General features: G+C 44.8%; 1 protein-coding gene across 2 annotated transcripts; it reads left to right on the plus strand.

The window, feature by feature from the left end:
* Positions 1-36,512: 36,512 nt before the first annotated feature.
* ETS2 (ETS proto-oncogene 2, transcription factor) lies at positions 36,513-54,561 on the plus strand. 2 transcript variants are annotated; one of them, XM_069202572.1, is made up of 10 exons: positions 36,513-36,748; positions 41,374-41,439; positions 47,142-47,253; positions 48,346-48,465; positions 48,880-49,080; positions 49,948-50,025; positions 50,887-51,108; positions 51,204-51,467; positions 51,945-52,063; positions 53,185-54,561. In XM_069202572.1, exons 2-10 carry the CDS (start codon positions 41,386-41,388, stop codon positions 53,398-53,400), a joined length of 1,386 nt encoding a protein of 461 aa, XP_069058673.1. In that variant the 5' UTR covers positions 36,513-36,748; positions 41,374-41,385; the 3' UTR covers positions 53,401-54,561. The 2 variants fall into 2 exon arrangements, with proteins under 2 accessions (XP_069058673.1, XP_069058672.1); XM_069202571.1 differs by lacking the exon at positions 36,513-36,748 and adding an exon at positions 37,780-38,006.
* Positions 54,562-72,089: the final 17,528 nt, after the last annotated feature.

Below are 72,089 nucleotides of genomic sequence, written 5' to 3' on the forward strand. Positions count from 1 at the left end.
CAGCTCATTTATTGACTCTGGGTACCTAGGGTTCTTGATGAACCTACAAGCCCTATATATCCCTGCAACCAGAAGAGCCCAGCAGATGTAACAGTATATTGCTTTAAAAAATATGACATTGCAGAAAAAAAGTTACAGAGTAAAACATTGAGAAAAATGGCTGTTTGTGTACCCCAATTTCAATATTTTTTTTATTTCAGCTGTTATTTTCTGTAGGAAAACCTTGTAGGATCTACACAAATTGCCCCTTGCTGAATTTAGAATTTTGTCTACTTTTCAGAAATGTTTAGCTTTCTAGGATCCAGCAATGGTTTCACACCCATTTCTGTCACTAACTGGAAGGAGGCTGAAAGCACAAAAAAATAGTAAAAATGTGGTATGTCCCAGTAAAATGCCAAAATTGTGTTGAAACATTGGGTTTTCTGATTCAAGTCAGCCTGTTCCTGAAAGCTGAGAAGCTGGTGATTTTAGCGCTGCAAACCCTTTGTTGATGCAATTTTCAGGGAAAAAAGAACACAAGCTTTTTTCTTTTTTTTTAAACGAAATTTCTGCTGTATTTGCCTAATTTTTCGGTCTCCTTCAGGGGAACCCACAAAGTCTGGGTACCTCTAGAATCCCTAGGATGTTGGAAAAAAATGGATGCAAATTTGACGTGGGCACCTTATGTGGACAAAAAGTTATGAGGGCCTAACCGCAAACTGCCCCAAATAGCCAAAGAAAGGCCTGGCACCTGAGGGGAAAAGGCCTGGCTGAGAAGAGGTTAAGGATTTTGAGAGCCCTTGTCCAAACCCATTTTGGGGCCCCAGTTGGGAACAATTTTGAGTTTATTTACCAATTTCAGCTCTTTAATGCCCTCTTTGGTCAGGTCACTAAAAGTACACACCTTTACTCATCTAAATTCTAAATGTGTCTATGTATAATATTCAGGGATAGCGATGTGTGTTTTCGATATTGTAACAGAGCAGCAGCTCACAATATTACTGCAAATAAACTCTGTGACACCTCATTTCTCAAATGTGAGGTCCTGTTTGATCTAAAAGAAACCTTTTGTATTAATGTTGCATAAAACATAAACACATTTCCATGGACGTCAAATCACCCAAATGCCAGGGGTAATGGAAGTGACATCAAACCCCACTTTCACTCATGCACATACTGACACATACACACAAATTCACACTTAGATACACTCTGAAATAAACACACTCTTACCCGCAGCACGCACACAACGTACATTTAAAAGCACTTTTACTTACCCCAGCTGCCATGGACGGGCATATTCTAGCTAACTGTACTTCATTTTTATTACACTTGTAGTGAATAATATTTTATTATTCACTATTAGCGTAATAAAAAGTGACACAAAACAAAGTGAGTACAGCCCCAACCAACGTCCATAAGGTGCCCCTGTTTTCCAGGCACTGAATTTTGCCACTTCCGAGGCAGTGCCAGGGGTCGCAAAGGTCAAGGCAGGATTCGCAGCTGCGACCTCTAAATGACGTACATGCAGATTTCTCTGCAGTACTCTCACACACCCACGTTAAAAATAAATTGAAGGAAATCTGTATCGAAAACAATCCATTTGAGAAACGTTCAAGGTCATCAGGGCAGTAGTTCCTGAAAAACAGAACTAGCTCTATCAGTGCCCCCCCTTGAGAGGATGGAGCCTGGGGCCAGAGCCCACTTTGCTCACGCCTTAAAAAAACGTCTCTGTGTGGCGCTGCTCTATGTTTTCCTCCTGCACAACACAGCTTAGCATGTTTGGATACTGTGCTGCCTTGCATGTAAACTTAGTAAATCTGAGCCTATAAGCATGTACACGTCACCACAGCAGAAGGGTATGAACATCAATGGCTAAAACTGAAAAGAAAGAGCGACATCAAAATTACCAATAATAATTACGGTAGGAGAAATGTATCTTAGTGGAAAACATATTTCCATGAACTTTGCCACAGCGTTATCACCCCGTATGCTAATGAAATTGTGCGTATCTCTTAAAGATTACGTGACAGTAGCTTCATTGAGCCTTACTAAACAAACGTGAAGCAGTGGTAGGGCTACAGACGTCATAGATTTCCATGCGGAGGGTATGTAGGGTGAAAGGCATGAGGTAAGGGTGAGACCGCGCTGCCCTGTGCCCTTCACACCTTGACAGACAAGTGCTTTATTTGAGCCGGTGGTTTCCGGTGCGGGACACCGGCACTTATTTTTTAGGCCGGCACTTATTTTCCTGCCTCAAGCATTTCCTACGAGCAAACGTCACACACGAGAAAGATGGCAAAAGTTAAAAAACGAGAAAGCGCCACTAAGGAAGAAAGCTGCAAGCGTGAGCTGAAGGGGCAGTGAGTGGCTGTGAATTGATTAAGGAGGCCAAAAATGGAGCTGCCTCAGTATCGTGTGCTCGCACATTTAATTGCAGCAGCCGCGCGTTTCAGAAGAGAGCTCTGGGCACTGGCACGTTTGAATTTACAAATTAAGCACCGTGTCAGGCACACGTTTTCAAAATCGGTGATAAGATCTTGAACAGCAAATCAAACGCTGTGCACCTTAGAGTTGTTTTTAAACTGCCCCACCGGCTCTCACCGATGAGTGAGCTCCGAAACCAGCTGAGAAATATGCCTGAAGTGAGTGCGAAGTGTTTCGAGGGGCAATCACGTCGAACAAAAGCCCCCTCGTCATGCGCTGATTGGTGTTTTACAACTTGAGCGAAGGTTCACCATCTGTACTTCGTCTGAATAGCAGAGGCTGTTTGCAACTCACTAATATTTTGCATACGATTCGGATGTTTGTGTGAGAGGCGGCAAATCTCCACATTCAGTTCCCTTTAGCCAATGGGCAGGTGTGGAAGGGCACCTCTAACCGTGGCGGGGTTTCCAGCTGCAGTATAGGGTTTTTTGGATGTTAACTATAAATGTGAAAAGGAAAAGAAATACAGGATGAAATTGCACTCGAAAATAAAAGCATCAGCTGAAACTAGACGTGCTGCGCAATTATCTAAAGAGCCTCCCTACTTGAAATGCTGCTTTCACTCGGGTGACCTCCCACCCATCTGTATTTTTAGGTTACTGGGTGCGTGAGACGCCCTTCTCAGCCCCGCCCACAATCAGCATTGCACGTGAGGGCGCCGAAGGCTGCACGCGTGTCACTGATCCTACTGGGAAGGGCAGGTTTAATGGCAAACTCCCTCTACAGCTTCCAGGTGTCCCTCTGCCAGGTAGGCCATCTTTAAATAGCCCTGGCTTTTTAGCCAATATCACTTCCCTCACTGGGACTTGTAGGCACAAACACCTAATAGACAAAGAAGGCCTATGAGTTCCAGACCATCAAGTAAGGGGATGTAAAGCGAAGAACGGCTAATGATGTCACGCACGACGTCCACTTAGTATTCAAGCAGCGCATGCCACCACCCCCTGAAATTTCTCGAAATTTTGAAAGTCACCTTTAAAGGCCCTGAATAAAATACGAACTAATGCGCAGCATAAATTGTCTTTAAAATCGTACACCATAATATCCCTCCGCCTTGCCTCATCATTTAATCAACCTGCCACATCATTGGTCTTACATTCAAACCAGATTTATTAAGATTTTACGTCGGGGTCGAGACACTTATTTAGCAAAATCTATTTTGGGATTCACATAGCTATACAAATCTCAATTTCCGTGGCTTTTGTTTTCTTTGCGCTGCCTTGCGTTACCTTGCTTTAGGTAGGCGTTCCATGAGTGGTGCATGGGAGTTCCCATGCATCCACCCATGGATTTTAACACAAACCCATGTTTACAAAACCTTCTAAACACGGGTTTGTGCCAAAAAGGTGTGGCTACCCGACCTTGGCACAAGGAGAAATCTCTTTATTTTTTCTTGTTATTTTCTTTTTGCTTCTGTGCTGCATTCTGCAACACGCATACAAAGTGGAAATATCCTCTAAGGCTAGTTTTTGTGCAGGAAGGTAGCCTTTCTTACCCCAAAACTACCCAGGCTACAATGCAGGCACCCTTGTGCCATGACACGAGGGTGCTGTGTTGGAGGAGGCAGCCACAAATGCACCAGGGCTAGGAGCGAGCTTTGAAAATATGGTGCTATTCTGCTCTATCTCTCTTTCAGGCCGCACAGCACAACTTCAGTTGCTGCGTTACATGCACTGCTAGGAAACAATTTTTTCTTTAAGCACTCCATGAAGAGGGCATGTGTTTTCTTGCTCACTTCCTTGAGTGCTGCTTCTATTTTCAAATCAATCCACCTTGTGTGCTTTGTGTTCCTCCTCCTCTCCTCAACTCGTCTAATGCTTTCCTCCCCCACCCACCTTTTTTAACATTGTTTTCTCCCTCCCCTCCGTGCCTCTAACATATGTTGCTCCCTACCCACTCCAATTGCTTCTCCTGTCAGATGTTCACTTCTTCCCCAAGTGATTCTCCGTAGTTGTCCTGCCCTTCCTGACCTGTCATCCCGTCATATTATTTAAAAAAAAATGTCTATTTTTATATTTTTGGCAGATGCATTTTGCTGCCAGCCCACTTTTGTTTTCCACGTCACAACACCAAGACTGACATCCAACAATCAAAAAATCCAAAAATAAAATACTGTTAGAACATGTGTGCATGCAAGGTATTGTGTCCCGCATGTGCACACGTCATCACGTTGTGCTGCTGTAGCATCATGACACATACGTGAGCATGCGTGTTGACACATAGGCGTGTACTCGTTATTACCTATGACTCTTTTCCTTTCTTTTCTTTGCTGATGCTAGTCAGCAGCAGCTAAAACGAAGCATTGGGACAAAACATTGAAAAAGCAAATAGGTGGAGAAGAAAGACCTATTCGCTTTGCCATTACTTGTTGCCTTTAAAACGTGGGCTTAAAATCCCAGCAAGCAAACAGCTGTTGGATAGGAAGGAATGGTTTAGAGTATTAGCAAGGACACGAGAGCAATTGAAAGAGGTGTTCTTCTTAAATCACATACTCTTACCCGTTCTCCTTTTTTAGGGGCTAGCCTGCAAGTGCATGCGAGACTCTGTTGTGTACAGTAAAGGGCTCGGAGCCCACCTGTCGCTCACCAATTGTTGGTTTGCGTGGCACTCTTCTTTACAGCCTTGTAATTCATCAAGGTACACCTGGCACTATTTCCGTTTCTCTGTGTGGAGCAGGGATTAAGCACTAATTAATGCAACTTAATTAGTGCCCGTCCGCTGCTCCCGACATGATTGAGGTAATATTTGTTCTTTTTAAACTCTAGTGCCCCAAAACAGAAGACTTGTGACTGGTAGAAACATGCCCAGATGGCACAAACTTGCAAAGTTTTCTTTTTTAAAGCTAACTTTCTATTATTTCGCCAAGTCGTCTTTACTCAGTTTCTTCTCATGTTTTCTTTATATTTTTGCTCGTAGGCACTGTTGTCAAAAGATGACCATTAACTTGTTCAAAATATGTGGGGCCAGTTGCATTGCAAATGGTTATTGTATTCTGTTCCTTAGGTAAAACCAACTACAGAAGCGCAACATAAGTTCAATTATGGATAGTTCAGATTTTTTTTTATTTTTGTGTAGTACTCCGTGCTTTAAGTGTGATGAAAAAGATGAAGGGGTTTCTTAAAGAGGCTGGTCAATGGCACATAATTGGTAATCTTCCACAGGAGGCACAGTTGATTGTATGATTAAGCAGGAGTGGCTTCCGGTACTTTTCGCGGGGAGGGGCAGGAGGAAAATTATTAAAAAAAAAAAAAAAAATTACCTGGATTGTCACCGCTGCCGCTACCACCGCACTGCTCCTCTACTGCAGGCACAGGTTCCCAGCCTGCACTGCCGCCAATCCTGACGCTGCTTAGAGCCGCGTTAGGATTGTCTGGGAGCACCCAGCCAGGGTGCTCCCAGGCAGACAGGAAGCCTGTGCCTGCTCTGGTGCCGGGCTGGAGAGAGGCCTGTGCGCATGTGTGTTTGACGGGCCCAAGAGGGCCGGCCAAGCATAAATGCGTATTGAGGGGAGTGCACAGTGCCTCCCCTCAGTGCTTATCACAGCCTGTGGCCCTGCCCCTTTTAATACAAACAATAATAAACACAGTTTATGTACAAAGATAATAAACACAGTTTATTATCGTTTTATAGTAAAAGGTTTGCTGCTGCTGGCAGTGGGGGGGGGGGGGGGGGCACACTCCTCTGCCCTAGAGGAGGAGCCGTGCCTTTGATTAAGGGTATTGCCTAAAACCTGTGAATTAGAATAATGTGGTTGACACAGTGAGTCTGTCACCTGACTAGTATTTGGGTACCCTTGTGTCTTCTCTGAGTGCATACAAAGTTATCACACAACAATAAACAAATACACCTTAATCTAGCCAGACCTATTGGTTTTGTAAATTCTTGTAAGTACTGATTTTATTCAGTAGCAGATAAACAAGTAAAAGTACTGATAATGTGAATGATTAGGGTGGTCTGAAACTTTTCTTAACATTGACAGCATTGTGAAAAACTTGATCTGCTTTCACCCTCAACCCTGTGTTGCCAGGCTGGAAAGAGCCTGCACAGGCTCCCAGCCTGCCTGGGGGTGCTCCCAGTCAATCCTGACGCTGCCATAAGCAGCATTAGGATTGGCCGCAGGTCAGGTTGGGAGCCTGTGCATGCAGCAGAGGAATCAGAAGAGCGGCACGGTGGCGGCAGCAGCGGCGACTATCCAGGTAAGTGTTTTTTTAAAACAAATCAATACCCCCTCTGTGCGCACCGCTCCACCCCTAGAAAGCACCTTGAGCGGCTCCTTGACAGAGCCAATAGCTCTCATAGGGGAGAGTTGTTGGTTTTTCCAATCCTTGTTTCAAGTAGCTACTTCTGACAACAGCAGATGTTAATGGATTAGATAGGGATATAGATGCATGCCATTGAACAGGATCTGCACAATTAGTGACGCCCCCTGCATTTTGTAGCTGATAAATTCCACATCATTTGTAGGAGAGGACGCTAGCCAGGTCTGCTGATATCTGCAATAGATTTTGCAGCCAGATGCTGGATTGTCACCTGGATTTCTCTTTTCACAATTTTACTCTTTTGCTACGGCGTTAGGGACCAATCGGCTACTCTGTGCTGGAGGAATTGGAAGCTGGCACAGAGATTGGGAATGTGGCATGCGATCTGGGCGTGGATGTGAGGAATTACTACGGATAGTAATTCTGCCTAATTTATAAAATCAAGATCCAATATTTCACTGTAATTATGTTGACTGGGGCTTCACTAACTCAAGAAATACTGGACAGGGAAGCCCTTGTAGTAGCATTACTGCCTGGGTGCTAGGGTTGGAGGTTATAGTGGGCATTTCATTGGAATTCCACTGCCAGGAGGTAGTATTTGTAACCATTAATGACAATACATCAACTGACCCGGCATGTGAAAGCCGGTTTACAAGTACTGAGTCTACATTTATTGGCACTCATTTTCCAATAAGTGAAGCCTTCGATCGAGATATCAGTACTAACACACTTTGCACTTATGTCGCAACAATGAATTGCTCATTCTGTTAAGTGATTGAAAGAGTAAGGCCCTAATTATGAACACGGCGGTCGAAACCGCCGTGTTCATGCTGGCGGTCATACTACTGACAGCCAGCGCCCCCGGATCCCCGCTGGCCGTATAAAGAACATCCCTGTGGGCCGGCGGGCGGAAATATTGTTTCCACCCGCCGGCCCACAGGAATGCCTGGCCGGGACATTGACGGCGGCTCCACATAGATCTGCCGCCAATGCCTCTGTGCCAAATCCAAATCCTGGGACTTTAAACATTTTAGACCAAAAATTGGCCTTAGAACCAAGAGGAGACCAGTACCAATCTGCTTGTCGATTTGCCCAAGGTGTATCGCCGGTTGGCCTGAATTTGCAGCAGATTCTGCTATTTTCTTCTCTGCAGCAAATCCTGTTCAGCGGCCCTTTGCAGAATGGGTGTCCGGCCTTGTGGAGCCTATGTCACCTACATCCTGCAACTTCATGCTGCTGGCGGGCTTTGACTTCCAAAAAAGAGACTACGTAAAAATGAGGGATTCTTCCCAGCAACTTCGGCCAGCCTCCTCCCCAAACACTGCCAGCAGCCAGGTCTCACTGAACTCTACATTCTCAGACATTTTTCTTCCAAATTTCTTCTAAGTATGAAGGTAAGCGGAGACCGGACCCAATTCACATCCTGAATGCAACCTTCGTTCTATTGCAGATGGCCATAACTTTGCCCCGGTCTCGCATGACTAGGTGTACGCATTTAAAGCATCAATGTATTAGGTGCTAGATTTAAATTTAAACATCAAAAAAATTCATAACTCCAGTTCTACTTAATGGACTTTTGCAGTTTTGATGTCAAATCATTTATTAACCTATGTACTCTATTTTTCTAAATTGTTGTGGGAATTTCCTTGTGTTGTGTTTTCACTTTGTAACTGTTTGTGTGCTGCATAAATACTTTACACATTGCCTCTAGGTTAAGCCTGACTGCTTTTGTGTCAACCTATCAGAAGGTTAGCACAGGTTAATTTAGAGACTTTTTGTGTTTCACCCTGTCAGGGACTCTGGCTGTTGCTTGAGCAGGGTTTCACCCCACTCAACCAATAAACCAGTCACACAGTTACCTGGCTTGCAGCAAATGACTGAGATGGAAAAGCGAGGCGAGCCTCTGAGGCAGGCTTAATTGGGTAGGAGCTTTGGTTAACAGTGAATGAGTGCAAGGGAAGTTCATGGTTGGCCTGACCTTCCACCAACCGACCAGGCACCTACGATCAGCTTCACTCCACTGATCTGTCGAGACAACAGCAGAGGGTGCTTCTTCTAGCATTTGGCAGCCAAGGCCTGGAACAACCTCCCCCTGCACCTCAGGATTCCACCATCACTCCAGCGATTCAGAAGAGAACTAAAGACCTGGATGTTTGAATTATCATTCCTCCACACAGCAGCATACAGCTCCATTGCCTTGAGACCATCATTGGTGATTTGCCGGACTTTATAAATGTTTGATTGATTGATTGATGGCTAATCTTGCTGGTGGTAGTAATTTATATTTGTAGGTTGTGAAGAAAAGCAAAAATGTCCTGCAATATGTGCCATGTTTAAATTACCCGAATGATGCTGCTGATATTCTCACAAAGCATGAATTGCTTGTGTATGTTTCATTGAAGAAGCTAACTGGCTGATAACCCTTGCATCAATAAATTTATGTGGGGTACTATTAAGAATTTATGAACAATTAAGTACATTTTGAAAAATATTCTGAAGCATTGGTCCTGAAGGTTACCCTTAGTTTGGGCGTCCGGGAACATCAACTTTACACGCTTTTAGGAGAAGTGGTGCATATCTTTAATAATAATAAATAATTTGGGTTCTACAAGAAATGTGCATATCAAAGAATAATCAGTTGTCTGGCTGGTGACGCCTCCCTCCCCTGTGTAGTTTCATAAAATGAGATTATCACTACTTTTCATGTGCTTTTAGAACGTACTACTGCATATTTAAATCACTAGTGAGGTTGCTAAATATTTAAGTGCTGCTATAATCACTTGTTATGAGTGTTTTCGTAATATGTTGGTATTATATGCAAACAAGTTTCGCAACTCTTTTGTAGTGCTTTATGAAGCAATGCACACTGATAATGATTTATATAGAAGTTAACCAGTAATTGGTAGAGGAGAGGATTTATTTCAGTCTACTGCCACCTTTGAGAGCTGAACAATGGGAACAATATTACAGCGACTACTTCAAACTCCTCCTTTCGATGTTTTCTTGAATTTTTGTTACTCTGATATTTGAAGTATTTGGAGGGCACCACAAACTATGCAAAGTATAGCAAGTTTGAGTTTTTTGGGGAAAATATGAGAAAGTGCTCTAGATACGTGTCTGCTGGATCCTAAAATGGCATCAACAAAAGGCTTGCTGTGCTACAGTCGTCTTCCCAGCGTTCATGAACATGCAGAGCTGAATAACATAAACCTAGCTTTTTTTCACCAAAGTTTTGGCATTTTTTAATGAGGTAGCCTATTATAGCTATTTTTCTGCTCTCAACCTACTTTCAGTTGTTTGCGGTGGAAACCAGTGTGAAACCCATGGGTAATCCAGGAAAGCTATAGATTTCTGAAAAGTGGGCAAAATTAAAGTTCAGCAGGGGGTCATATGTGTAGATTCCTCAAGGTTTTCCCAAATAAATTAATTGTCAAAATAAAGAAATACTGACAATAAGTAGAAAAAAAACGGCCAGTTGTTACATTTTCATCAGTAACATTTTGTCACAATGCAGCATTGTACAATGGTTTTTCATTGTGTACCGTGTATAGACCAGTTTACACTGTGAAATGTGTACAGTGAAAAATGTGTATCAAGGAAACCCATGTATCCCTGAAATGGGCACAAAATATGGAGTTTGGGAGCGGTGGTCATTTGAACAACTCTGCATTTGCAAGTAGCCTTACTAGCATATGATTTAAAGGGTATTTTTCAAAATGTCTTCTTTCATGCACACTGGATTACATTTGGAAGGCATAAATACAGTGAAATTTAATTGGCAAAGATTTTACTATTCTATGCTCCCACATGTCTGCCGATAAAACTGGTACCTTGTATGGATAGGCCTCTTGCCCAAGAGAGGAAACGGGCCAAAACACAACATGGACATATCACATTTTTCCAGTGAAAACTGACTATTTTTTCCAATGTAAGTAGCTGTGAAAATTGGACCATAGCTCAGTAGGTACCTAGGGAAACCTAGCAAACGTATACATTTGTAAAAACGAGACACCTAACGGAATCCAGGGTGGGGTGACTTGTGTGGCTTTCACCAGGTTTTTATACTCAAAATCACTTGCAAACTTCAAACTTTGAATAAAAAACACATTTTCTCACATTTCTGTGATGGAAAGTTCTGGAATCTGCAGGGTGCCACAAAATACCTTTCCTATGAGAATCAGTGCTCAGGGAGCTAAGATATGCCCCCAAGCACTGATTCAGTGAAAGTAAAAAAAGTCCATCAGCTGGTTTTACTTTCACTTATACTGCAATGACACCAGCGTGCCCTGAGCACTGATCATCACTGCAGTAAACCAAAAAGAAACAATCAGGCTGCTCGGGAAGCTCTGATAGAAAAAAAAGACTCCCTCTGTTGCAGTGCACCAGAGGGGCCTTTATAACTCTTTCCAGTGTTGGCCAATGGCCGACACCCGCACTGGGTAGGGAGTGCAGCCGACAGCTACAAAAAGGGAGGTTAAACATAAATAAATAATCAAAGAGTTCAGATTATTCACATGAGAATGTCAAGGTAATTTTATTTAATGGTAGATGTTCTCAGGACTAGCCCTTTTCTAGTCCTATTCTGGCTGGTGGCTGCTCCTTAATTGACTGATAGCGCAGTTTAGTGTATGGCTATACTATGTTAGGGTGGGTATGGTAGCATCTTCTGTGTTAGAGTTGGGGATGGTATGGTGTATAGGGGAGTGGGAAAGCATACTGTAGCAGGGTATTATATGGCATGGTATTCTGTGGTAAGTTAGGGCATAGTAGAGTATGCCATAGCAGAGTATATGCAGTAAGTTATTCGAAGGCACGTTATTTGTATAGTTAAGAGCCTCCTAAACCCATGATGACGCCTGAGGGTATTTCTCAGTGGATGAGTAAGGGGTGACACTTTCCTGTTCTTGTAGTTGGAATTAGCATGGCACTGAGAAAGGGGAGCACAAGATACTATTGTTTGTTTAAATATTTTGCATGTATTTATCAGATGTGGTTGAGTGGGTAATTCCTTCATTTTCGACATAGATATGGTCTAGAATTGTTATAATTCAAATTCAAGGGGTTTGAGTAGGTAGTCCATTCAAATGTTCTTTATTTAAAATCCAGGATAATTTAGTTATTTCCATATCCCAATAATTTGCATAATTCAAAATGTTACAGTTGTTTGAAACATCAGGCCAACAGGTGTTTCACATGATTAACATTGCTTCCTCTGAGCCACTAGCACATAGGACACATCTAAAAATGTTAAAAAACAATGTTTCGATCAATCATCACTTAATAACATACTACAAATTTCACATCATTGAGAACAAAGCATGAAACAGCATAAACAGGATGATCTAGAATTAGTTGTGCAGTGCCCAGGGAAAAGAGTCATCTGATTGGGAACAGTCAGAACCTTAACTCTTTCCTGAATTCCTAATGATCCCAGGTGGCCCATATCATTGCTGGTAGGAAGTTTCAGAGTTTTGCTGTCAGACAGACAGAAATATCATCAGTCCATTTTTTTCTTAAAGGGTAAGCTGGACAGTGAGGTGCCAGTTTTGCACTGAGGGTCTTTGTCTGAGTGAAGTGCCAAAGTTCAACATGCATGGAGGTAAATCTATCACCGCTCAAGGCCCTGTTGATTAAGCAGACAAGTTTGAAACAGGTGTGTCCATGGGTAACCACAAGAGAGCTTGTAGGACTGGAGTAATTTGACTGCATAGGTGTAGCAGCTGTCTGGAGGACACATTATGTATTCTGTGTCATCTTTATAAAAGAGAGAGTGAAGATTCAATGTACAGTCCACTCGCATAGCCAGGCACAAGAATAAAATTAATATTGTGGTCTCTACCTTCTGAGGCAAATCCAAAATGAAGGACAGTGTGGAGATGTTTTGACCTGTTGAAAGAGGAACTTTTGGTAACTGGATTTACTTGAGACACAAGGATCCTGTTTGTGATCAATTTCAGGTTTACCTTTGTCAATTGTTATTGATGGTGGTCACATTTATAAGGCCAAATGGTAGATTATACTTCAGCCTCTTTCCGCAGATGAAGATCTTGGTTTCCGATCCCCCAAGATGGGTGGACAGCATCCTCTTGTGGATGGATTAAAGCAATTGTCTAGTCTATTGGAGTATACAGTTCTAACATGTTTGACAGAAATATTTGCTGATGCACAGTAGATAACTGAAGTATGCTTTGTAGAGAGGAAGACGTTTGCAGAGGGGAAGACGTACCTCTTATCTTTAGGAACACCCTCATTTTTAAAGACCTCTTTCAAAGTCCTTTCAAAATTCAAAAAGTGTATTTCATGAAGATGCAGAACCACATTCACCTTAGTACCTCAGATGTAGATCAGTGCATTGAGAGGTTTTTCAAACATAAATTTAGAAACATTCATGCCTACCCCCAACCTTACAACAATGGCAATGGTGAACTATGAGGCAAGTCAGTTGTAATGTCCACCCTCTGCCGGCTGGTTTGCCATTATACAAAGACAACATTATAGTTAATGAAATCAAACACAAAAGAAGGTTTTGTACAAGGCACATCCTGAAGTCTCTTATTCCGAGTTCCTCCTATATGTGATAATAAAGAAACCGGGAGCAGAGTGAAATAAAACAATTGCATAGAATCACACAATTTAGTGAAATGGGGAAGCCAAAGTTGATCTCAGGTGCAATTCAAACACTAGATGTAATGCTGCGCTTACCCTACGTCCACCTTACACCTCCCCCGCCTCTGACCACCACCCTGCTGGCATCAATGCGGCCCTCGGTCACACCACAGGCCAAACATTTTGGCCCCCTGGAAAATGGTTGTGAGTACCCATGGCCTAGATGATCTTGTCTTTCCTTATCCTAAGTGCTTGCCGGACATAGCTAATAACTGCATGACATGTAAACTGTGAGTCAATGCGCTGTAAAAATTGAAGGCTGAGTCTGAAGGATCTAATGTTATTCATATGCAGTATAGGGTGTAGAAATGTAATTCTAGGTATTAAATAATAACCACAAAAAAACTAAAAAAGCGGTAAGAGATTGCTGTGATACATTTTTACAGGAACAGCAGGGCAAACTCGAAAACCAAGTGCCCTGCTGAGGGAAAGCAACCAGGAAATGGACTGTGGATAGTGTGAAACGAGTCAGGTAAAATCTATGTTCAGGATTACGTATCTAGAGTAAATAGGTATCTATCCCTTCTGTAATCATGATCTGTGTACCAAAGGAGAAAGTCCATCTTCTGGATTTTAGTAGTTCTGATATATTTTCTGTAGTTATAAAATATGGATTCTATCTGGGCCTGTGAATTGTTGTCTTTTTCATTTGGCAAGTGGAACAAATGAGGAACTCTAAGCTCAATAAAAGTTCTTTTGATATAAACTATCCCGGGATAGAATCCATGTCATCTTGTTTGACACAGTCTTCAAAAACTTTTTGGGAAAATTTGGTCTGAGAAGAATGCCATATCATTTAACCATATTAGGAGGGGTACAATCTATACCATATCTTCCATAAGGGGGAGGCCAACTTCTGTGTGGGAGACAAAACTTGCACTACTCCTAGGGGCTGCTAACAACCTACTTAGGAATTTGTTCTCTATGGCTTGCAAACACCCCAAGTTAGAGTAGCTCCAGACCCAGAGAATACATTTACTTTTATACAATGAACTCAGTAGCTTGATAGGCTTGTGGCCAGGTTTCCTGTCAAATTTAAAAAGTGCATCTTTGTCCCTGCAAATAAGGAGATCTCTGGGTTAAAAGCTTATCCAACTCCATTTAGCATCTTCCATAACACCAAGATAATTAAACTTATGCAGAAAATTGGGCTTCCTTGCAGATGCCACCCCCCTTTTTTGCCCCCTTTTACAACAAATAGATGCTGATTTTCGAGTCTGACACTGCAATGAGGCGTGCTAAACAGACCTCAGTGCCAGTGCTCTTTCCTTAAAACAAAGTATGTCTGATTGTTTCACAGTTGGCACAGGAATTTAGCACCCCTCAGAGTCCCCAGTAAATGGTACCCCTGGTACCTAGGACATGGATAATAAAGATGGTCCCTAAGGGCTGCAGCATGTCTTATGCCACCCTAAGGGACCCATACACACATTGTACAGTGCCTGCCATTGCAGACTGCATGTCAGGGTGCAAACACTGAGTAAAAACACAATATGGCGCTCACATTGTGTGCCAAGCCAAAGTCACTGCATTCATTATATGTAAGTCACCCCTATAGCAGGCCTTAAGAGCCCTGTGGCAGGGTGCATTATAATACACGTGAGGCCATATATGCATGAGCAGATATGCCCCAGTGATGTCTAGTTCCATTCCTAGACATTGCTAGTGACCGGGCAGCCATCTTCAAGACTGGACACTGGTCAACACCAGTGACCCAGCTACAAGATGGCTGCACAGAAAATAGTGGTGTTTGGTAGCAAACATCTCATCTTAACAAATCCATACTGATGCCAGTATTGGATTTATTATGACACATACCCAGAAGGCGCCTTAGAGATGCCCCCTGAAACTACTATTCCTCTACTGTGCTGGCTGACTAGTTTCGACCAGCCTGAGACCACAGAAGAGTTTCTGACCCCCTTGAGGTGAGAGCGTCTGCTTCTCGAAGATAGGGACAATAGTGGATTCCGTCCATGAGTTTGGTATGATGTCTCCAATAGCAGCTTGAAACACATTTGTTACTAGGCGATCCAAAATGTGGGATTTTGTCTAAAGACATCTATAGGAACCCCATCAGGGCCAGGTGCTTTACTGGCATGACTCTTTGTGATAGCCATGGCTGCATCACTTACATGATTTGAGCTGCATAAAATAAGTCCGCTATTCAGAGCCATGTTAGGTGCCTCTGCAGAAACTTGAGGGACATTTCTTTGATCAAAAATCCTTGAGAAATGGAATACCCAATCTTCCGAAGGGACATGACATTTTATTTTATAATGCTTGTCTTTGGAGAAGAAAGTCTGATTAGCAATGCCCTGGAGTTCCGAGGTTGCTTGTAAGTCGTTCCAGGCCTTCTCTTGTATCTCCCTTCTCCTCTTTTCTAGGGTTATCTTATAAATTTGCCTAGCCTGCCTAATAGCTCCGATATTATGGGGTGACATCATGTTGGCCTGTTTAAGGTTTTTAGAAGTGGTAGTAGAGGCATGGTTAAACCATCTGTTAGTAGTCTATGTTTTCTTAACAGACATCATACAGGGCACCGTTTTGCAAAGATTATCAAAACTTATCAAAACTTCCTGTGGCTTAGCCTCATCTGATAGACCACACATCACCTCTTTTTTCTTTACAGCGTTTAAACCCTCAAAAAATGTACTGTGATCTAGGTTTTCCCATTTAATACAGATCCCCTTATTTGGGCAAAACCGTAACTTGGACGGGCAACCAAGCTTTTGGGTCTCTATAACGGGACCTTTGCCTGAAAAAGTTGATGAATACCACATGCTTTCCTTGCGGACGTCTGAGTTAGAGAGTTAGGGCCTCATTACGAGGCTGGTGGTCACAAGACCGCCAGCATCGCAGTGGCGGTCGCACCGCAGTGGCAGTCTGACCGCGTCTCTGCCAGGATCCTGGATCCTGACGGGGTGACAGTGGTCTTGGTTGCAATCAGCCAGGGTGGCTCTGAACTCAGTGCCGCCCTGCTGATTACAACCTTGTTCTCCACCAGCTTTTTCACGGAGGTTTCACCATCATGAAAAGGCTGGCAGAAAACAAGGGCAGGGGCCCCGCTGCCCAGCACCCTCTGTGCTACAAGATATAGGGGGTCATTCTGACCCTGGCGGTCATTGACCGCCAGGGCCAACGACCACGGAAGCACCGCCAACAGGCTGGCGGTGCTTCCTGGCCAATTCTGACCGCGGCGGTAAAGCCGCGGTCAGAAAAGGGAAACCGCTCGCCGGTTTTCCCCTGGCCAAAGGAATCCTCCATAGCGGCGCTGCAAGCAGCGCCGCCATGGGGATTCCGACCCCCTTCCCGCCAGCCTGTTCCTGGCGGATTACACCGCCAGGAAGAGGCTGGCGGGAACGGGTGTCGTGGGGCCCCTGGGGGCCCCTGCACTGCCCATGCCACTGGCATGGGCAGTGCAGGGGCCCCCTAACAGGGCCCCAGCAAGATTTTCAGTGTCTGCTTGGAAGACACTGAAAATCGCGACGGGTGCCACTGCACCCGTCGCACCCCAGCAACTCCGCCGGCTCCATTCGGAGCCGGCTTCATCGTTGCTGGGTCTTTCCCGCTGGGCCGGCGGGCGGCCTTCTGGCGGTCTCCGCCCGGCGGGTGGCCCCCGCCGCCCGCCGGGGTCAGAATGACCCCCATAGTGTTCAGCTCCTTTATGGGAGCCGAGTGCTTTCTCGTAGCACTGTTCTCATTGGTCAGACAGGCGGGAACGATCTATTTCAAGGTTTTTGCTGGCCAGCCAGGTCAGGCCAGCAGAAACCTTGTAATATGGCAGGGGAGACACCACCGCCATGGCGGTAGCGTCCTCTCTGCGAGTTTAACAGTCCTGCGTTGGGACCACCAAACTCGTAATGAGCCCCTAAGTAATATTTTAAGATAATCTGGTTTAATGCATCCCAAATCCCCCTTGCTAATCAATAAGCCACATACTCTGTCCCTCATTAAAAGGGCATTTGGAGATGCTAAAGTCACCCATCCAAATAATAGCCACCCTATCTAAGCTACTTTCGGTATAGTCTGAGATAACAGATTCTAATTCGAAGATTGATTCAGTGGGTTGGTTGTTAAAAAATTACAATAAAGACTAATTAACAGAACAACTGGCAAGAGAGTAAGTGTGAGGTGTAAAATTTGGTAACAAGATTTGCATTACACTTCTTCACCCTTTATATTTCGACAGATCAGTGAAATGAGTGTTCCTAAGGACCCCTTTGGTCCACCAGATATAGAAGGTGTAGGTGCGACACAGAAAGATTGAAAGCTGTCAATACGGAATTTTTCTAAGGCCCATGTCTCTTGGCAGCATACAACATCATAATTTTTAACAATTTGCAGCCAGTTCACATTATCCAGCTGCTTACGAATACCTGCTATATAATAGGGGAGAAAGCATAGGCCACCTGCCCATTTGGACATTGTTTATGCTAGACTCCCCTCCTGCACGCTACATAGACTCAATAATTGGTGTAGGTGATGGCGAAGTTTGGTTGGAAATCAGGGGGACGACTAGTCAATCAATGTCCAATAAGCCGGATAAAGGTGCAAAACGGTTTTCCTGAACATGAGCAGCCAAAGGCAGATTGGCCGATGGAGGGCCTTGCCTGAAACTGAAGCATTTTGAAGCTGCTATAGTTGATAGTTGATACAAAAAACCTCAGAGGAAGCACATGTAGCTCTTCTTGTTTGTTTGCTAAATAGTCCAAGCGATGTAATAATGTGTTCACCAACTGGGTACTTCGAACGTTCACTATTACCCAGTCTTTGTATTTACCCCACTTCATTTTGTTTAATATACCAAGAGACTGGATACGTCTCTCCTCACAAGGGACTATCTAGTCAATTTTTTTTAAACCACAGACTTAATAGCATCTTTTACATTGATTCTACATACTCCCATACCTACCAAAAAGGGAGATGAACATGTGTAAAAAGTGATTGCCTAGGAGCATGCATTATGTTTCGAATTTGGATGTGGGGATTAAAAACTGTTGGTCTTGGTTCTATGTTTCCAGGTATTCCACCAGACAACAACTTGGGTGGCAGAGATTCTGATGGCGAGAACAAGGGCCGCCCTTCCCAGGGAAACTTCTCTGTGTTGTGGGCTCTGACCAGCTCTAGAATACAGTATTTATTACCAGAATATTTAGGTGAAGTGGTAAAGTGGAGGTTAGATATAAAGTGTTGTAGCTCCATGCAGTGCTGGAATTGGAAGCAGTTGGCCCTTGGAACCCATCAATTGGGTGTCAAGGCGTTGCAATGGAAAAGGGGGCAGAGTCACAAAAAGCAGAGCCTGACAGTCAACGTATACATTTATTTTTTAAGAAGAGGGTCACAAAGAAATTGGCAGCAAGGACAAATGTGACAGTAATTTTGTTCTGGCTTAATGGGTCGCAAAGTCCGCATTTTAAAATATTTTATGAGATTAAGGTGCCTGCTGCAGAGATCTTTGTGTGCCCAGTAAATGTCAGGAACCAAAATAATGGTAAGGTAACTCTGGTGGTTAATGTAGTTGCTGGAGATATTTATGTTTTGTCTAGTCACAGTTTTGACACCTAAAGTAGGATAGACCGTCCATGTGTCTCCTGCAAAACACATTGTGTAACAGGTGACAGATTTTTATGTAGATAGATAAGTGGGTAACTGCTTTTGTCACAGAGTTCCTTTTGTTACCTGCACTTCATAAATTGCAGTCCTTCTAATATAGCGAAGTGAGATATCAGGTACATGCAAACTACAAGACGTGGGTTTAGAACCTTATTTTTGTTTGATCTGTTGCTAATATAAGGCTGCTAAAAATGATTGCTTTGGCTAGTAATAAAGTCTTATTAGTACAGACAACCTCAAGCACAGTGTTACGATCTAAATCCTGACTTTGAAGCTTTGTCTTGTAGTATGGGGCTTACTGCATGGGTAAGGGCACCCCAGTTTATGGGTGTTAGGCCAGTGATGGGGAAGAAAAATGGGTATACAATCAAATTGGAGAAGGTTGATCACTGTATCTTTCTTGGTGCCACTCTGATTAATTCTAAAGAGGAGGTGGCCATCTGCTTAGATCACAATGCTGAACCATTGTTTATTAAAGAAGCCTTCATTGCTATTGCAGCAGATATAAATCAGGCCTTAAGGCTCGATCTGCATTCTACTAAACCCGAAATTAAGGGGTGTGTGGTTGGCCGAGTTCAAGGACGACATGAAGAGCTATGCTTGTTTCGGATTTGCTTTACTGGATAATGTATAGGAGTCAATAGTGTGTCTTCTTCGTCTTACTTGTACGGTTTCCTTTATAGCTTCTTTGTCCCTTTTCTGGATTTTTCACCTCTTCTGTGGTCTTTTCCTCTTTTCCAGGGCTCCCAGGAAGCGCATGTGTGGGGAAGAACAAGAGAAGTATCGGTAAGTTCCTTTTCTCTTTGTGTCCTTTTTCCCTTTTCCTACCCCTTCTTTTCCTTTCTTCTCTGTCGTATCCTATGTGTCTCTCTCTCTCTTTCTCTCTGATCCTCTTTTCCTTTTTTAGCCTCTTTTCCTCTCTTTCTGATGTCTCTTCTTTCTATAGGGTTATTTGTCTCCCTTTTCCCTGGTAGTGTCTTCTGATATACGGTTCTTTTCTTAGGCCTCTTAGTCTCCACTGTCTCTTTACTGGATCTCTCTTTCTTTCTTTCTTTTACGTATAGCTCCTTCTCATTCTTTCATTTCTGTCTTGTTGCCTATGTGGTTCTCCTCTGAAAGTTGTTCCCCAAGTGATGACCCTACTGATGTGCTCTCTTTTCTGAAACCTTATTTCATTCCTGGGTCTTTTCCTCTGTTGGGTTATGTCTTGGGGTAAGATTTTTCTATTGTTTCTTTTTGGTTTTATTTCCCTTCTCCCTTCCTTTCCCGACCACCCACTCCCCCTTGCTCCTTAATCCCTTTTCCCTTCTTTTCCCGACCACCCACTCCCCCTTGCTCCTTAATCCCTTCTCCTCCTGTCCTCCAAAACCCTCTGGTGCCATTTCCGGGTAGTTGAACGCACCTGAGTGTGCCACGCTTCTCCAGAAGTGTGGCAGGGGTTTCTTGTTACGCCTCCTGGGCCGCCGAGATGTCCGTTCCGCCGCCCGCCTCTTACTCGTCTTCTTGCTTCATTCTCGTCGTTCCCTCCGTCTGTGCCGCTCTCCTCTGTCCTTCTGTTGCGCACCCCTCGTCTCTCGGACACCGGCTTTTCCGTACGCCGGGGTCCCGCGCTTCCTGTTCCTGGTCCCTCCGTCAGTGTCGGAAGGGACCGCTGATTGGCTCCTTCCGCAGGAAGATCCGGAGCACCGGGGGCAGCGCCAGCACCAGTCGGTTTTGTGGACGGGTCGACCCGAGGCGGCCCGTCACAGGGTGGTTTGATGTGAGTTGTTCAAAGGCACTCAGAAAGTTACATAACATTTTTCATGCAAAGCCAAGAGTTGTGGAACATATTTTACCAGCATGGGAAGAATACAAGAAGGCCCTTATAGTTGGAACGACTCAGATGAAAGAGGATGCTTGGGAGGCACTACAAAGGGCGAGTGAATTAAAAGATAGTACCTCATTTTGGAACGTTATTAATGCTCCATATTTTGGTGATGAGTTGGACCCCACTTTGGATACTCAAATATCAGAACATATCTGGATGGAACATTTTACGGGTATTTATGATACCTAGGTAGAGGCGCGGGTACCTTTGATGGAGATGATGCATTGTGCGCCAGGGAACACCAACTATCTGAGTTTACCATTGGAGGAAGCACGGAGGGCCCTGGAAGGAAAGTTGTGGGGGCAAAGCTCCAGGCCCCGACAGGGTCCCGATTGATGTTTTCCAGGAATGCAAAGATCTCTGGGCACCCATGATTACGAATGTGTTCAATGCTATTGCTAAGTTCGGTCCACCCTCAACCTGGAAATCAGCAATTATCTGTTCCATCTTTAAAAAGGGGAATAGATCCCTTCCAAAAACTATAGGCCTATATTGCTCCTTGATTCCACAGTGAAGGAGATGAAGCATACTTTACCGCATAGATTGGAGGACTGGACTACAAAGAATAACGTTTTATCAAACACACAGTATGGTTTTAAAAAAAGGTCTGAAAATGACTGATCAAGCTTGTAACCTTTCTCTTATTATTGGAAAGTATGCAGGTGCAAAAACGGGCACAGTTTTTCTCTCATTTATGGATTTATCAGCAGCCTTTGACTGCATGTCACATTCAAACTCTGGGCTATGATGACTGAGATGGGAATTGAGGAGAAGATAATGATATTTATTAGACAACTGTACAGGGACGCAAAGGCATGTGTGTGACATGGTAATAAGAATGAATGCGGGTGAGACAGTCTTAACTGCGAGAACAGGCAGAGGGCTCCAAGCTTTAATAGATGAATACATCATTTTTATGCAAGAACTTGACTAGCAAGTGATTGAGTCAAAAACATATACTATGGTATGTGGGGTAAAGCCAAGGGAAAGACCTGTTCATGTGATCAAGAGTGCTGAGGTTATAGAGACAGCGACATTCCCATATCTGGGCATTTTATTTGATGATAAAAAATATGTGGAAACCGATGATTTGAGCTATGCTTGAGCGAGCAATACAGGGCCAATTTAGGTTTATAAAAAAGTTAGGGCCAGATGTATGAAAAAATCCTTTTGCGATTCGGAAATAGCGATTTTTAAGAAATCGCTATTTCTGATTCGCAAAATGCAATGTATCATATTTGCGATTCGGAAATAGCGATTTCTTAAAAATCGGAAATGCTATTACCGAATCGCAAATTGTGATACCGGCCCCCATTCGCACCTATGGGCCTGTCGGCCCATATTTGTGAATATTTTGCATGTCCCAAATTGCGACTTCCTAACTGGAACTCGCAATTTTGGGAAATGCAAAGTCCAGGGTGCTGGGAGCCTAGGGCCCCCTCTGCTGCACCCCAAAACTATTTTTAACAATGTGTAAGGTGTCTGTGACAGGCCGAACAGTATAAACACAATGGAGAGGTGGTGATAGTGCTTATTTAAGTGGTTTATTAAACAAATGAAAATGGTGAAGTACATAGAATGTCTATTTTAAGGTGATGTTGATTTCTTTCTCAATTATGTTCTCAAGCAATTTAGTCCTGGTTTGCTTAATGTCCTCTGTTCTTTGTTTTCTCTTTCAGATGCAGTCCTGGTGTTTTCACTCAGGTGGATCCAGAACAGTACCGGCAATAGAAGGATAGAAAATACTGGGGTAAGTATGGGTTTTGTATAACCAGTTTCCACTCTCTCTCTTTCTCTCTCTCTCTGACTGGGGAAATAGGGAAAACAAAATAAGGATGGGGTGTGTTGGTGAACAGTTGCGGAATGACCTGACCGGCGTCCACACGTAGTGAGGGGAAAAGTGTCTCACATGCAGTGGCCCAGGTGCTCTCTTTCCTGTCCCTCTTTTTCCCCTCCTTTATATCCCCTCCCCAGTCCCTTATAACTTTGTGCCCCTTTCTGGAGTCCAAAAGGACCGTACCTTGCTTAGCCACGACCCTCCAGGGCCGTGGCTGGCGTTATGGCGTTCCTCCGGTCTATCTCCTCTTCCCGGGGTGTCCAGTATAGATTCCTCGTTCTCTCCTGGGTCTCCGCTTCCTCCCGTCCTCGATGGTCCCTTCTTGGAGTAGTCCTCCTCCTTTGGTCTCTCCTCTCTCCCCAGGGTTCCTTTCTCCTCGTCCGTCGTCCTTTCCAGATTCTCTTTCAATCGCGCTCTCTCCCTTCGTTGCTGCGCGTCCTCTTTTACAGCTCCTCTGTGCCGGGAAACCATACTGGTTTCCCTGGCAACGGCCGCGCGGCGGCCTCGGTCCCGTTGCGTTTCCCCGGCAACGGGGAAACGCAGAAATGACGTATCGGAGCCTTCCGATACGTCATTTGAATTACTCAGTGCCGGGCATACCCGGTCACACACCTCTCCCCATGAACGGTCCTGTTCGAGGACCGTAGTAGAGCCTGGGAACCGTGACAAATAATCAGCCGGGGCCTGTTGTGGTCCTGGAATATGACGGACCTGAAAGGAAAATGGTTGGAGTTCAAGGAACCACCTCAAAATTCGGGAATTTGTATCTTTATGAGTGGACAACCATGTGAGGGGAGCATGATCCGTAAAAAGAATAAAAGGGCGACCTAACAGGTAATATTGTAAAGAGTCCACAGCCCATTTAATAGCCAGACATTCCCTTTCAATGATAGGATAGTTACGTTCCCGGGGAAATAGTTTCCTACTGATATATACTATCGGGTGATCCCTGCCTTCCTCGTCGGGTTGGGCCAGTACTCCCCCCAACCCTACATCAGAAGCATCAGTGTATAGATGGAAGGGTTTAGCGAAATCTGGGCATTTTAGTATGGGATCTTGAGTCAGATAGTACTTCAATTGCTCAAAGCTATCCTTCTGGTGCTCCGAAAACGGGGCTAAGCGATTAGGGTGCGATTTAGACAAAAGATCTGTGAGAGGGGCTGCAAGGGTGGAATAGTCGGGAATGAATCTACGATAGTAGCCGACTAATCCGAGGAACGAGCGTAGATCTTTTTTTGTTTTAGGGTTGGGTGCATTTAGAATGGCGATAATTTTCTTAGTTTGTGGTTGTAAAGTCCCTTGACCGATTTCGTATCCTAAGTAGGATATATTGGGTTTTCCGATAACGCACTTTTTAGGGTTGGCAGTTAAACCCGCGTTTTCGAGGGTATGGCATATTTGTTGGAGATGGAGGAGATGATCATCCCAGGTTTCACTAAAGATAACTACGTCGTCTAGGTAGGCTGCTGAGAAGGATTGAAATGGTTTTAAAAGTCTATCCATTAATCGTTGGAACGTAGCGGGTGCTCCATGCAGTCCGAATGGAAGCACTGTGAACTGATACAGCCCGGACTGCGTAGAAAAAGCCGTTTTCTCTTTATCTTCTGGGGCTAAGGGAATCTGCCAATACCCTTTGGTCAAATCTAAGGTGGACATATATTTTGCTTTTCCCAGTTTCTCCAAGACGTCATCCACTCTAGGAATGGGATATGTGTCAAACATTGAATGTTCATTAAGCTTGCGGAAGTCAATGCAAAATCTGATGGTACCGTCAGGTTTCGGCACCAGGACGACCGGGGAGCACCAGGGACTAGTCGAAGGCTCCACCACTCCTAATTCTAACATCTTTAGTATTTCATTCTCCATAAGTTGTTTCCTTGCCTCGGGAATCCTATACGGTCGCAACCTAACAATTTTACCCGGTGTTGTCCTTATTTTATGGGTTATCAAGGGGGTTTTACCTGGCACTACTGAAAAAAACTTTCGGAAGGGTTCTAGAAGGCTATACACCTGTTCCTTCTCTAATTTTGTTAATGACGCATTTACTTCGGGTAGTCTTTCCTCCTCACCCTTGGTTTCTGTGGGACAAAACTCAATTTGCAAATTTCTGCTAGGGCAGAGAAATCGGACCATTTCTACGGAAGTGTCTAAATTGTCTGGTTCTTCCCATTTTTTAAAGAGATTTATATGATAAATCTGAGTTTTCTGAGGATTGTTTGTGATTTCAATCAGATAGGTAACAGGAGAAACGGCGCGTATAACCCGATATGGACCCTGCCATTTTGCAATCAATTTTTGTTCAGAGGTGGGACGCATTATTAGAACCTGATCTCCTGGTTGTAGAACCCTTAACTTACTTCCTCGGTCATAATACTGTTTCTGGGTTTGTTGAGCTTGCTCCATATTTAGTCTCACCGTTTCCCACAAACTTTGGAGTTGAGATCGTAAGTTGTGAGCATATTCTAATAATGGTCTCCCACCCTCTTCTGCCTCCTCTTCCCATGTCTCAATGGCCATATCTAAAAGGGACCGAGGTTGTCTTCCAAAGACGAGCTCAAATGGGCTATGCCCTGTTGAGGCCTGTTCATGGGTTCGTATAGCGTATAATACTAAGGGTAATTTCTGCTCCCAATCTCTTCCTGAGTCCTGTACCACTTTCCTCAATAAGGTTTTTATGGTTCGGTTGTACCGTTCCACCAAACCATCTGTCTGTGGATGGTACACCGAAGTTCGAATTTGGGTAATACCCAATGTCTTACACACCTGCTTCATAAGAGTAGACATAAAGGGGGTTCCCTGGTCTGTGAGTATTTCATGTGGAAAACCCACTCGAGAGAAAACGTTTATCATTGCTTGGGCAACGGTTTTGGTTGTCATACTTTTGAGAGGAACGGCCTCGGGATATCGGGTGGCATAATCAACCATAACCAAGATATACATATGACCTTTCGTTGAGGGTACTAGGGGTCCAATTAGATCCATCCCCATCCTACTAAAAGGGATGTCTATGATGGGAAGAGGTAGTAGGGGTGCTTTCTTAGGTCTACCCGGTTCAGTAAGTTGACATCGGGGACATTGGGCACAATATTTGCGTATGTGGTCGAAAACCCCTGGCCAATAAAACCGCCTAATGAGGTACTCTTCGGTTTTTTCCCCGCCCATAATGACCCCCACCTGGTTGACTATGAGCCAAAGTCAGGACGTGCTCTCTATAATGCTCGGGTACCAATAGTTGTTGTTTATGTTCCCCTGTACGAGTGGTAGTTATTCTGTATAAGAGGTTTTTCTTAATTAGGAAGTAGGGACCTCCTCGGTCTCTTCAGTTTTTGCGGACTTCCAAGCTTGTGTGAGAGAAGGATCTTCTCTCTGTAGCTGAGGGAAACTGATAGGTGCCTCATGTATTTCGGCAATAAGGCCAGGCTTTTGTCCTTGTATCTCTTTTCCCCGGTGATTTGCTTTGGCTGCCCGTTTTTCTCTACGTGATAACTTTCGACGGGTTATAGGGCATTCGATAACACTGTTAGAAAAGGGAGCTTCCCTCCACCAGTCCTGGGTCTTCTTGGATGTTCTAACATGATCTAGGATCTCTTGGAAATGTTCGTAATCAGTCCCGATGATACATTCCTCGATCAATTCTGTCATTATTCCCATGGGTAGGACATCTCGGTAATTTCCCCACTCCACTGTTAGCTGATATAAGGGGTATCGCTCTTTGTCTCCATGAATACAACAAATATTTACCCATCGTTCTATGTCCTCGTCTGATAGGTTTACGATATCTTTCCTCACTACGGATTGGCTACACCCGGAATCAATAAGAGCCCATACTGGCTGTCCATTGATGGTTATAATCTGTTTAAACTTCAGGTTACCTTGTCCTGTACACAGTACCCTTCTCCGGGTGACTCCTATCTCCATGGGCTCACCAGGATCTTGTTTTCTAAGACACATGCGGGCGATGTGTCCCCATTCCCCACAGTTGTAACATTGGGGACCTGATATCTGAGGATGGTCGATTAGTCTGCGTGGAATAGGCTCCTCAGGAGGGGTTCTGGGAATGCTTTTAGGGTTAGATAGCCCCGGCTTTAAGCTAGGTCGGGGTGGCACATTCCTTATATCCACTGAGCGATGATAAGCACATGCTAAGTCGATCGCCATGTCAGTATTTACTTTGGGATGTTGGCGAATCCAGTGTTTGGTAGCTGTGGGCAAAGCATCTAAATATTGTTCAAGAACGATTGTTTGGATCACTTCCTCTCTGCTATTCCCGGAAGGACCTAACCATTTCAAAGCTAAGTCTTTTACACGATAATAAAAGGTTCGGGGGTCCTCATTTGGTCCCCATTTGATTTTCCGGAATTTGACCCTATAATATTCGGTGTCATGCCCAACACGTTCTAATATACTAGTCTTTATCTCTTGGTATGGCGTAGTTCCCCCCGGGTTTGCCGCTTGATATGCTGCTTGTAATATCCCTGTAAGAAGCGGTGCGACATACTGACCCCATCTATCCTCAGGCCATTGGGCAGACGAGGCCACTCTCTCAAAATTAGTAAAGAAGGATTCTGTAACACAGAACTAGGTACGTTTGGATGAACCTTACTGACAGCAATAGTTTCGGTTAATTTTTTCATAGCCGTCTCGTGGACCAGTTGATTGTTTGCGAGGATTGTTGCCTGGCTTTTCAAAGCCGACTGTAATGCTTCCCTATCCTCCTTTGCTTCGCGTTGGTGTGCCTCCCATACCAACTGCAAATGTCTCTGGCCCTCCGCCAGTTGTTTTATCATATCTTCCAGCGAGGGAGTGTCACTCATTATGTATACTGTTCGGGCGTCAGGAAGGGGTTCGAAACTAATAAGATCCCACTTCTGACACCACTGTGACAGGCCGAACAGTATAAACACAATGGAGAGGTGGTGATAGTGCTTATTTAAGTGGTTTATTAAACAAATGAAAATGGTGAGGTACATAGAATGACTATTTTAAGGTGATGTTGATTTCTTTCTCAATTATGTTCTCGAGCAATTTAGTCCCGGTTTGCTTAATGTCCTCTGTTCTTTGTTTTCTCTTTCAGATGCAGTCCTGGTGTTTTCACTCAGGTGGATCCAGAACAGTACCGGCAATAGAAGGATAGAAAATACTGGGGTAAGTATGGGTTTTGTATAACCAGTTTCCACTCTCTCTCTCTCTCTCTCTCTCTGACTGGGGAAATAGGGAAAACAAAATAAGGATGGGGTGTGTTGGTGAACAGTTGCGGAATGACCTGACCGGCGTCCACACGTAGTGAGGGGAAAAGTGTCTCACATGCAGTGGCCCAGGTGCTCTCTTTCCTGTCCCTCTTTTTCCCCTCCTTTATATCCCCTCCCCAGTCCCTTATAACTTTGTGCCCCTTTCTGGAGTCCAAAAGGACCGTACCTTGCTTAGCCACGACCCTCCAGGGCCGTGGCTGGCGTTATGGCGTTCCTCCGGTCTATCTCCTCTTCCCGGGGTGTCCAGTATAGATTCCTCGTTCTCTCCTGGGTCTCCGCTTCCTCCCGTCCTCGATGGTCCCTTCTTGGAGTAGTCCTCCTCCTTTGGTCTCTCCTCTCTCCCCAGGGTTCCTTTCTCCTCGTCCGTCGTCCTTTCCAGATTCTCTTTCAATCGCGCTCTCTCCCTTCGTTGCTGCGCGTCCTCTTTTACAGCTCCTCTGTGCCGGGAAACCATACTGGTTTCCCTGGCAACGGCCGCGCAGCGGCCTCGGTCCCGTTGCGTTTCCCCGGCAACGGGGAAACGCGGAAATGACGTATCGGAGCCTTCCGATACGTCATTTGAATGACTCAGTGCCGGGCATACCCGGTCACAGTGTCATAAAGTGTCTCCACTTAAATTACAATACTGACAAAAATAAGTGAAATACTTTGGCCACCAGATTGAGAAAGTAATAAGGAAAATATCCAGAGAAAGGGTCACAGCCATTCTGCAGATGAGTCCCCCAACCACCCAGAGAGATGTCACGATGTTCCTAGGGATGGTAGGCTACTGTCGCCAATTAATTTTTCAGTAATTTCCAAACCATTGCAGAAGCTAACCCATAAGGAGGTTACTGATCCCCTAGTGTTAGATCAGGCTTGCCTGAAAGCGTTTTCTGAATTGAGAGAATGTCTGTGCAAAGCTCCGGCTTTGGGTATGCCTGACTACACAAAGTCCTTCACGTTTTGTCATGAGCGTGATGCATGTCATTTGTCTGTCTTGACGCAGGTCCATGGAGGTCTCCAAACCGCTCAGTAGCATATTTTTCAGCTACTTTGGACCCAGTTGCAGAAGCTTTACCAGGCTGTTTGCATGCCGTTGCAGCGGTTGGACAGAGCCTCACACAGAGTGAAGGCATTGTGATGGGACATCCCCTTGCAATTGTCCCTCACTCAGTTGAAGTTTTACTTGCCTGAACAAAGACCCAGTACCTGACAGGTACAAGACCTACGCATTATGAGATGAGTATTCTAGGGTCACCAAATGTGTCATTGAAAAGATGTTTAGTGCTTAACCCGGCAACCTTGCTTCCAAATGAAAATGTTGAAATTGAAAAGTTGGAAGACGTTGAGCATGATTGTCTTGAAGTAACTAATCTGTGGACAAAAACGAGACCTGATATTAGAGATACCTGATTGGAAGAAAATGACCAAATTATCTTTGTTGATGGTTCCTGTCTAAGAGACAATACAGGCTTATTGAGAGCAGGATATACTGTGTGCACAATTACTGGTATCTTGGAAGCGTCCTGGCTTTGAGGAGGATATTCTGCACAAGTAGCGGAACTGGTAGCCCTTGCAAGAGCGTGCTGTGCTTCTGCTCAGCTTAAAGTTACCATCCATACGGATAGACAGTACGGATTTGGAATAGTCCATGACTTTGGCCAATTGTGATCACAGAGAGGTTTCATGACCTTTTCTGGTTCACCAGTGAGAAATGGTCAGAGAATTTGAGATTTGTTGCAAGCTATCCAAATGCCTGAAAAAATTGCTGTGGTGAAATGCAATGCTCATCTGAAATCGTAAGATTTTGTGTCAATGGGAAATGGATGTGCGGATCAAGTTGCAAGATTTTGCGCGTTGAATTGTATATCATTCAAAGATAAGTGGGAATTGTTATCTGCGGAAGATGAAACATGTCCAAGTTTTGCCTTGCATGTAATAGATACATTGGAAGAATTGAGGACACTGCAGAATAATGTTGACGGAGGAAAAGCGATCATGGAACAAAATGAAATGTGTGCAGCTACAGGATGAATTGTGGGTTTCAGAAGAGGGTCAATTGGTTTTGCTGAACATTCTGTTGTCTCAAATGGCTAGATATTATCATTTCCAAGTACATGTTGGGAGGGATGCTATGATTCGCACTTTTAAGCAAAATTGGTTTAGACCAGTTGCTGAAGCAGTTTGCCATTTTTGCATCATTTATCAGAAAATGAACGTGGGAAAAGGAACTGTGGTTATTTTGAGCCACACTGAAAGAGCAGGAGGTCCATTCAGCAGAATGCAAATGGATTTTATTGAAATGCCTGTGTGTGGAGGTTTGAGATTTGTGTTGGTGATTGTTTGCTTCTTTCGTCATTGGATTGAAGCGTACACCACACGAAGAAATGACAGCCTCACAGTAGCGAAACTACTGCTTAGGGAACGGATACCATGTTTTGGGTGTCCGATCTCTTTAGAATCAGATAGAGGAAGTCACTTCAACAATGAAGTAATTAAATTACTATGTGCAGCATTGAACATTGAGCAGAAGTTGCATTGTAGTTACCGCCCTGAAGCATCAGGACTAGTGGAACAGATGACTGGTACCTTGACATCAAGTATGTGTGCTTCCACAAATCTGAAATGGCCTGACACACTGCTGTTAGTTTGGATGACAATGAGAAACACACCCAACAGGAAAACAGGATTGTCACCGCACAAGATCCTCATGGGCAGAGCAATGAGGTTGCCAGCGGCTCTTGCAAATGCTCTTGTGAACATTACATATGATATGGAGTTGGACTACTGCAAAGGTCTGGTGTGGTTCGCTCATTCTCTCTGCAGATGGAAGCCATCTCACTGCAACGGTCACAAGATCAAGGACACAACCTGAGAGCGGGTGACTGGGTTGTGGTCTGAAAACAGGTGAGGAAGACGTGTTTGGAACCTCGGTGGAAAGACCATTTTCAGATAGTGTTGATCACTAACACAGCTGTGAAGTGTGCTGGAGTTCTGAATTGGATACATGCAAGCCATGCGAAAAAAGTGGCATGTTCTTTGGACAATGGAGAAGGGTTGTTGAGAGTACCAACAACAACCAGACAAGCCTCAGAGCCGGAAACAGAAGAAAGGGAAACGGAGACTGAATCTGAGCGAGTTGAGGACTGTTCAGTCACTCCTGTGACAGACTAACGAGATGGCCTCCAGGAGAGTAAAAGTGAGCCAATCTCAATTGAGACAGCAAGAGAGTCTAGTCAGAAGCGGGCTCTCCCAGAAGTAGACGATTTTGAGAGACAAATAGAGCAAACGCCAGAGCTGAGGCGGATCAAAGTCAATGTGATCTGACTCCTCCTGAACCAGTTGCAGGTCCGTCAAGAGAAAATACTGCAGAGCAAGAAGGAGCTTCAAGTTCAACACTGAAAAGAGCATTGACCAAGGGTCCACTGAAAGGAGGTAAGTGGCCAGAGTCACAAGCAAAAAGAAAGGAAGGAAGGAGATGCGACAACAATCGAGGAAGAAGTAGATATAAGTAGAAGAAAGGACTTAGGTGAAGGAGAATTGAATGAAGATTGAAAGTTGAAAAGAAAGAGAAGCAAGTCAAAGGTACACAGGTCCTGAATGGGCTTATGCAACAACAAGTGAATGGCAAAGAGTTTTTTGTTTTGATTGAGACATTCCAGGTCAATATTTTGGCACTTGAAAGAAGCTAACGAACTGAACTGTAAAAAATTTAAATTGAGAAAAGGTACAAAGAGAAAGAGACTGTTGAAACTAACCGGAAAAGACTTTGATAACCTGATTTGACAAGCCGCTAAATCGATTTTAGACAAGCTTACCAATTTTTGAGAAAAAGGATCCAGGAAGTAAGACTGAAAGCTGTAAATAAGTGCTGAAAGAAGATTTTTTATTTTTATTTTGTTGCATAATTACTAAATTTTCTCTTCTACTTTCTGATTCTTTACAGATCATGAGTAACAGCCAGCAGAGTAGGAAGAACAGGTGCTGTAAATATATGAGTATTGGTTTGGCAACTGTATGTGTGATATTGTGTGTGACATTGATTATGGGTATGACTGTTCTTGACAAGAGTAAAGCCAACCATACTTCGGCCTTAGAGGCGACTACTGCAATAACAGCGATAGAGAAGTTTAGGCTAGATGAGAAGTATCTGCACCTAGACAATACTCAAGGGGAACTTTCTTCTAATGTATTCTATTGCTTATTGAGTGAGTATGTTGAGACGATGGATGTGAGGAATTGTTATGGGTGTACGCAGATTCCTTCATCAGTCGAAGAATGAGTTATCTATCATAGTTTGCCTCTTACTTATGGGATAACAAGATTCTATAACCAGGGGAACATTCAGTATTTCTATTCAAACTATGATGTAGTGGGTTTTTTTGTCCCCATAATTAGGTACCTGAGTAGAGTAGCTAAAGACAATGACATAGTGTTAGTGAGAGGCTTCTTTGAGCCTACATTAACTTTTGGGACCACCTATGCACACAAGAGTAATCTGACATGCTTGCTTACACCTGTAGAAAAGAGCTTCTTAGATCAGACAGATGACAGGAGAAAGGCACTGAAGGAGAAGTTAGAAAAGGGTTTACAGAAAAGGACTTTCAGAAATGATTATCCTTATAGTGCAATAAAGACACAAGGGAAATTAGCTTTAGATGTGCAACACGTAGGGAAGCTTTGTTTATATAGACCTAGATCTAGTACTGACACTTTATTTGTGGGAACAAGTGAATGTAGACATGTGTTTTTGTTTCAGAGTAAATGGACATTTTTTGTTGAATGGACCGGATCCAGCGGTTCCTGGTATATATTACATTTGTGGACTTAATGCTTATTACCGTCTTCCAAGAGGATGGTATGGCACATATTATTTGAGGACAGTTTTCCCAAAGATATTTCAACTTGAGGACTTGAAAAGATTACCGAAATTGACAGAATTACTTCACAGTAGAGAAAGGAGAGAGTCTCCTTCTGGTATAGTGGGAGATATTTTTGGAGCAATGATTCCTTCAGTAGGACTTGTTCTGAATTCCATAAAGATTCAAAAGTTGTCTACTATTGTGGATAACATGTTGACAAATTTTACAGGAGCAACGATCTTGATAGATACAGAATTGGCTGCGGAAAGAGCTATGACTCTTCAGAACCGCCTTGCGTTAGACATTCTTTTAGCAAAAGATGGCGGAGTTTGCAAAATGCTTAATTCTAAGCATCGCTGCTCGTATATCCCTGTTTACTGTGTAGAAATGAGAAGCATACTTACTAATCTGACTAATGAGAGTGCTGATTTGAAAGAATTGAAAGAACCAGGTGTTTGGGAGAAAGTTGGCAAAGGATTTGCTTCAGTGGGAAAATGGCTCAGCAACATTGGGAAAGGGATATTATTGAAAATAATACAAGGGAGATTGATTATTGAGATTTGCATAATTGGAGCATGGGGAATATGTAAATTGTATTGGATAATCACACTGAAGAAAATTAAAAATGATCGGAAGAGGGACGAAATTAAAAGGGAAAATTTGTTTAGGGAAAATTCAAAAAGGGAATGAAGATTGAAGGGGCTAGAGATGACAGAATTTTAGCTGAAGCAAAAATTTGTGTGGCAAGATTTAGTGTGATGACATTTAGGGCCTTTTACCGCCAGGGCCGCGGACCACGGAAAGCACCGCCAACAGGCGGTTTCCCGCCGGATTAACCCCGGTTGGCCCAATCCTCCATGGCGGCGCTGCAAGCAGCGCCGCCATGGGGATTCCGACCCCCTTCCCGCCAGCCTGTTTCTGACGGTTTTCACCGCCAGGAACAGGATGGCGGGAACATGTGTCCTGGGGCCCCTGGGGGCCCCTGCACTGCCCATGCCACTGGCATGGGCAGTGCAGGGGCCCCCTAACAGGGCCCCATTAAGCTTTTCACTGTCTGCATGGCAGACAGTGAAAAGCGCGACGGGTGCTACTGCACCCGTCGCACACCTGCAACACCGCCGGCTCCATTCGGAGCCGGCTTCAGTGTTGCAGGCCCTTTCCCGCTGGGCCGGCAGGCGCTCCCTTGGCGGGCGCCCGCCGGCCCAGCGGGAAAGTCTGAATGGCCCCAGCGGTCTTCTGACCGCGGAGCGGCCAATTGGCGGTTCCCGTTTGGCGGGCGGCAACCGCCGCCCGCCAAACTTAGAATGACCCCCTTAGTCATCAGAGGAGGGATTGTTAACGCTGAGTTTATTAATGAATATTCATGTATTTTGAGTGTTGGATTTACATAGAAAATGTATTAACTTAGTGAAAAATAATGCACGCATTTGAAGGTGCGCCCGCCAGAGTAGCCGCCAATGTTCACAAAGAGTACTTATGAATAGTTTATTATGTGAAAGGTTGAGCTTATGTTTGAGTAATGTAGTAATATGTCAGATTGAGGGTTATGCGTTATGTATTAGCTTTATTAATAATAGGTCTTAACTTAGCGAGGTTTTGGGCCTAGTTGCACTGCCTCATGTCAAGCTGCATTTCTGAGGCGTTTTATAAAATGGATGCTTAGAGAACTAAACTGTGATTTTCCACTGTTCTGACCATGTGCTCGTAGCTAAAGTCTATTCTCATGAGAAACTGCTTGCTGGAAGATGCTGTACTTGCTAGTGAAACAATGTATATTGTAGTATGTGTAAGACTGACTTCCCAGGAGGAGACAATGGATGCACTGACTGGAGTATAAGCTGCAACAATATTGATACCTAACAAGTCGAATAACAAGAGCGGGAGAAGAGGAGCCAATCATTGACATGTGAACCATGTACTAGTAAAATTGTAGATTTGAGGCTTTATTTTCATTGGACTAAATGTAAACATGCGATTCCTTGACCAATGAGGACGTGGGAAGTAGTTTTAGGAAAATCTAACTTAGTCAAACTACACCAAGAGGAGAGTAGCCATTCTCCCCATTCTTCTTGAGAGTTTAGACCATTATTTTCTTGACCATCCTGAAAAGAGGCGTGCTTAACTTTATTGCTTATAGAGACTTTGCTTTTTTCTGAACTTTGAGGCTGAATACTGATGTCTTGCTGACCGAACTGATGTCCTATTGACGAAGAATGTCACAGCTTGATGCATCATATTGATGACAGGTATACTGACAATGTTACTGATTGTTATGTCTATTTATTTTTGTGTCTAGGGACCAACCGCTACTTTTGATAGATCCATAGTTAGATGTTTTTCCAAATTTGTGTGAATAACTTTTTTTGCCTGAAGTCCAAACATTCTATTCTAATCTGATGTTAGTTAGGGCTCTCACTGATGAAATTCGCTACATGTAAATAACAGTTGATGTCTTTTCTTTGCTGAATCTAAATGTACGTTATTTTGTTTGCGCAATTATCTGTGTTGTTAATTTGTACTACAACCTTAGGATGTGTAGTAGCTCAAGCTTTGATTAGAGGGTGATTCTTTCGCCGCTTTGGTCAGACAGTATTGTTCCTGTATGTTTAGAATTTGATTTTGAGACTAAATTACGTGATATTAGCATTGTTGATATAGAGAAATAAACATTCTAACTTTTACATAATGGTGTGGTTATTCATGACTGCAAGGTCATGGTGTGTGGAAATTACTGATTCTTATTGATTATTGATTGTTGCGGTTATTGATTTGTATTGGTAAGGGGTTCATGGTGGGAAAAACTTGTTGTCTCCCTTGTAAGTTTACTTAATAAGGTCTGGGGCGCTAACAGAACAGCAGACCTCCACAGAGATTTGGGCGTTGAGATGTTGGACGATCATCTCCGCAAGCTCAACGTGAAATTCTACAAAGGACTGGATCAAAAAGAAAACCCACTGATCAAGAAACTTGCTGACATTTCAGCAAACCCTTTTGATCGCTATCCACGGCCCATCACAGCACTGACTGTGTGAACCAACTTCAACTGTGACAAAGAGTCACAGACCAATAAGCAAACAAAACAGCAATTTAACAAGTCCAAAAGGTATATTTCGGTATCCAAAACACACCGGTCAGAAAGAATCTGACAGCCAGAGAAAAGAAAACAGTAACAGGTCAAAGTCCTTGTGCGCTCCACCTAAACATAGGTCCTTAGTTATAGCCTGTTGCGCGTTATTAGAGAACAAAACAATAATTCGTTCAGTTTGAATAAAAAATGACTTTAGCTTAATTTGTATTTTCATTACACATCAGCACGAATACTGGTCTAGATATTCTAGGAGGCAGGTTAGAACAGTAATGCTAACCTGACAATGTCCACCCCGCCCACTGCTGCCCTGAGGCGCAACTCAGGGAAAAAAACACTCCAGGTTCACTGGGCGTCAGAAGGAGCGAGACCCGAGACCTTTCGATTTAACGTCTGGCGACGTCACCCATGTATACAGCCTGGTGAGCGGTGATACACGGCGTCCACGTGCTGGGACCGCCCCTCCCCGCCCGAGTCAGAAGACGCCCCTCCCCCTGCAACGAGGCACAGTAACCAAAGGGCACGGCCGAGGCCACGCCCACCCGTACCTTATAGGGACAGCGGTTAGCGGAAATGACGATGCTCCACCCGCGGGGCGGCCTTGCGTAGTTCCGCCCCTTCTCGCCACACACGGCTCTCCCCAGGCCGGAGAGCACAGAGCAGCGTAGCGCGGTAAGGCGTAAGGTAGAGCAGAGCCAACGGGGACAGCAGCGCTCCTGTGACACGGAAACCTCCCCAGGCTCCCACGCCCCCATAACCCGGAACCGGACTTGTTTCTGGACTGGTCCTTGCTTAAAGAAGAGCCTGCACTCACTGGATTGTTATTCTTGGAAGAACTGCGCCTCTGGGTCGCGGAAGGCAGGTACGAGAAGAGCAGCCGGGCTGTTGGTGGGCTCGGGGCACGGCGGTCACCAGGGACCGCGGGAGATCAGCCGACTGAGGGGGGGGCTCTGAATTATTTATTATGCGGTGGCAGCAGATGTTTGGGGTACCAAGGGTGTATTTCATGACGTGGGACACACCTGTGTGAGGGACTGAAGCGTTGTTTTGGGGTAACACGTGAGACTGGCCAGGGAACACATACGTTACTTGGAGTCGGCGGAGCGGTCTTTCCTCCGGTATGAGGGGGATTGGACAATAACTAAGTGGCGCTAAGATTTCCGTATGTTTTTCATTTTCCTTTTGAAAGTGTAGTTGGGAACGCAAAACGCACCATTTCTGTTTTATATAGACACCAGTTGCGCTCACTCATTGAGGGTTGGTTCAGTAGGGTAACTTGAGTGCGGATTGCGAAGGCACATATAGCGCACACCAGGTGGTTCTAACCGGGTTCGTTAGTAAGGGAGCCGCGGGGGATGTGATAGTTTTCGGGCTTTGTTTCATTGAGTGTTGCCTTGATCTGTTGGTTACAGCTTTTCAAATTATTTTCATGTAGAGTGAATGGTTCTGTGCATTATAAAGTACAGCGAGTTACCACCTTTGTGTACAACAAAGTGGGTAGCGGGTCGAGTGGTGTCCAAGCGTGGTTGCCTGAATTCCGTGTACAGAGTTGTGTGTGGGTTGTACTAAGGTACCGGGTCTTTCCCTCGAATGGTATGTTTCCTCCACTTCACATTTTATCTTGGTGGCGGTGTGAGGCACGGTCGGGGTAGAGCCGACGTCTTCTATGTCCTTCTGCAGCCCCTGATGAATGAGGGCAGGCGAGGTCTGTGAGTGCCTGCCGGACATTGAGAAGATGTGACTTCATGTCCGAGGAGCAGTGCCAGCGCTGTGAGGTTAGGCGTGACTGCAGGGGCCCCTGGGGGGGAGCCAGCAGGCTGCACAGCCCTGGGAATGGGATAGTGAGAATACATCTGGGAAGGGGGTGCTACAGCTGCTTGCAGCTTTGAGCGGTACAAGTGGTGCCAGCAGAGTGCAGGTGTGGGGCTCGTCTGAGGAGCAGTGTCGGCGCTGTGAGGGTTGGAGTGACCGCAGGGGCTGTGGAGGGGTGCCAGCAGAGTACAGCTGTGGCGGATACAGGGCTGATGAAGAGGTTGTGCAGCTGTGGGGATGGTATAAATGCATATTTGGGAAGGGGTGCCAGCGCTGTGAGGGTACGGCTGGATGTATGGGCCCTTGAGGTGAGTACGAATGCATCATTGGGGGGGGGGGGGGTGCAGCTGTGGGGATAGTTAAAATGTAAGGTCACTTAAGGGTTGCTGGTGAGGCGTGCATCGGAAGTCAGTTAGATCCATGTGCGGTTTGTGCAGCTAGGGGTAAGTGGTGTGCAGTATAACAGATCCACTGACCTTGGAATCGAGGCGGGATGGCGCGGCTGGGGGTATCTACACCACGTGAACCTAATGCACGGGTTGGGTAGGGGCTGTTAGTCTTGGATGCAGCGCTGGGGGAGGGGAACCCCAGGCGCGGCGAGCAGCCGGAATAAGTATGGACGTGCCCTTGTGGAGTGGCCAGAATGAACACATACATCTACCGCGGACTGCATGCAGTTGCTTGTTTACTTTGTTGAACTAAGTGGTGTCAGTAAATGAAAGCATGGTTACAGTTTGCGACTATCTTTATTTCGCATAATTGCCGTTTGAAGTAAAATGCGGCGTGTCCATTTTTCCCCGTTTGGCTTATACTATCCTATGTCATTTTTTGAAGCGGTCGGACTCCTCGGCAAAGTGGTTTGCAGCGCTTTATAATGTAGATGAATATATGTATTTTGTCACTGTGGAACACTGCACAATTACATTGGCAAACTGAAAACTATTTAACAACCTGGATAAACACACTTGGCAGTCCCTTGACCACGCCCGTCAAAGCCTTTTACCTACTTTCCGTTTTGCCGTGTTTCAGATGTTCTGGTGTGGTATAGCTTAATGAATGGCAGTACGCGTGTGCACGTTTGTCAATTTAAAGACTAAAAGGCTTGTGTGCTAAGACCTGCAGTACTGATAGTTCGTTCTACCAGGCACGGTTAACTTTGTTTTACCCCCACACAGTCTGGCTAACGTTCAGCTTCCTTTGCCCTAAACATTGCCCCTCTGAGGCAGATGCAGTGACATATTCTCGGCAGTAGATGGCTTATTTACGCTACGGCTAAACCCTGTGGTGTTTTTAATCGAGACCGCAGCTTTCTTTTCCCAAAGCAACCGCGTACCTAGGCCTCAGTGGCATTTTTATTCATCATTACTACCTCCAGGAAAAGCTCCCTTCGGAATGCATGATGAACTAGTTTACACCTTTTAAAACGTACACACCATTCAGTTATCTTTACAATTTGTGTGCACAGCAATTCTTTTTACGTTTCCCAGAACCAGCGAAGCCAACATGACGTGCTTTCAAGTGGTTAACAGCATTTGTAAAAGAAAAAAAAAGAATTGAATCACATGGGCCTACAATGATTTGCCAAGGAGAACACAGTGCGGTCATGTAGTAAAGCCACACATTTGAGCCAGCCACAGAGCCTTTGGATCACATGCTTCCATGTGTAACAGTCTCTAGTCACAGAAATGACGCAGATGTCTTGTTCACGCCAGTTTGTTTGGCCCCGGGTGCTTTGGAATATGTGTAGTTTGCTGATCTACTCTTGAAACATTTTGTGGTTACATTGGCCGCCGTCCCAAGTCTAGAATGAGTGATTTCCTTAAAGCCCCCAACCACCTCCAGTCGGGGTGCTTTAAGGGCACGTCACTACTGACTGCTTTTTATTCTCATGTAAACTAGAATCATCAACACATTCCGTGTTTTATGGACTGTATCTGAAAGACCGCTTGCTAGCATATTTCTGCACGTGTCCCTACAATTTCTTGAAACGCTAATAATCGTTGTTTCAAGCTGTTCGTGTTTGCAACCTTAACTAGTTTTTTGAAACATTTCTTTAGGTTAGAAGATACATTTGTATTCTTCCACAATTCTTTGTAACCCCGGTTTTTGAGCTTATCTATGTGCTTTTGTAGTTTGTAGACCGTTTTCTAACATTCATAAGGCTTTGCTGGGTTCGTACGGGTTTTTGTTTTTGTTTAACCGTTTCTGAAAATGGATGGGTTGTTGAGTTTGGCACAGACATTCAGGCTGCGCCGTCGGAATTTAAAGAGAACCTTGCTGGAAGTACTTCATATTAACCGTTCCTTCAGTGTGATTACTTAGTGCATTTACAATGCTAGATGAAACAGCGGAACAAACTCCATGTGTGACCAAAGAGGCCACCGGGTGCCCATTAACCCCCCCCCCCCCCTCCCCCCCGAACACACGCACACATTTTCTCTTGCTTGCTCTTTGAAATCGTTTCGTTGTTTACCGGCGTGGGATTGGTACGTATGGATATCACCAGTATATGGCTGACCCTCTGGTCACAGGCTGCAACATGTGGTGTAGTATTTCCAGGCGCCTCTCGATTTGTAACCTGGCCCTTTACAAGAAAATACTGGGCGGGGGTCCACCGCCTTGTCTAAAGCATCACATTTACATGGTGGTTTTATCTTTGGGAAATCCTTGCTACTGTGATGTGATTTCTGTTCAGGAACCAGCCTTTCACAAAGCAAATACATCTGTGGGAGTAAAACGTACCCATAAAAGAACTCGTAGTAGTCATGTTTTCAAGCTTTTGCAGTTAAGTGTCAAAATGTTCTCGGGCACACACGTTTCCTAATTCATACTTGTGCATGTGTGTGCCGTGCTTAATCAGTGTCTGGTGGTTATTTTGGCATTCATATCAATTAAGAACATCAAAGTTACAGTAAAAAAGAAAATGCGTGGCATCACAAAAAGGAAGCGAGCTGACCCACTCACGAAAAACGGTTCGAAGTAGGGAACATGCTAGGGGGGCGAGGGGGTGGAGAACCAGGAAGGCCATGCACTCCCATAGAGCTGAAGGAAAGGGTCCCCTGAAGTGTGGTGGGTGAACGCAGCTCATCTCGTCGGGGCATTGTGAGGCACAAATGGTCGGGAGGAACAGACCCAAGATTAGGAATGGAAGCAATTGTCAAGAGCAGGTACGAAACCAGATCTGGTGCGACAAGTTTTTGTACATGCACGGCCCTTCAACGCACAGCCCGACACTAGGTGCAGTGTTAGGAGGTGCACACCCACAACGTGCGCGGTAGATTACAGATTTGTAACTTACGTCACAACTGGACTTTACAACTTGCATGCTTATAGTTGCCACCGTACATAGAAACACGTCTCTCTTGGCTTCCTTGGACCAGTATCAAACCCCATACACCAATTTTTTTTTTAATTATTTTTTTTTGAACGTGTTTGTGAATCTCTTAAGTGGGTTATTGTTGCCAAAGTTAGTCTTCATATGAATCTACACAAAATGGCCTCTGCGCTTGCATATTTGTGTGTGGTTGGGGTTCAAACCTAGCATCTTCCTCATTAAAAAAAAGGGGGGTAGTTCTTACTGCACTTAACGCTTGACACACAATTACAACACATCAAATTCCATTGTGACATGAATAGCTGAACCCTTCTAACCATGTATTTTTGTCATCTTTCTAGATCGGACTTGGGATGGACTTGGACCAAGTGGCACCCGTGTACAATGGGTACAAAGGCGCTCTCAAGGTGAGGTGGCGAACATGATCTGGAAACATTTGTAACCCTTAGACCTCAAATGTGTTTTGAAGGGGCCGTCCACCGTAAAGATTTTTTTTTTTTTTCCACTCACATGCCTATATTTCTTAACCATATCCATTCCAGAAGGTTTCTTTGCTTGATGTCTGCTGGGGTTTTAATGCCTTTTGTGGCCTCTAAGTGTAATAGTTTGTGTGTTCCCAGAAACTTGTCTGGCATGGTTGATTTCAGTGCATCCATGTGTAGTTTTATGTTGTAAAGCACACACCTAGTCTTAATTGTATTTATATATAACTAGCCATGACGAGGCGTTTAAACACTTTACGGCAAGTGGTGTGCTACTCCACAGCCCACAGTTAATGTGTTCATCTAGTGGGTATTTTTGGTTATTGCAATTAGTCATGTATTTACTCCAGTTACTTTGTGTGAAAGAAACAATATTTTATATCCCTAGTACTCCATATCCGGGGCGTGCAGCTTGAACATTTGATTCTAAGTGTACACATCATTTAAACATTACGGCCTCAGACTGTGTGCCATGCTTAGGACAGCCCTTTAAAAAAAAAAAAAAGTCTGGAAAATTGCAGCATTGGTACGTGGTCGGTACACTGCACAATGGGGGTTGGTGCATAAAAAGAATAGGTTTATACCCTGTTTTGTCCCCTAATCCCATGCAAGTATATGGTGTATGTGCAAGTTGGGAGTCGCCTCTCCTTGAAGACATTTGTTTGAATGGATTCATTTTCCTGTGTAGCACACTGCAAATCTAATCTTGTTTAGGTTATCACAAGGTTTATCAGATGACAAAGTCCCTAGATAAGCAGTGAACCTAGAGGCTTGGTCTGTAACTCCTGCCCCCCTCCCAACCAACCCCACACTCAAAAATTCTTTACTCCTTGATAAGTTGCTGTGCCATTGGAAAGCCATCAGTACCTCATACCAATGGTGACACCTAATGTTTGGTGTCATGTTTATTTATTTGCAGTTTAACATAAAGCTCGAATTGGGCCCAAGTGTGAATGCACTGATCACTTGGTGGATCCCCCGCAGTTTCTAAAGTTCAAGGGATTAGGCGGCCATGTTTGTAAAGGGGGTGGTGTATTTCAACTTGCACACCAAACGCTTTGAAAATTAGCGCGGGTTCAGATGTGACACGCACTCTCTCGGGCATGTTTTATGAAAGGGCGGTCGTGAAATGAACCTGGCTGCTATGAATCCGGATCCTTTCTCAGCAGTGAAATCCTATAAGGTTTGACCCGATCCTCGTCGTGCGATACTGTGTGGCTGCCGGCGGCGGGCTGGCGCTTTCACCCATCAGTGTGGTTTTGCTGCCTTTGCTCGGCAGACGTGGGGATGTGAATTGTCCTGCCCCTATATTGCCTGACATTCGATGCTCTGCTTGAGAGCCGGGGTCATGGGCCTATTTTGACCCGTTTTCTGCGCTCTTGATCTACATGCGGATGCCGTGTGGCTAGTCCCCAGTCTGCGATTGTTTCTAGCTGGTATCTTCCCTGTTTACACCGTCTGCCGCAACACCCTGTTTTGTATACATTAAGCCTTCCACTGACTCAGACGTTGTTGGCGGTAACACACGTGGCCCGATTTTTAAGTGCTCAGCACTGCCCTGTACTTACCGCGTGAATCATAACAGTGCGGCTAAGAATTGGCTAAGGAGTTTCAAGTGGAGTCCAGGCAGTGGGTGTTCTTTCAGCTCGTTGGGCTGCAGACAGGTGGTGTTTTTAGTTTCCGGGCTTTCTTCTCCTTCACATGCCCCACTCCTAAGAAAGACTAGCTTAGTTGTCACTCATGGAAGTTGTCATTGCTTATAGAGTGCCCCCCCCCACTGCTTTTGCCCTCATCTACCAGTTTACCGCTTAGTTGGCTAGGATCGTGCTGTTTGGGTGAAACTTGTAGGTTAGTTTTTCAATTGGGCCTTCCTTGGGTCTCACAGAAATGCCAATGGTTTCTTGTGGCCAGAGTACCCAATGGACGATGCTTTTGATCCCGAAGGTCTGACCGTTTCACTTTTGGTTGTTCCAGTGCCTGGTGCGTCGTGTGTTCTTGGCACTCCTTTTAGAACCCAGGTGCTTGTCGTTAAATGTGTCTGACAGTCACCCTAGGACAGGGGGTCTCCAAACCTTTTAATGCCACGCCCCCCAGTTGAAAAATAAAAATCATTGGGCCCCCCTACAAAATTTTTAACAATTATTTTAAAAAGATGGCAATGTTTAAATATGTCTAGACCTGTTTAAAGATTGCATTTAAGTACGGTTACCTTTAAAAAAAAAAAAAAAATGCAATAACATGCTTCTGCTTCAAACAAAGGCCTGTTCTCTGTATAATGCTTCTTTTAGCCAGACTCTGGTGCCCCCCCCTGGGATCACTTGAGGGCCCCCTAGTGGGGCCCGCCCCCCAGTTTGAAGAACTCTGCGCCTAGGATGACCAGACAATCAACGTTGTGCCAGTTCTTGGGTTTGCAACATTTCCCATAAGCTTCAGTATTTCCTTACTCTGTTTGCTGTCACATCTTGGACAAGCAGGCGGTTTCTGTCCTTGTGCTGCGCCCATGGGCGCCTTCTCTTGAAACCTCACCTCTCTTTTACTTGTTGAACAATGTCATCATCCTCACCAGATGAAACCACCAGCCATCAAGATAGGCAGTGAGTTAAATTGCTTACTTTGCCGTATGCAAGTTACAAGTTCCAATCCCGACCGGGTGAAGTCATACCATCAGTTGAAGAGAAATGAAAGACCGAGTTTAAATAAATTGGGTACCAGTTGTTGTCACAATTATTCCTTCTCCCGGCACCCTTGCCTACTAAATAGTATAATTGTATGAAGCATCCATTGGCATTGGACACCCCTGCTCCTGTCCAGCTATATATATATATATATATATATAGCAAGTGTCTGTTCTACTCTTGGCGCACTCTGAAGTGCGTAATCAATTGTATTTGAATATTTATAACCCCTGGTTATGTGTTCTGAACTTTGTAAAGCTGTTAAGTCAATAATGCTACCTGAAATGGGTCACATCACATGGTAACAGAACAGTTTTAAAAATTTGGTATTGCTGCTTTACGACAGGCGGCTGTACTTCCATGGTACTCGCTGCTCACAGATGGTCCTAGGAATTGTTTTCTAGAAGGGAGAGCTGGGGCATGCTTGGCCTGCATGGATCGTGTTATTGGGGAAGAGTATGTTGCAATACGTGGCGCTGTGTAAAAATAAAACTATATTTCAGTGCCAAGAGACTGTCCTAAGAGTAGCTCATTGTTCTTACCGACTAGGCAATTTCTCAGGTTTTGGGCGCACAAGAACCACCGGAATCACGAAGTTAAGCTTGTGTTTTTGCAGGAGGCCGTTTAATACACAGATTACGCCCACGCTCTTGGTCGTAACACAGTGAAGAGCATGTTGGGAGCATGTTAGTCTGTACCCTAGAGACAGTTATTGGACCACCTCTTTACAGTTTTTTCGGGCTTGGTGCTAAACCACATATTGGGTTCCGCACTAAGCATAACGAGGGTTGGCTTTAGGCTTCATTTATTGAGCTGGCATCCATGTTAATGTTGACAATAGACGGCGCAGTTGGCCCAGCATGTGATGGCACTGAATGCCCTGTACTAACCAGGATTAGAAATAATGCATTATTGGACCCTTGCCTGAACAGGTGAGCTCCTCCGAGCATGGGCTCATTCTGTTGAATCCAGCCAGGTTTCTATAACTTGAGTGCATTCTTTACAAGCCGAACGTGATCTTTGTGCAGTTGGTGACAGTACTGAGATGTTGGCGGCCTGAAGTCCAGGGCTGTTTTAGGAACGCGTTCCTTGTTGACACACGTCCATGTGAGCACCTCGCTGGACTATAATTATATCTGAACGTGAGACTCATTCGCCCATCACGTGTACAGCCCCAGTGCTCGTAATTAGTGACTGAACCACAGGCGATACTGACGAACTGAAACCTGTATTTCTCCCATGTGATGACTCTGTATATAAAAACATGTAAAGATGCAAATATATTCGAACAGCCCACAGTATGTGTACATAATGGGCCGTTGTCACCTGTTTGCTGTTGTGTGCTCCTTGATACACTCTCTGCCATGTTACAAATGTACATTTTACCAAAATCAAAGTTGTGTATATAATCAGGAGAAGCAACTTACTTGTACTTCTGTGGACTGGATAATGACCTGATTACGCCAAACGTTGAAAGATATTAGCCTCTTCAGCTGGTGGCATGTGGGGTCTGAAGACCTCTTGTGCATAAGACATTCTTTGTGTTTATGGTCATCGATAACTTTATTTTCCTACAGATGTGGGTCCATCCCCCTCCCCGCACCACCCTCACACTTTCTTTACAGTCGGTGCCTTTGTCCTGGGGAGGTACCTGTAACATCACTAGGGTTACTCGCTCAATAGACGTTGGCAGGACGCTGATCTGCAGCCTGCTTCTAGATGCCTCCCTCTATCGCGGAGACACGGGATCTGTGATTCCGGCTCCAGAGTCTTCGCTGATGTTTCTTGCTCTATTCTAGGTCATAAAGGAAGCCTTATGACATTCTTGTAGCGTCAGTTTCCATAGCAGTGACTGCTGTGAAATGATTTCAAGGAATGGGGTGGTAAACTTGCTGGCCGTAGTCCAGATTTGTGGAAACACTTTGGAAACCTTCACCTCAACTAGTTTCCTTAATTTACCTGGACGACTTTGTTGTAATCAATGATGGATGCTCGTAGATTATAAAAGAAGTAGGTTTATTAACTTAGTTGAAGGTTACAGATAAAGCCCCACCAGGAGCAGCATCCTGCAGCTCAGCCCTTCTCACTCCAACTCTCCACTCATCCAAGCACAAACACTGTCAACATTCCAACCATACTATGACCTCCCTCACTGGCTGAGTAGCAGGGAACATTAAGGTAGTAGGGAGAATGCATAAGATAGAAAGAGGCCACAACAGACTTGCAACCGAGTGACTGTCATAGGAGTATTTTTGGAGTCGCCTTTCTCCTATGGGATGGTTTGGTGTGATCTTCACCCTCGCTTGGAATACATAAGGGGCTGTTTCACAATCTGCAAGCAGATCAGTTGCACCGGTTAATGAGCGCAATGAAAATCTGTGGAAAGAAACTCAAATCCGTATACAATTTATCTTTTCAGAAGCTGTTGTCTGTGCTTGCTCCCACTACATTGGCCACCTAATGTACATGTCTCCTCCGTGTCTTAGCGCTAGATCTGCAGTACGTAACACAATCATACACTGGGTAATAAGGGCACTTGCTACCAAGCACAAAAAGACGAGCAGATCTTATTTTTAGTCACTGGCTGTGCACTGATAGGCTCCAAAACGTGGTGCTTCTGTTATGAAAGCACAAACATGGGCGTTGTTGTAATTTGGTCTCCAGCATTTTCCGCCTTAAGAACCACAGCTTAGTTGTAGTTCTAGTTCCAATGATAGTAATTTCTTTTCAATGTTTGTAGGAGCCTTGCAGACCCCAGGCAGCAGTTGTCATTCGGTTGTGGCTGTTGTTTAGGAATTTGGAAGCCCTTGTGTGCATCAACATTAAAGTGTTACAAACTTACATGCTCATTCTGACTGTAAAATGTTTATAAATGTTTGATGTACAGAACAACCTTTACCTCTTAAACATGCGGCGAAGGCCGCATTAACTTTGATTTTGGTCCTTTTTCAGCGACAGCTTGCCTTTGATACCTTCAGTAACCAGACGTCTTTATTCAATGGATTATATTCCTCGTTCGACGAAGAACAAGCCGTGCCAACAGGCTTGGATTCAATATCGCCCGGTAAATATCCAGATATGGGGTTTATTATTGGTGGGAAGCCATCTGTGTTTAAGATACTGAAACATAAAGGTCTGAGGAGTTTTCCCCATCCACAGCATCCCTATAGCTAGGAGTTTTTCCTAACTGGTATTCAGATCTGATGTATTTGTTTTGTTTCACTGCCTTTCAACTTCCACTTAGGTAAAGATGCTTTTCAATTATTAAACTATCAGCACAGGCCATTGGGGAACCAACAGATACAGCTGTGCAGACCCCTAATCCTGCAGCCGCCCTGCCCATTGCTTACCATTGGCTTGGTTTAGTTTCATTTCCTTGTACTCCAGCTTTCCATGCCCCATCTTGTCTCTGGTGCTTGTCCCTCCCTGTATTCTATCCGCTTTGGCTGCTGCGGACCATGTTACTTGGTGAGGTTGCGCCATTATCTGGACGTGCTTCATTGAGTGTGCCTTTTAGTCTTCTGGTTATTCTGAAAGTCCCAACACTTTTACTTGAGGTTGTTTAATGGGTTTCCGGAGTTTTTCAGCGCTTTTGTTGGGTGGATTGGCCAGCCTGATATTGCCCTCAGTGGCTGATGCACACACGACATAAACGTTTCATAACGCGTCAGTGTGGCACTGTCTAGATGGGAACACGACCAGAAAACCATTTAAACGGCCCCCTCATTTTTTTTTATTTTTTTTATTCTTATTATTTTTTAATGTGAATGTTCTATTTAGTGTCCTTCTGAGAGCTTCTCATAAGTAGGACGAAAGGATGTAAAGCACCTTAATATGAGACAGAATTTGCCCTCAACAGTATGCCACCATCGCACATGAGTTTGTGTGTGTATGTATGTGTGTGTGTATATATATATATATATATATATATATATATATATATATATATATATATAATCTCACCCTTTGCCAGGCACAAACACTGAATGCAGTTTCTAAATCTGTTCCTGCGATCTGTGCTGATGGCACTACACACCTTTCCACCGTCTCTTAGCGCGGCTGTTTCCTTATCGTAGAATGATTCCTGTGGTGCTCTATTAATCAGGTTTGCCCGTTATGTGATGAACTGTATTTTGAAATAAGCCTGTCGTTTCAGACGTGAACAGCTGTGAACTTCCACTGTTGACACCATGCAGCAAGGCCGTGATGAGCCAGGCCCTCAAAGCCACCTTCAACGGGTTCACCAAGGAGCAGCGTCGCCTGGGGATCCCCAGCAGTAAGTGTACCCCGTCTTGTACTCTCCACCGCGCTGCCCGACAATCACGCCTCATGCTTGGGTGTATTTACTAGTACATTCTCAATAGAGTCACCTTCAGGCGCTGTGACTTTAGTGTGGTGTGGCAAAAAAGAACCACAGGTGAAGGTAATTTTAAGCTCTCAGATCGGCTACTTGCATTGTAATTAAGCAGGATTTGTATTTATGAGGGAGCACAATTCCTTCTGCTTCACATTGGGGTAAATGAGGGCTCCCCATTTTGAGTTGCTTAAGTTACGATGAAACTATCTGCGGTTACCTGAACACAGTGCTCTTAGATGGTTCCAGTGAACACGCTCTTCACTTTGCATCAAAGTAAAAGAAGAAAGGGATCCCCAAGTTTATAAAATCACACTTTTCACTCTTAATTTGCAGGTCCTTGGTTCTGGACTGAGGGACAAGTCTACCAGTGGCTTTCGTGGGCAGTGAACGAGTTCAGTTTGGAAAATGTGAATTTTCAGAAGTTCCTCATGAATGGCCAGGCCCTGTGCAACCTGGGCAAGGAGCGCTTCCTGGACTTGGCTCCAGACTTTGTGGGCGACATTCTGTGGGAGCACCTGGATCAGATGATGAAAGGTATGCGTTGAATGAAAACGTAATTATTTAATAATGTGTTTAAAAAGTTAGTTAATGAAACCTGCCTTGTAATGCTTTCAAAACCGTCTTTAGTGTTTGGCATACTGCACACAGTCCTACACTAAAGTAATTAGTGGGCCCTAAAAGAGAGTGACCAGTGTTTACAAAAGGTGACCTCCCAATTATAATCTTTCTTACTCCTGCTGAGTCTCATCCCAGGGAAGGGCAGGGCGTGGCTACTCCAGGGCTTATTTTTGAGCACTTAAGAACAAGTGAGCGGAATTGAACATCCTCTGGCATCGCTGTGAGTGTTGACTAAGGGGGCGTCTCCAGGGAAGGGTGGGTGGGGAAGAGTGTTTTTGCAGAAAGCGCTAACTTTCCATAGTACAGTGCAATTTGCCATTGCCAAAAAAGAAGCCATTTCCATGATTCCTCTGGATTACACCTGGGAAAACTGACTTGCACAGCTTTCCAGGTGACATCTGGGAAAGCTTTTTGAATCCCTGGAGTGTGATTTAACAGTTCTTTTTGATCTGGTCCATTGACTAGCACTCAATGTGCTGAGATTCAATGCACAAAATCGGCCAGTATTGGGTCTCTTTTCAGATCCTGCTCTGTGTTCTTTTGGAGGAACAAAGCCAACAATACCAATGTGCTAAATAAAACGTCAGAGTTTTAATTAGATAACCAGTTTAGCTACTTTCAGTAGGAGTGGGTGCCTGATGTAAGTTTTGTGTAAGTCCACTGTTGAATCAACACACTACAGGGATATACTCCCACAATCTTGAGTCAGTCGTTTAACAAAACATACTGAGCAAATGAATGGAATCCCAGGCACGTGTAACCGCATCTTTCTTCTTTTTGTAGAGCATCACGTGAAGGAGGAATACGTGGAAGACTCACAGCTGAACACTGTCCCACGGTGGATCAGTTCACATTCCTTAGGTGAGTCCTTTCACTTGATGGCCCTTGAATAGTTAGTGTCTGATCTCGGAATTCTCATCAGTCAGAAATGAGCCACAATTACTTTTTGTATGGTGTGTATGTTAATAGGCTTAAACTATTTGCTTTGTCGTAAAGGGAAATTGCGTACCCCAGCAGTGTCCCGCTCTCCTACGTCTTTTTCATAATATGTTTTTGGTTGGGGGAGATGCTCTTCGCTGATCGCCCCGTATAATCCCTCTGCAGTGACATTGGAATGTGGTGTGGTACAAAAAATGTTGCAAGGGACTTCCCATAGTTGGTCTTCAGCTTGAATGCGAAATGTTGTCTTTAATATACTTTAGTGTTCGGGACTTTGGTGGTTACATATTCACGGAAGAGCTCTTGCTGGTGACTCCGTTTTCTGAGGGTTATGTGTTGAGATTGTTTCCTGGGACTGGGGCCCTAACCCTTCCTGTTCCTTATACATCTCTCAAGTATCTGGTGTGCTTTTTTTTTTTTTTTTTTTTTTTTATTAGTGCACAGCTCGGTAGCTTCTCACTTTTACCACCATTCACCTTCCCCTTAGCTTACAATCGTCTGCTGACTTCACAGTGTATAAATCTGTGAGAACAGTCACACCTGTTTCCCTCACACAATGCAGAGGCATCTTCACACGTGATGGTTATTCTAAAACTCATTTAAAATCAACCCTGATAAATGTATACTTCTCTATGGCAAATATCAGAAGTTGTGAGGTGACAAAAACATAACATTGGTAACACTACAAAGACTGATTACTTCTGAATGCTTTCCTTCAATTCGCACTGAAAAGGCCATGTCCACAAATGGACCCCTCAATCCGTTTTCTCCCATTCCTTGTAGGTTTCGGTGTGGATCCAGCGCAGTGCGGTGCACAAGTTCCGAACTATCCAAAGGGGAGCCTCATGGGTGAACCCTGCCAGGCCTCCACTGTTCCAGAGCTCCACAGCCCAGAGCAAGACTTCCTGGGTTATGCTAAGCCTTGCCTGGAGACCGTCAGCTTGAACTATTGCTCCATGAACCAGGACTTTGCCAGAAACCTGGAGATGCTGATACGCAACACAGGTATGACGGAGAGAAATTGGTCAAGCATATCTTAATCTAAATGTAATATTTTCCATTGTTAGTAAAGCTGTGGCTTTATTCTTAATTTGTTGTAGGTAAATCTAGAGAGCGTGAATCCTGTGACAGTGGTGCCGAGAGCTTCGACAGTTCCGACTCGTACATGCACTCTTGGGCCAGCCAGTCCTCATTGTTGGATATGCAACGTGTCCCCTCACATGAGAGCTTTGAAGAAGATTGGAGTCACTCTCTTTGCTTAAACAAACCCACTATGTCCTTTAAGGATTACATTCAGGATCGAAATGACCCAGTGGAGCAAGGGAAACCTGTTATACCAGCGGCCATTCTTGCGGGATTCACCGGTGAGAACTGTGGGTTTTGTATCTGAAGGCAAATTTTTGTGTGGATGATCTTCCAAACTATCTTTGATTAGGAAATGATGATTTAAACCGTTGCCAATAATTTGGAATGGTGTGCTTTTTTTCACAAACTGCACCACAACGTTACGTAACTGAGGAGGCTGTCAGAATTCAGAAATGCAATCTGAGTTTTACCACTAACGCAAAACATTGTCAAGTGGGGCTAGTGGCAGTTCCAGGATTGGAATCTGTCTTATCATTGTGTAGTAGTATTGACATTTTAATACATTTGTAAGCAGTTCAGAGTACACTTCTGAATCATTGTGTGGGGTGGCAGGGTGGGTGACATGAGAGCGTACATTTCAAGCTTATCACTAAATAAAATGCATACCCCTATCGCTATTCAGATTTTTGTGAGTGTAATGGTGTCTGTGAATGGATGCATTAGTCTCACAATTTCTTATATTTTGTTTTTGGTAGGAAGCGGGCCTATTCAGCTATGGCAGTTTTTGTTGGAGTTATTGACGGACAAGACTTGCCAATCGTTTATCAGCTGGACTGGCGATGGATGGGAGTTCAAGCTGGCTGACCCTGATGAGGTGTGTAGAATGTAGGGTTGTTGGAACATCACATGGATATATATTCAGGGCAACTTGGGTTCAGCTTGCGGCTCTAGTCAGCACCCCTGACAGTCCACGTTCTTCTGTGCCTACCAAAGGCAGAAGCTACAACTTATTTTGGCTGCTGTGAAACTTGTTGAAGTTTTTGGCTATCTAGTGACAGTGCCTCAACTTCAACGTCTAAGTCCTGGGAACAACACTAGACTAGAACATAGTTTAACATCTCAGTTCTGTGAGCGTTTATCTACAGTGATGTCGGCACCTACATTACGAAGCCGGCTGTCTGTGTAGCTGCTTTCGTCACTGTAACATGTGGTTTTTGCTACTGGTGGCGTTTAGTCCTCTGTAGGCCAGAAGTAAAGTTAATATTCAAGTACATGGGTGGTCTGGCTGGGATGATGTGGGCAGAAGTGCGGAACGTGAGTTCCTGTTAAGGAACCTGGTGTTTGGCGCGTTGGAGAGAGGGGGGGGACGGGACCCCACGTCGGTCCAATCTACAATAGATATTTGTTGAATGAAAGGCTGGGAGGAGGATCGTAAATGTGACGTCCGAATTCTCAACTCCTATTCCTTTTTACTGTGAACAACCTCCTTACTCTCAAAAGGCATGTGCTCCGCTCTCTGCAGAGAAGTACCCCTATTATTTGGGCAACTCTCACCAGCTCTACTTCCACGTTCCTAAGATTAAACCCTTCCCCCCCCCCCGTGGCAGCGCAGTTAAGGGCCCCTCTGAACCACACACGCCTCTTGTTCTCCATGTGGGAGGTTGTTGGCTTCTAAGAAGTCTGGTCAATTTATTACCATCGCGTCCCGAATGAATACCGTGATTTTTCCGTAGGGTGTTTTGCTTCTCCAGTGGTTTCGTGTTAAGTTGGATTTTACATTAACTGATTTGGAATTATGTTTTGATATCCAGAACCTTAGTTTCTCTTAAATGACACAGGGGCAGGGATGTAAGTCGGTAATGTGTTCATGGTCTCGTAGGGCCGAGGCTGGGAGCAAGTCTTTTTCGATTCAGTTCGTTACGTGTCTTGTTGTAAACTTTGTTGTTGCTTTTAAAGGCCGCTTCCTAAACCCTGATGTTTCCTTTTGAATTAAAGGTTGCACGGAGGTGGGGCAGAAGGAAAAACAAGCCAAAAATGAACTACGAGAAGCTGAGTCGAGGTCTGCGCTACTACTACGATAAGAACATCATCCACAAGACATCCGGGAAGCGCTATGTGTATCGGTTCGTGTGCGACCTGCACAACCTGTTGGGGTACACGGCGGAGGAGCTCCACGCCATGCTGGGGGTGCAGCCAGACACGGAAGACTGAGCTGCGGGGTCTGCTGCGAGGGAACTTTGAATGATATGGGAATCTGTGATGAGTATTCTTGCCTCTCGAGGCCACGCCTGCAGAGTGCACCGAACCGTGCAGTGTCTGAGATACAGGCTGAGAAGCCACCACAATTTCATCTGCACCTCTAACTGTGACGAGGCCTCAGGGCGGTGGACCGAGTCCATGGGGCCACCTGGTTCTTAGCGTGGCACCAGACTGATGGGACATTCCTTTTTCGAAAAGTGCCACTGCTGTGAGATTTGGCTGCTTCTCAAACCAAAGATGAAACTTGAATCGCGTGTCTGAATATTTTTCAGACTGGGTCCAAAATATAGCCTCGGTCCTGCAGGCTATGAAGGGGCGCACATCGGCCTCATCTAAACCCGGCCAGGGCTGCGCTTCTCGACTCCGGCCTGAGGTGGACTGGTGTTCAGACCGTGCCTGAGCGGACTGCCGACCGCCTTTTGTATACAATTTTCATTTCAACATCTTTTCTCTTATACAAAAGAGTGCTGTGTAAGCACAGGACATTTTTGTTTTTTGTAAAAACCAGTCCTACTCCTTGTAGACGTTTTTCCTCAATCACACCATTTCAAAGGAAGTTTGTATATAATTTATATGTATCGCGATCTTATTTAATATCTTTGAAGGGTAATTATGGTTAAATATAAAACTGTTGCAAGCTGAAGAATGAAAATGTAAATAGAGTGCGTTGGAATTTACTTGTACAGATACGTTCAGACTGCAAAAAAAAGCGAGGCTGACTACTGTCACCATGAGTCATTTGTAAATTGTTACAGTACAAAGGAAAGAAGCCCGGAACATTGGTTCTTACTGATTGATATGCAAGGGGAGATCATGTCTGTGTCCCATGTTACACTTTTATTTCATGATTTGGACGTTGTTGGAATGTTTGTAGAAATGTAGATGAATATTGGGGCTTTTTTTCCAGTTCGTTCATAAACCTGCCGTGTTAGCTATGTTCCACGCTGTTTTTTTCCTTCTTAATACACCAAGATAAAAATTGAATTTTCTATTTTTGCAGAGAACTATGACTCCTGTTCCGTGATCAGGAAAAATGTGTAGCAGCTGTTTTTACTGCAAAACCAAATCCACTGGATATTGTAAATGTAATAAACCGAAAAAAGCTTTATTTTTTATCTGTCCTCAGTCTAAACTAATTCTTCATGGTGATATTTGAACTAAGTCACCCATTCTGCCATACCGCCATGGAACGGCTGGCGGATGGGGACTCGTAATCCCCAGGGCAACGCTGCTTGCAGCGCCCTGGCAGATTGCAACCACCAGGCCCGCCATGGAGGTAGCCTGGCGGTATGACCGTGGCGAAACTGCCACGGTCATAATGCGGGCTTTAATACCGCCAGCCTGACTAACGGCACTCTTTCCATGGTGGTCAAAGACCACCAGGGTTTAAATGAGGCCCTTAGTGTCTTTCACTTTCAGTTGACAGTCTCCCTCCCCCCCACCCTTTTCTAAAAACCGGGATATAAGCCAAATTTGCCAAAATCTGCCAGGACAGGTGGTGGAAAAAGTGGACTGTCCCGACAAATCCAGGGTGGAAAGTCACCCTAGTCGGTAGGAATTTTGTAGGTTCCCAGCAACACCCGCACCCTCTCAACGAGGAAAATATGTGGTTTTAGCAAAAGTGTGATGCTTGCAAGGCTTTCTGGGTAAAAATAAAAAATTGGTGGGATCCACACAAGTCAGGAAGTCATGGGCTCCCCTGGCTTGTCTAGTTGGGTGTGATTCTTTGGAAACCATCTAGTACAGCCTCGGCCGGTTGGTTTCATCACCTCTAAGAGTGCTAGGCTCAAAGAGCAAACACTAATAACCAGAATTTTTTGGGAGTCTGCTGATATGACCTGGATTGATGTCCGAGTGAACTAAAGTAGATTTGGACCTGGGGTGGGGGGTGGGCAGGGGTCACTGTAGCTTTCTGGATTGGACTCTCTTGATACTATCTGTCTGCTTATATGACCTTATAAGTGTTAAGCCATGCAGCACATTATCCCAAGTTCTGTGCTGCCCAGGGATTGAAGAGCTATACAATTACTGCACACTTTTTTCCAGGCAGAGAGGTCCAACAGGCTAGCCTCACTGAAATATTAAAGCACGCAGATGGATTGAAGAAAGTTACTTAACCTTTCGTCCTCATCTGCATCGTGCTTCGAGGTGGGGTTCCACTTATCTAACACAGGGCTTGGGGGGAGGAGGAGGAGGGTGTGACTTGATCCATGGGGTTAAAAAAAAAATAATCACTTAAACACCCCCTTGCTCATATTACCCAAACAAGAAGGTGACACGAAGAGAAGATATTGAAAGCGAGGCATGAAACTAGCCTCCTAAAGGTGGAGACGTCTTGCATGGATTTTCATATGGCTATTTGCACCACCCATATCTCCCGCCAGGTTGCCACTTCAGAAACGAGACGGACGACAAGGGGAAAGCCGCCGGCATTACAAATGAATCTCAAAGTAAAGGCAGTGTACATCTTGGAAAGAAGTACATCTTCCTCTACATATAGAATGCAAATTTAAAACTGCAAGGGACTACATTTTATAAAGGGAAACATTTTTTTTGAAGCGCGACAAGTGAAATTAGACCTAATGTGATGTGAGTTGAGGGGATCTGTGGCACAAGCTTTAACAAGGCATGCTATAAATTAACACCACGCCCTATATAAAACAAAGTTTTCAAATATTCATATAAATTCAAGAGTAGCAGGAACTGGGAAGCTGGGTTCGGGTCTCTGCATCAGCCCTTAAAATAACACCTATAAAACGGTCAATTCAAGGAGCAGTTAATTTGGGGTGTTTGGAACAATAATGTGAAACATTATGCATGGCGCTGAGCTGCGTGGGCTCCAAAAGCTTATCGGGAATTAAAGTTATTCATACACGGCTACATTCTGGTTGTCAGCTGAGTCTGTTTCGTGGACAAGAGCTAAGTGCCCCGAAACAAACGATTGCAGTTTTGGAGCATAGCAGGAAACTAACGAACAAGCCAAAGCAAAAGAAATAAAGTAGTGCACCCACACAAACTTTATATGGGCGATTGTGCAATAATCCATGTAACAGAGTCAGTCTCCTGGGTGAGAACAAAACAGCCAAGGGGTGGGACAAAAATAAACCATTTACCAAAGGAATTGTGAAAGGCAGGCTACTGAATGAATGAAAGTGATGGGCGTGATCTAAGGCAACATGTAGATTACAGCAGGTCGCTAGGCAGTGCATGCACACTGCCTAGGCTCGATTTGAAAAGTATGGGGATTCACTGATGAAAAAAATAAGCTAAGCCCATGGAATGTGTATAGATGCAATATGTTTAGTGTGATCCTAATTAAAAGGCAGCGAAGTGCTGTCTTTGCCAAAGATACAGTAAACAAGTGATTGAAGAGGTAGCTAGGTTCTGGAAGTGGACTGTTACTGCATCATTATGGTGTTCTCTAAAGAGGTGTCTTTCCTAAATTGGTGGAGGTTTGGGGGTGGTCCTGATGGATGCAGAGATGGGCTCCACATCTTGGGTGCATGGAAGGTCTGTTGCCTTCTGTGTAGGTATCAGCCACAGACCACTTTAGTTGTCTCACAGCACTTAACCTGCACGTACATACATAAATACATACAGATACATCTTCAGGGAGGGACTTTAGGTAAATCCTTGTTTAAGTGAGCCTCCTTCAGGCGTCGGCTTGGTGGGTTATCGGTTATATACTTGGGGGAAATCCCACAGCAATTCACAGATGTTTACACTTTGCCCATGTACAGTTTTTGTGTATGAGCAGAACAAGAGTGAGGAGATTGAGTGTGTTAGGTAGCGTGGTTGTACAACCTCACCGTGTAATACTTACCATGGTTTCATTTGTCAAATTCTGGAGGAAAAATCGTCTCTGGAGCCCAGCCAAAGCAATGAGACTCCAAGGGTCAATTGGATGACTTCCTGTCCACAGCACAGGGTCACAACAGCAGAGAAACCTGCTGGAACAAGATGGTAGCCCAGAATCTTCGGACTGCCACCAGGGACCAGGACCTGACGCTCCAAGTTGCACCCAAGTGTTCTGAGCCTGGGAGATTCGTCGGAGTGCAGCTTGGTCTCCGAGAAGCCGAGTTATCGCTCAGGGAAGGATTTGCCTCTGACAGTGGTACCGGGCAACTCGTAGCCCACTGTCACCTGGACTTCTACCAGCATTGAGAGGACTTTGAGGGATGTCAACCCTGTGGTCAGGATTGCCTCACCCCCTTTGTGTACCAAGGAGTAGCTGCAGGAAGAGCCCTATTGACCGCGTTACATCCGTGAGCATCTTCAGCATCTTTCATTCCTTGCATCAGAACCATTTCCATAGAAAACCACTGCAACTGATAAAAGTATCTAGAACTGACTGAAGCTTGCTTCACCTGCTGAAGTAAGTGTTTCTGAGGATCTTGCTGGCCCTCCTTATTGGCCCCCTATCACAGTTGGTCACCTAAAGTGAACCTAAGTGACTACATTACAACTAGCCTTTTGGGGAAAACATTTCTAAGAGTCAAATTTGTTGAATTTTCCAATGCTTATTTACAGTCAAGTGCAATGCTTTTGATTTTCTATACATTCTAAATCTCTGGAACCCTCCAGCAAATCTTTTTTTTTTTTTGAGGAGTCTAAAAATACATAAAATACGGTCTATTTTCAGGGTCGAGCATGCGTCTTGCTTGCAAGACACTGTTTACAAAAAGAGTGTGGAGCCCACCCATTGCTTACCATTTATTGGCTACAGTGGCACTCTTTTTTTTTTTTTTTTTTTGTGTTTTTTTGTTTTGTTGCAGTTTTGATAATTGCCCAGTGCAGGGCAAACGTCACTTTCAATCCTTCAAGTTTCAAAGTGTGTGACTTGCTTATAGGTAAAACCGACACCAGCACCGTTTTCTGAAGCAAAGCCTCTGCAGGCAGACCCATTGGTTTAAAGTCCTCCCTCTGATCTTGGATTTTATTGCTAACCATCCTGTGTTCGGCACTGGCATAAAACCTGGAATATACTTAAACTGGCCTCCTAGAGCAGGGCAAAGCAAGTGGCTTGACCACCCCTGAGCTAAACACTTAGGGCCTGATTTCGGTCTGGGCGGAGGGAATACTCCGTCACAAATGTGATAGATATCCGTCCCATTATTAAGATCTCCATATGATATAATTGGATCGTAGTAAGGCAGACAGATATCCATCACATTTGTTATGGAGTGTTCCCCTCTGACAAGTCCTAAATCAGGCTCTTGATTCCTACTACTCCCATTCCATTAAACACCTCTGCTTCAAAAATGAGGCTGTTTGGGAGTGAGAGCTTCAGATGAACTGAAGCGGTAATGTGTGCATCCCTCCCCACTAGGTGGACACTCCACCAAAACAGCTGTAGGCATTTCATTGTACGGTCTCATGCCTCTGGTCGCCCTGCAAGGTTTGCAGGTTGTGCTGCTCTCCTGTGACCCAGTGGTAGGGCACTCTGCCAGATATAGTGCTTATTGCAGGTCACGTATGATTAAAGCCCTGGTGCCGGGGCTCCCGATTTTTTTTTCCTGCTTTGTTCCCCCAGCAGTGTGTGTTAAAGGTGTAGGTGCTGGTCCATTATCAGCCTTTGAAGGATGAAAATGGCAGAGGGCATGTTAGAAGATCTAACCACTGAAACCCAGTAAAGACCAAGGCACATATTTATGAAAAATGACGCACAACTGCGCATCATTTTATTTAATGCGAGCTAACGCTATCCATGCACCATATTTAAGAAATGAGGCACAATGGCGCTAAAGAAAGGTTCGCGTCCAAAAATAAAAAATAAAATATTAGCCGGTGATGGGTGGCGTTAGGGAAAAATGGCGCTAGTGGGTCAAAAACGACGATAGGCTGACTAGTGGCAAAATATCTGCCGCTAGTCAGCCTAGCGTAATATTTTTGATGCACAAGCAGCCAAAAATTACTCCTGTCTAACTATAGACAGAAGTCATTACCACAACCCCAATGCCCACCACAGGGGACCAGTGTCACAATGGACAATGTAAGGGCCCCCCAGTGGCACACAACAGTTACGCACATCAACTTACCTGGGATGGGCTCCCTCCTCCTGTAGTGTCCCTGTGGTGTGGGCGGTGGTGATGATGGGGATTAGGGTGGGTATTTTTGTGCCCATTCCATGGTGTTTTCCCATGGAAATGGGCTTACCAGCTCTTTAATGCCTGGTCTGACAAGGGTTAAATTTTGATGCTAATCTGGCGTAGCGCCCTTCCTTAGGTCTGCCTCCTAGGTGTGCGTCGTTTCAGCGTCGGGAGGTAAATATGGTGCTGGGGGGCTAGCTTCATTTTTAGGAAAGGAACGGCTACCTTGCATCTCATTGTCGCGATGAGATGCAAGGTGGGTTGGCGCTTACTAAAAATCACACTAACTGATATTTTGACGCTAGATGGGTCTAGTGTTAAAATATACATATGGAGTTAAGTTAGCACCGCTTTAGTGTCAAAATAAATGACGCTATGACGACAATAACCTTCCTTAAATATGGGCCAAGAGACCAGTGTCTCTGCACTGAAACCCATGTGTGCTGCTTCAGATGCTCTGTGTGGGTGCACTTCCCCCAAATACCTGTGCATCCTGCGGGATATATGAGGTCCTTTATTACAAATCTGAGTTTTTCAGTAAAGGTCTCTTTGAGTACCAAGGGCCACATTTCTGGATTATTTAATAGTATGGGGGCTTTTGTATCATTAACTAACGTGAGAGATTTAAGTCAGTGGCTGAAAAATGTGTTCACTTATTTAAGTTAAATATGTCTTAGGCTACTATAGAGCAAAGTCAATTTGTATTGTAAACAATGAAAGTAATCTTACAAATATGTACATCGTACATGTAACCTGTGGTACGGGGCCTGCAGTGTATCTTCTAGGTTACCTTCGAAAGCAGCACCATTGTGTTTGTGTGGGTGCGCATTTCTGTAATTACAGGAACAAAAGTTTTGCATTGTGGTGCAATGATTTATCAACCAAGAAAGGGGGTTTTGTGTGTCAAAAGTGCCACAAGCTCCATAAAGTCAGGTGAATAACCTCTAAACACTCATTGTTGTATATTAAGCCACATTTAGAACAAGCATTGGCATAGCCAACAGGTCTCGCCTTTGGGACCTTATAAGTATTTAGCCATGCAGCACCTTAAACCTTTATCAGAAATAAACTGTTTGTGCATTCCATCATCCACTTGGCATTAGACTGTAATGGTCAGCACATCCCCTAGAGGGCACCACAATAAAAATAGCATTTTGAAGAAACATGGTCATGTAACCACATACTCAGCCCCAAGATGACATAACCACATTAAAGTGAAGGACCGAGAGTATTGCCGAATAACCATATATTCAGCCCCTAGAGAGCCTAGCAATCCTGTTAGAATATTATTACAAACAAGGCCCTTAGAACACAAACTGCTCCAGCCATGAGAGATCTTTAAAAGAAATTGAATGGTGGGAGAGGTTATGATTTTGGGCCCCCAAACCTAATGTTGTGGACAGAAAGGGCAGATCGTGCTGAACGTTTTGGTGATGGTCCCATTGTCCTAGGACTGCCACAGGCTGAGTTATGGGCAAAAAAGTGTTGTAAAAGGAATGCCCCACAAAGCATTATGGGTGAGTTTCCTGAGTGCCGTGAATATTGTAGTATCGTCTCTCCCGCTGTGCCGGGGAGAGCCACATTAAGATTTTCCCTTGTGTTTTTCTTTATAAAAGGCACCAGTTCGTATATTTTTCAACTGCTAAACTTGGGAAGAATTTAGGAATGGGGCTGCAATTTTTATCCGGTGCTCATGTAAAGCGCTCCAATCTTCCGGTTGAGTTCGCGCTATATAGATAAAAAAGAACCCCCCTCCAGCTTGCAGCCTTTGTCGGGTGCGTACACCGCAAAGAAACAGCAAGATGCCAGCGGAAGAAACAACAGACCGCCAGGAGCACAAAGTGGAGAGGCAAAAGAATAAAGTAGTGCGCCAACACTATGGTATATAGCCAATCGTGCAATAATCCATGTAACAGGGTCAGTCTCCAAGGTGGTTACAAAACAGCCTCAAGGCAGGACAAACCTAAAGCATTAACCTTACCAAAGAAATTTTGAAAGGCAGACCAAGGAACGAATGAATGTGATGGACGTGGTGAAAGCCCACAGAAGTAGATTACAGCGTGTCGAGATCCAGCGCGTGTGCGCTGCCTAGCTCGACCTAGAAATGCATGAAATATATATAGTCCAGCAGTATGAACTAGCAGCATTGGACATTATCCTGTTTGTGTCACTGTCAACCGAACACCTTGCTCTGTCTCAGATATCATGTTACAATATGGTACTTGCTGTTTAAATAGCACACACCATAAACTAGATAAACTTAAGAACCATGAAGAGCTGTGTTGACTGCTGTATTTGCAATCATGCTTTTCAACCCCAGCATATCAACTGCTTATGTCGCTTCCCAATCAGAGGCATACTTGCTAGACCAGAGGGCTTCTGGCTGCATTGGTGTGTTGCAAACATCTGAAGGGCCACTGCTTCTCCCTGCAAATTCTAGCACACTACAGCGCAGAAGAATGTGTATTATTTGTCCCCGGCTGAATAACAGTGATCTTCTGGCTTCCTTTTGTCTGGTAGCCTTTATATCGCCCTAGTCAGACATCACTGTGTTCTCCATGGTTGTATAAAACTGATCTGCTGCCCTCCTTCTACCTGGTACCATCTACCCCACCCATTGCAGACCTCGCCACTCTGGTCCTGGCTGCATAACAGTGATCTCCCAGACTCCTTCATGCCTGGTGCCTTTTATATCGCTGTGGTCAAATATCACTGCGCCAGTCCTTACTGTCCAACAGTGATCTACTGGCCTCTTCAAACCTAGTGAATTTTAAATCACCTAGTCAGGCAGCACTGCACTGGGCTTGGCTGTGTGATTGTAATCTACTGGCCTCTTCATGCCTAGTACCATTTAAACCACCCAAGGAAGATATGACCTTGCCGACCCTGATCTAAAACAGTGAGCTGCTGACCACTTCGTGCTTGGTGCCTTTTTTGTCACCATAATCAGACGTCACCCGGCTGGCTGTGACTGTCCAACAGTGATATACCTGCTTCTTCATGCCTGATGCCTTTCATATCACCATAGGCATGCATCTCATCATCCTTTTGTGTTGCTCAAGTTGCCCTAAGTGGGAAGGGTATGCCCAGACGGGGGTCCCTTGCTCACTGTGCCACTGGATTCAAGCTAGCCTGGCTGATTAAGGGTGATACCCTGAAACCGGTCCCAGTATGCTTGTTTCTGGTCCAGGAAGGACCTGGCTTGGCAGTTCGGGCTGGACTGTTCCCATGAGGAACAGGGTCAAGACTGATTTGCATATGGCTGGGTCCAAACTGGGGTGGCATGGTGAGCAAAAGAACAATGGATTAAACTCAGATCTGTGACTGGGGGTGAGAGTTTGCATTGTTCAGCATTCCGTCCATCATCCTTTTGTGTATCTCGTCCTGCCATGTAACAAAAACAACAACAAAAAAGAAAAAAAAAATAACTCTCATATGCACAAGGGCTGTTAGGCTTTGTAATTGTTTTTTTTTAAGCCATGTTGTGCAACATGTCTGAAGTAAAATTAAAAAAAAGCACTATGACGTGTTAACTGCCCCATAGCACTTTTTTTTTTTGGTCTGACATTTGCCAAGTCCTTTTGTTTTTAGCAAAATTATATGTACATGGTTTCAGTCACCTCGATTCATTGTTCTTTTCTGCTGTCCAACATGGCTAAAACATTAACAAGGCCAATAGATTTTGCCTAGGCTAGACATGTTGGCTTTGCAAATCCTTATTTATAAATTAGTGTCGGGCTTCTTGAGTGTCTTGTCAATTTCTTTAATTGTTTTGGTGCTGTTTAATACTTTACACTTGTTTCTTTGTGTAAGCCATGCCGCTCATAGCCACACCGACGCAGGGTGGAGTGGAAGTTTTGGCAAGCGAAATCTACTGGTCCCAAAGGGGTTGGAAGTGTATTACACAGTGCAGTCTCACAACCACAACATATAACACACCTCATTTTCTCACAAGGAGTTAAAGTTACATTGGTGAAGCGGACTACAGCTCCTGCTTTCAGCTGCGCTGTGGTGAGATTCTACAGACTACACTCTTGAGGATCCAGCTTTTGTCTCAGTACGTCCTTCCCCAGTGAGTTTGGTCGTGCAAGCCTCCTCCACCACCAAACTAAACCTAGGATTATTCACTTCCCATCCTCCAGACAAGGAATCAAAGAAACTGGAAGAGGTAGGCAAAAAAGGTTTAATCTGCAGCCTACTGTTGCGCTTCCTCAACAGTGCATGCCTGCTGGGCTGTTAAATCTATGATACATGGGTTATCACTTCCATGGTTGTGCCCAACCTGCCTGAAAGCTTTCAAGGTACTTTCGCAGAGTTGGTGAGGGTGGTCAGAACACCTCCAAACACACCATCAAGACCAGCCTGAATACAGCAACATCTGTGGCCAGAGGGATGGAGTCCTCAGTGGCACAACACCCTCGCACCTAGCTAAGTCCGACTGGATTTTATGGTGATGTCCAAAACACTGTTATAGAGATGACATTTGACAGTGAGCATCTCTTCAGAGACAAGACGGATTCTGCCTTAAAAAGATTTAGGCCCATATTTATACTTTTTTTGCGCCGCATTTGTGCTGCGTTTTGACTAAAAAGCGGCGTAAACTTACTTTTGACGCAAAAGCGGCACAAACTTATAAAATACAATTGTATTTTGTAAGTTTGCGTCGATTGTGCGTCAAAAAATGATGCAAATGCGGCACTAAAGTATAAATATGGGCCTTAGTACCAAAAGAGTGATAGTCAGATTACTGGGACTGCAATCCTCTACCAAAGACTTGGGGTTCTCAAGAGTTTTCTAAAAACAGGCAGCTCCATTCTGCCCAGACATTCCAGCAACAACAATATGACAATACAATGACAGAGGCAAGGATAGAGGCCTTCAAACCCATCCTTCCTCCTCTTTCCCCTCCTCTGCACACCACAAAGGAAGTCACTGTAGTTAATTCCGAAAAGAACATGTGCTACCATTGGGCTGACTAGTATCCTCATTTCTACAGGGCTGAAGGGCCATAACTTGAGACCAATGGGTAATACAATTTGTACTCTTCCAGCAGCAATTCCCCCAGCCTTCCGACCAGTCCCTTCAGTCAGACACCAACCCAGCTGATACTGCAGCAGGTAGCAGTCATGCTGCAAAAAGGGGCAGTGTAGTTGGTGCCAGAGCAGGAAATTAGGTAGGGGTGCTAATCCTAGTACTTCCTGCTTTCAAAGAAGGATGGCACTCCCTATCTATTCTATACCTCTCGCTCCTGATCTTTTATCTGTGCAAGGAAAAGTTCAAGATGCAGGCCTGGCTGAGGTCCTTTTTGTGCTGCATGTAAAGGAATGGATGGTGTCCCTTGACTTTTCGAATCTATTTTTCCACATACCAATCCTGCAGTTGCAGAGGAGGTACTTGAGTTTTGTGATGGAGGTCAACTCACTACCAGTTTGCTGTCTTTACATTTATCCTGGCATAGGCACCCCAAGTCTTCATGAAGGTGATCTTGGTGGTCATAGTCCATCTCAGGAGGTCGGGACTCTTAGTATTTCTGGACCTGGATGACTGACTGATCAAAGCCGCTCACTGCTGATGGAGTTGCATCACTTGCAGATAACAGCATTCCTGGTATTTTGTTTTGGCCTATTCCATTAACGTACCTAAGTCTCTACAGGAGCCCTCAGTGCCTCATGTTCATCAGTCCATTGTCTGCTTGCATCATCCTGGTCTTGTGCAGACGTTGGCACATGAGGGCCCTCCAGTCGTGCCTCTGCAGGCAGTGGGTCCAGCACAAGGGCGATCTGTAGGATTCCATCGTGATCTCCCAGGACACCGCAGCAGACTTGAGATCGTGGTTGCTAGAGGAGAACCTGTTGAGATGGAATTCTGTCTGTCCTTCTGAGGCGCATCCACAGTAGTGAGGGCTTGGATCTACATTTGGGTGGAGCACGCGCCTTAAGGAACTGGAGATCAGAGTTCTCCAGAGCTCTCCTGAGGAACATATGCTGCACATAAACTTGTTGAACTGAGGCCTATTTGGGTGATGCTTAAGGCCTCCCTTCCCTTTGCTGTCAGTCTATCCAGATCTTGACAGACAATACAACTATGATGTGCTATGTCAACAAACAGGGAGGAGTGGGGCTTCATCTTGTTTGTTGAGAAGTTCTGAGCCTCTTGACCTAGGTGCAAAACCATGGGGTATGGCTGGACAACCTTCTGGCCAGATATCTTAATACCAGGGCCTACAGCCTCAGTCAGCATCATCTTACTGTCCACGAGTGGTGTTTCCATCAGGAGGCGGATTAAGACATATTTGCCCAGTTGGGCACGCCTCTTTGATGCTCGGGTATGGCCATTACCCGATAGACTGCACCCTTCAGAATCCGTTGCGGTTGCCTTGGGAGGGGGTGGGGTGACATTTTAGTTGAGGTGTACATTGCTGCTTCACAGTGTGTTTCCTCCCAAACCTTAGATTCTTCAAGTCCTGAGGGAAATTCATCAAGACATAGCCTAAGTCTTTCTCATCGACCAGGATAGGTCGAGAAGTGTGTAGTACACAGATATTCTGCACCTCTTCCTGCATCCTCCGCTCTTTCTTCCTCTGAAGGCAGATATCCTCTCTAAAGGACAGGTACATCATCACATCCTCCAGAGCTTAGACCTTTATGATTGGTGACTAAGCGGGACACCTAAGTTCTTTCCAGCAGCCACCAGAGGTGGTTGACATGATTCTTTCTACCCGTTGTTCTTCCACAAAGTCTCTTTATTCCAGTACGTCTCTTTATTCCAGGAGGTGGAATAGGTTTATTGGTTGGTGCACCTAACATCAGGTGGACCCCTTGAAAGCCTTTTTGGTCAGAGATCCAATAGCTGTTGAGTGGGCGTGGTAAAGGGCTATTTATCTGCCTCCTGGCTCAATCTTCTCTTTTCCAGTTGCTGGTGGTTATTTGATTTCTGAATGGACTTACGAGTTATGCCCTTGGGTCTTGAACCTGGTTCTCACTTTTTAATAGGCACTCTATGTGAGGCCCCTTGTGGTTGCCATTGTGTTTGGTGACACTAAAATGTTTTTACTGGTTTCTGATACGTCAGTGAGGCACATCAGTAAGCTGCAGGCCTTGAGTGGTCACCTGCCATTTATTTGTTTCTTCCTGGGAAAACTTGTCCTTAGAAGCAAAACAGCTTTCCTGCCAAAGTGCTGACCCCCTTTTATCTGGGTCCCTCTATCACCCTGTCCCCCATCTCATCCAAAAAAGGAGGACCCCAGGCATGACGTTACTTATATCAACCACACTAAGGAGATCTGGTCTGACAAGTAGGTCGTCGTAGGGTACACAGGCAACACAAAAGGCAAAGTGGGTCAGAAAAGGGGGTTATCCCACTGGCTATTTCCCTGTATCAAGAGCTGCTGGAAAGATATAGGGACAAGAGATCCTATAACAATTGACTATTCACTCAGCAGTAAGCCAAGAAAAGAAAACAGTTTTTCAGCAAATATAGGAAGTGCCAATTTCTGTATCCCACCCCTACTGTATCAGAATAGCACCACGGCTCAACAAATATCAACACATCTGAATAGCAACTCTGTACCATTACTCAAAGGCCAGATCCAAGAACAGGCAACTGATTGCAAATTCATTGAGAAAGAAGCAAACGTACCAATTTAGTTAAATTATTGGAAGGCAGTAAGACATTAGAATGGCTATGGAACAATTGCTAAAGCTACATGCTAGAAATAAGTTAATAGAGATAGAGAATAACATTAATGAATAGAAGTCAATCTAGGTCAATCTAGGCAGTTTTTTCAAAGTTCTGTAAAAGGTACATTGGGACAATGTGAGAAGGGTAGTAAGCTTTTGAGACTCAGATGCCAACCTCCAGTTTAGTTTCCCTTAGGCTAGTACTTGTGCAGTCTGGGTTTGAGCTGTTGGTCATGATTGCATTATAAACACCAGCTCTTTACCCAATGCTATGCTAAATCCTTGTGCTTCTGCTCCTTTAACATTATACTTGCATGCTCCCTGCACTCCCACAGCACTCAGAAATCTAGCACTTAATGCATCTATCTTGTTCATGCGCACAGACAGGCAAAGTCACTGTGCACCCTCAAGGAGTATCAAGGCAATTACACTGAAGATCCGCATGCGCATTTGGATCTCGCTCGCCAACTTTTTTTCTCATCCGGGCTGTTTGGAGGTTCTTTAGGAGGTTTATGCTTCGATTCATATCGCTTTTGGGAACAGCTAGAGGGCATCACGCTTTTCCTCAAGAGTGCTCTTCTTTGTGCTTACATGGGGTCAATAATTAATTCTATGGGTGGGAGCTACCCATTGTGTTCCCCAGTGTTTTGAGTAATGATGCTCTAACAATATTCTAACCCTGCAGAAACCAACATCCTAGAAACATCCAGAAACCTTTCTAGTAATGAGGCCGTCTGGTCAGCACTCAACGCTGAAAAATAAACTCTACCGAAGTGAGAATACAAGCAGGTGTTTTGGTATGAATCCAAACTGAAATACATCGCCTAATAGTGACTCGGTTCAGAATTTAGATGCACTGTGTAAGATTCTGGATTCGATTTCCAGGAGTATCTGGGGTTAGATGACACTTTTCTTTGTGATCTGCTATTCTTTGTCCTGGAGATGATTGTAAACTTCCCATGCAATCCTGGCAAACAGTACAATCTAAGGGGCCAAGGGTAATCCGTTATGACTACTTTGTAGCCTGCATCTTTTTGTTTGTGTTATCTGTTGTTAGGCCAAATACCCTTTAATTAAATTGTTTCATTGGGGGTCATTCTGACCTCGGCGGTAAAAGGCGCTTACCGCCGGTCAGAAGACCGCCATAACACCGCCGCGGCCGCGGTAAACCGCCACGGTCATTCTGACCCGCAACTGGCAAACCGCCAAAAACCCGACATCCACAAAAGTCCGCCACAGCAAAGGTCAGCGAAAATCTGGCGATGACCAAACCTCCACCGCCACGCCAACAGAAATACGCCCATGCCATTACGACCTACGAATCCACGCGGCGGTCTTTCAACCGCGGTATTCCATTGGCGGTGCACACCGCCGCGCTCAAAATACACACACCCTTACAAAACACAACCACATTGGACAATTTGAAATACACACACCTGATACACATACACACACCACTCCCACACACCTAAGACAATATAAAACACACACCCACATTACCCACAAACCCTTACTAACACAATTGCAAATCAAGGACAGAGAGAGACAGCACTGCTTAGAGTAGACCATCACACAGAGGCTAATCACAACATCACCCACACAATTACAACGCACAAAACACCATACACCACCACACACATCACACTCCACAACACATACAACATCCCTCACCTCATCCACACCACCCCATGGCACCCCAAAGACACCCCAGGTTCTCTGACGCAGAACTCAGGGTCATGGTGGAGGAAATAGTACGTGTAGAGCCCCAGCTCTTCGGGGCACAGGTGCAGCACACCACAATTGCTAGGAAGATGGAGCTATGGCAAAGGATAGTCGACAGGGTCAACGCGGTGGGACAGCATCCACGCAATCGGGAGGACATCAGGAAGAGATGGAACGACCTACGGGGGAAGGTGCGTTCCATGGTATCAAGGCACAACATTGCGGTGCAGAAGACTGGCGGCGGACCCCCACCTACTCCCCCAGAATTCACAGCATGGGAGGAGGAAGTCTTGCACATCCTGCATCCTGAGGGCCTCACAGGAGTAGCTGGAGGAATGGACTCTGGTAAGTCAAATCTTAACTACTACTTCCCACCCCCACCCCATCTGCATGCCAGCACATACCCCCACCCCCATCACACCAACTCCTTCCAAATGTACCACCATCACAACCCACCCATCCCAACACCTAGACCTGCATGCGACCACAAAGCATGGACACCCATCACCAAAGCATGCCCACTGCACACACACATCACCCCCACAACCACCCTCACAAAAGCCCCCACACGGGAATGCCTGCACTTGGGTACACGGACACCCATCCATCCCACGAAATGCCACACACAGAACCAATAACCATACCCTTATACCCCTGCAGGACCCGAACGCCACCACACAGCCACGGAGGGTACAGAGATGTCCATCCCACCCCCAGAAGAGGCCCCCAGCGATGACAGCAGCTCTGTCGACCTGGACCCAGATGACCAGCCCGGCCCATCGGGGACCTCTGGACAGTCGGTTCCCCACACACAGCCACAGGCTACACCAGACCTAACCCCCTCTGGGAACACCAGCACAGCTCCCACCCAGCGGGCCCATGCCTCTGTCTCCAGGACACATCAATCAGCGGTGTGTCCGCCTCTACAGGGCACCCAGGTTTAAACAAGGGTCCACAATTGAATTACAATCCAACTGAGCTTTATGGATGCTACTCCTGACTTTCTAGCTCCTGTTTCATTTTGCTCGTTCAATACTTGCAAGCCAAAAGCTCAAGTTGTTATCGATTATTTCCGTTGTGAGTTATGCAGAAACAAGTCTGAAAAGCCAGTGTTGTCTATTGGCCTGATTTAGAGTTTGGTGGATGGGTTACTCCATCACAAATGTGAAGGATATCCCGTCCGCCCTATTAGAATTTCCATAGGATATAATGGAATCGTAAATCGGTGGAGGAGATATCCATCACGTTTGTGACGGAGTAACCCCATCCGCCAAACTCTAAATCAGGGCCAATTTCTTTTTATTTTACAAGTATGAAAACACTACTAACCGGACTGGGCCAATCAAATGGATTTAACAGCTCTGTCTTTTTAGGATGTCTTCTGGTGCTTTTTGTCACTCTTTTCAACTGATTTCCTTCTGCAGCTCATTCTCCTCACATCTTTTCTGAAAGTTATTGCCCTATCCTCAGAAGGGTGAAGAATTATTACTTTCTAGATCCAAGCCTTAACAGGTTGTGACAAGCAATTATTCCTGTCTCTTCAGGTCTCATTATTGAGCTGCAAGTGTTGTTGTTTATGGAACAGCAAAAAATATTTACATTCATACCTTGCAGAATGACATTGGTGCTGTTATACAGTCCTTAGCCAGGCAATAACTTTAAAACCACTGTAGGTAAGCCCTAAATATTCTCAATTAAAATGGGATCAACTGAAGTAGAATGTTTCTCTGGGTGCTCTTTAGGTTTGGTTCTCCCAGTGCGGTTTCTTTTAAAGATAGGTCACTTGATAAGTGTTCAGTAGTGTGTTACCTATTATGTGAAACGTCATTTGCTACACCTAACCACCAAAGTTTGAATCAGTCAATCAAACAGGATTTGTAAAGCATGGTTAATCACCCTCAAGGGTATCCAGGTACTTGCAAGTCTCAGTGCCTCACTTGGATAGCCAGGTCTTGAGGACTCTACAGAATTCCAGATGAGAGTTGATGGTCCAGAGTTGCAAGAGGAGGCTGTTCAAGGTTTTTGCTGCTATGTGGGAGAAGGCACATCCTCCAATTCTGCTTCGGAGGATGCGTGGAGTGTGGGCAAGCGATAGGGAGGTGGAGAATAATATTCTTGACGGTTGATAGAAATTCAGGCAGTGGTTAATGTAGATGGCTCCCTGGTTGTGTAGAGCTTTGTGTGCTAGGATCAGCAGCTTGAATATGCACCCTTTCTGCACTGGGAGCCAGTGGAGTTTTCTGAAGTGTGGTGTGATTTCGGATTGTTGGGAAAGGTCGAGGATGAGTCTGGCTGTGACGTTCTGTATGGTCTGAAGTCTTTGTAGGTGTTGCGAGGTGATTCCTCTGTAGAGGGCGCTGCTGTAGTCTAATTGTCTGGTGATGAGGGCCTGTGTCATAGTGTATCTCATGTGCAGGGGTAGCCACTTGAAGCTCTTACGTAGCATACACAGAGTGAAGAAGCAGGCAGAGGAGACGGTGTTAATCTGTGATTCCATGGTGAGCCTGTTGTCAATGAGGATTCTGATGTTTCTGGCATGCTCAGAGGAATGGGTGTGGGTTCTAGTTCTGAAGGCCACTAGGAGTCATTGCAGGTGTTGCTACTCTTGCCGAATAGCTTTGCTGCATTGTTGGGATTGCTTTAGTGCATGCTTGATCTAGTTGTCTTTGAAAGACTCCAAGGCAGGAGCATTCTGATTTCCAGGGTTGAATGGGTGATCTGATTTTTGTATGTTTAGCTTCAGACACTCTTCCGGTTGAGAAATACTTATTCATGAAGGACAGGACGAGTTGGCACAGATGATTCAAACTTGTTTTCTGGTTGGGTTTATCAAATAGACTTTGCAGATCAATGTTCAACAATGGAAAGGAAAGATGGAAAAGAGAAAAGGGAGAACTCAAAAATTGCCCTCTCATCTAAAGTAGGTTCTCATGCCGGAGTAATCACTTGATAGCTTTGTTCCATTCCAGCTCTCCACACCATTGCCAATGAAAATAACTCACTGCTAATCACTTCACAATCGTCAGATATTGGAAAGAACTAGGGGCATATTTACAAGCCCCTTGTACCTCTTTGAGCTGCCCTAGTGTAATTGATTTCTGCTAAGGAGGCATTAAGGAGGCCCCCACTGTGCGCCATATTTTCAAAGTGG

Source organism: Pleurodeles waltl, chromosome 8 (assembly GCF_031143425.1).
Source record: "Pleurodeles waltl isolate 20211129_DDA chromosome 8, aPleWal1.hap1.20221129, whole genome shotgun sequence".
NCBI lineage: Eukaryota > Metazoa > Chordata > Amphibia > Caudata > Salamandridae > Pleurodeles > Pleurodeles waltl.

Excerpts from the sequence above, each read along its gene's own strand:
- ETS2 (XM_069202571.1), top strand. The coding sequence starts at position 37,911 with ATGAAGAGGTTGTGCAGCTGTGGGGATGGTATAAATGCATATTTGGGA. Across the intron at positions 48,466-48,879 it reads TCGCCTGGGGATCCCCAGCA|GTCCTTGGTTCTGGACTGAG; the intron begins GTAAGTGTACCC and ends CTTAATTTGCAG. Across the intron at positions 50,026-50,886 it reads GATCAGTTCACATTCCTTAG|GTTTCGGTGTGGATCCAGCG; the intron begins GTGAGTCCTTTC and ends CATTCCTTGTAG.